The 72,089-nt window shown below is 35.4% G+C and overlaps 5 protein-coding genes across 11 annotated transcripts in view; 3 read left to right on the top strand and 2 right to left on the bottom strand.

Moving 5' to 3' along the window:
• The first annotated feature begins 14,445 nt into the window (after positions 1-14,445).
• On the top strand, positions 14,446-21,519 carry LOC141596425 (uncharacterized). Of its 2 annotated transcripts, XR_012522482.1 has the most exons (5): positions 14,446-17,585; positions 17,669-17,720; positions 18,541-18,989; positions 20,487-20,583; positions 20,820-21,519. XR_012522482.1 is itself a non-coding variant. In XM_074416586.1 (3 exons), exons 1-3 carry the CDS (start codon positions 14,786-14,788, stop codon positions 18,689-18,691), a joined length of 3,003 nt encoding a protein of 1,000 aa, XP_074272687.1. In that variant the 5' UTR covers positions 14,446-14,785; the 3' UTR covers positions 18,692-18,994. The 2 variants fall into 2 exon arrangements, 1 of the variants encoding a protein (XP_074272687.1); XM_074416586.1 differs by lacking the exons at positions 20,487-20,583; positions 20,820-21,519 and having other exon boundaries at positions 18,541-18,994.
• A 186-nt stretch (positions 21,520-21,705) lies between these two features.
• On the bottom strand, positions 21,706-45,312 carry LOC141596436 (putative nucleoredoxin 1-1). Of its 4 annotated transcripts, none has more exons than XM_074416606.1 (3): positions 45,196-45,312; positions 43,524-45,111; positions 21,706-22,011 (listed from the first exon to the last, which is right to left on the bottom strand). In XM_074416606.1, the coding sequence occupies exon 2, from the start codon at positions 45,075-45,077 to the stop codon at positions 43,530-43,532; it is 1,548 nt and encodes a 515-aa protein (XP_074272707.1). In that variant the 5' UTR covers positions 45,078-45,111; positions 45,196-45,312; the 3' UTR covers positions 21,706-22,011; positions 43,524-43,529. The 4 variants fall into 4 exon arrangements, 3 of the variants coding, with proteins under 3 accessions (XP_074272707.1, XP_074272698.1, XP_074272716.1); XM_074416597.1 differs by lacking the exon at positions 21,706-22,011 and adding an exon at positions 43,078-43,400; XM_074416615.1 differs by lacking the exon at positions 21,706-22,011 and adding an exon at positions 43,078-43,400 and having other exon boundaries at positions 43,530-45,111.
• LOC141596454 (uncharacterized) lies at positions 22,992-39,452 on the top strand. The gene is made up of 12 exons (XM_074416631.1): positions 22,992-23,085; positions 23,221-23,275; positions 23,356-23,768; positions 23,874-23,946; positions 24,103-24,420; positions 24,524-24,621; positions 25,362-25,413; positions 33,743-33,831; positions 33,933-33,964; positions 34,117-34,181; positions 36,761-37,636; positions 39,234-39,452. Exons 2-11 carry the CDS (start codon positions 23,267-23,269, stop codon positions 37,034-37,036), a joined length of 1,425 nt encoding a protein of 474 aa, XP_074272732.1. The 5' UTR covers positions 22,992-23,085; positions 23,221-23,266; the 3' UTR covers positions 37,037-37,636; positions 39,234-39,452.
• Positions 45,313-51,566: 6,254 nt separating the features above from the next.
• On the top strand, positions 51,567-69,218 carry LOC141596463 (uncharacterized). Of its 2 annotated transcripts, none has more exons than XM_074416642.1 (12): positions 51,567-51,655; positions 51,826-51,845; positions 51,926-52,338; positions 52,444-52,516; positions 52,673-52,990; positions 53,096-53,193; positions 53,943-53,994; positions 62,223-62,311; positions 62,413-62,444; positions 62,599-62,663; positions 66,008-66,890; positions 68,437-69,218. In XM_074416642.1, exons 2-11 carry the CDS (start codon positions 51,837-51,839, stop codon positions 66,281-66,283), a joined length of 1,425 nt encoding a protein of 474 aa, XP_074272743.1. In that variant the 5' UTR covers positions 51,567-51,655; positions 51,826-51,836; the 3' UTR covers positions 66,284-66,890; positions 68,437-69,218. The 2 variants fall into 2 exon arrangements, with proteins under 2 accessions (XP_074272743.1, XP_074272751.1); XM_074416650.1 differs by having other exon boundaries at positions 51,573-51,655; positions 51,791-51,845.
• Positions 69,219-71,383: 2,165 nt separating this feature from the next.
• Positions 71,384-72,089, bottom strand: part of LOC141596415 (putative nucleoredoxin 1-1) — a 2,629-nt gene continuing 1,923 nt past the window's right edge. For both annotated transcript variants that reach the window (XM_074416565.1, XM_074416573.1), the window contains 2 exons: positions 71,842-72,089; positions 71,384-71,719 (listed from right to left, as the gene is read on the bottom strand). The exon at positions 71,842-72,089 is cut by the window's right edge. In XM_074416565.1, coding sequence (XP_074272666.1) covers positions 71,848-72,089 — 242 coding nt within the window. In that variant the 3' untranslated portion in view covers positions 71,384-71,719; positions 71,842-71,847. The remainder of the gene's footprint in view (positions 71,720-71,841) is intronic.

Here is a 72,089-nt window from a genome sequence, read left to right as displayed (position 1 = left end):
TTCTCTTGCTCAAAGCTACTCCGCTTCAAGACTTAAGGTTCTATCTCAACGGTTTTACGAGTCGAATCTCGGTGGTTCACTTAAGAACATGGAGATTACAATTAAGACCTAAACACGAGGATCATTGAACATATTCGTTTATGCTGTGATTAAGCGAACCGATATTTGGAGATTTTCTGACTTTGAAAAACAATTGAAGACTTTTGAAAAAAAAACGGTTTTGCAAATGATTGAAGAACAAAGCTTTTAATCTTTGAAAAGATTTGCAAAGTGTTTACAATGAATGCTCTTTCAAAGTCTTACAATAAATGAAAAATGAAGTGGCTATTTATAGAGAAAGGTAGTGTGTAAAAGAAGGTTCTTAACACTACTTTAATCTAATATCCACAAGTTAGTAGCATGCATTTTCATTTAAAAAATATAAAAGAACAATCAGGTTTGAGAGGCTCAAGGGGCTGCGTTTTTCCAAAGAGAAGGAGTGTTTCCCATAAAATATGGGAACTCACAATTTTGCCACAAATGGAAAAAGCATAAGACCCATTTTTAGCATGAAAGGCAACTTGCACAAATGGGATTGACATCTTTTAAATTATTGTGCAAGCATATTCTTTTGTTCTTTTTGTTCTTGTTTTTGAAATAATGATCCTCTTGAACATATAAAAGCTTTTAAGGAATTTCAAACACTTGTAAATTTTCCGAAAATTCTCCATTCGTTAGTATCGAAACCATGGTGCAACAGTGATCTCGGGAACTGTTGCACGGTTTTGCCATAACTTATGCGTAAAAGAAATATGTTGAACTACCTCGTTTACAACATTTGTTCTAGACTATGGGCATGCTTGACTTGTCCTTCATCTTGATCATCTTGAACTTCTTTGAACAATCATGGGATGCTTCAACTTGCTAAACATTTAACTAAGAGGCAAACAATTAAATCATAATGAAACTTGGCATCATCAACCAAGTGTGTTCTAACAAATTCCCCCTTTGATGATGGCAAGTTTTAAATATGTGTGAAGTTCCCCCTAAGCCCATGGTGAGTCGGTCTTTGAACCAAATAATAAGAACATCAATTAAACATGATCAAGGTGAATGGGTTTCAACATGCTTGGCCTAAGTAGAACATCTAATCATCATAGCTAAGACAAATTCACGGTGAACGTTAGCCGAAGAGTTGTTAGTTAACACATAAACACATAATTTAACTACTTCCCCCTCTTGACATCATCAAGAGAAGGACATAAACATGTTCAAGTAGTACATAATTAAACCAAAGACAAATGTTCAAAATAAGAGAAAAGAAACAGCCCATAGTTTGCATAAGAATTAAAAACAAAGAGCCAAAAGGATAGGAGGGCAAGGGTAGGTACGGATGCCTTATTCATCATCGGACACATGACCACCAAGAGCTTGCACACGCTCAATAAGATCTTCATTCAAGGTTTTGAGCTCAGCAACATCTTCCTTAAGAGTCTCATTGTCCACAACCAATTTGGACACCATGTTCATAAGCTTGTCCAACTTACCGAGAACACTACCCATTTCAACAGTTGAACCAACTGTTGCACCGAGCTTTTACCCCTACCCGAGAACTTGCGGGTCAACTTCCCATTGTTGATAGCCAATGTCATTTGAGAAAGCAAGCCCATGGTCATGTCATCACCGAGTTTTTCGATCACGGGCTACCTTTCATGACAATCTTTCGTTTCATGAAGACAATGGACAACCACATACCATATGGGATCACGGTTTTCTTGTCAAATTTCCCTTTTTGGAGGTCGGGGGCAATCTCATTGATACGGTGGAAGATGAGTTGGGGAAGGTTGATGGGACGGCGTTTGTGAATGTGGTGAATGAGGAGCATTTCAAGGAGGGAACATCGTCCCCTACTGTTATTGCTTGGTAAGATGGCTCGGTGAACAAGGTTAAAGGTGAAACGGTGGGGGGCTTGAAGTTCATAGGCATATATGTTGGTGGTGCCATTTTCATTGTCGGGTCGAAGGGTTCTCATGACCTCACTAGCCATAGCTTCATCAATATCACCCCAAGTGGTCTTAGGAAAGGTGGTAAGACCCACGGCTTCAACCTCAAGATAAGAGGCAAGTTGGTCAATGGTCAAGGAAAAGGGTTTTTGGTTTATAAATGCCGAGAGATTTCCTGATGCAACATCAACCTTGACTGTTGCATAGAACTGAATCAACTCCGACATGTAAACAGGGGAGTATTTGTCGAGGAGATTAACCAACCCCGACCATACATAGACTTTGAAGAATGCAAAAGCCGGGAGAAGAATCATACCATGTTTTCTTGTAACGTCTCCCACTGTGGAAGCAACATGCAAGTATGTCGTGACATAGCTTGAGAGTGTCATCCGGAAGGTCGAGAGAGTTGAGATGAGCAAGAACCTCGTTTTTGAATGCCTCATCGTGAGTGGTGATCATCAACTCCGTGCATGTATTGAGAGGAATTTTATCCTCAATAACATCATCATCGTCCTTTGGAAGGACCACCTCTTTCTTCCGTTGGTACCTCGGCTTTTTAGCCGTTTGCGGCTTTGATTCCTTCTTTCTTTTGAGACCGGCCTTGGATTTTCCCTTTGATTTGATGGGGGTTTCAGTGATAATATCATCATCATCACCAAATAGTTCAGTGATTTTGATTTGGGATTTTGTTTTGGGTTTTTCGGTTGAAAGGGGGTCAAATTCATCAGCTACCGTGTCTTCATTGGGGGGTGCATTGGTGGTTTCAATGTTTGGAATGATCTCCTCCTCATGAAGGATTTCTTTTCCTGAATTTTGATTTGGGGAATCAATTTTTTCAGCATCTTTCTCACTCACTGTTCCCTTTTCTTTTTCACTCTCTTTTTCTTTTTCCTCATCTTTTTCACTCATTTTTTCTTCCTTATCATCATTCTTTTCAATTTCATTGTTCTTTTCAATATCTTTCTCATTCACCTTTTCTGATTCCTTTTCTTTTTCCTCCTCAACAACATCACCAACAACCTCGGTTTCCTTTTCTTCTTCAACAATAGAAGCAACAATCACATCATCATCAGTTTCTTTGTCTTTTTGAATGTTGCTTGCTATTTGTTTGAGCGTGGGCTCGTCTTCCTCAGAATCAACATCGACATTTGAGTCCAACAGCAAAGAGATTGGTGGGCTTCGTTTCAAACCACCACGGCCTCCTCTACCACGACCTCTTCCTTTGTGACCATGGATTTCTTTCGTGCAACATTCGGTTTTTGTTGGCGGCTTTGAAGGAGACGGGGTGGGTTTGTCAGATTTTTCAATACTTGCAGCGGATTGTGTGGCCATTTTTTGTTGGGCAATATATTTGGGGTTGAATGTATTTCTAAGGTTTTGAAGTTCTCTTCTGGTTGATTTTTTGGGAGCCATTTTGTGGGTGATGGTTTTGACGGTTTTGGAAGATGAAAGAGGTTGAGATAATTTTGAATTTTGAAGTGAGTTGTGGGTAAATGGGAAAGTGGGGTTATTACATGGGGGTTTTGTTTGATGGACGGTTGAAGTATTAAGGAGGGAGTGGTTAAAGGTTGAGGTGGAGTGTTAAATGAGGGTAATGATGGCATAGGGGGCGGCTTGGTGTAGGATTAGCTAGATGGGACATAAAGTAGTGCAAAGCTCAATGCACAATAATTCAAATGCAAAATGTGGAGTTCCAATGCAACTTTTTCGGTACACTTGTGATAAGGCAATTTAGACATTTTTAAACTTGAGAACATATATACATCATCTCATCTCTAGTCAATCATATAGGAAAGATAATTTTAATTTATGTCACATGTCGCCTAACAAACCAATTTCCAACCGAAGTTTTACGAATTGTTCCCTTTCTAACGGTTTTGTAAAAATGTCCGCAATTTGATTTTCCGTTCTACAAAAGGTTAGACATATATTTCCTTTTTCCACTTGATCACGTAGAAAGTGATGCCTTATGTCAATGTGCTTTGTCCTAGAATGTTGTATTGGATTTTTCGAGATGTTAATGGCACTTGTATTATCACAAAATATAGGAGTAGTTTCGAAAATAAGACCGTAATCACGCAATTGTTGTCGTACCCAAAGAATTTGAGCACAACAAAGAGCGGCACTTACATACTCACTTTCGGCCGTGGATAGAGCAACGGTATTTTGCTTTTTGGATGCCCATGAGATAAGGCACGGTCCTAAGAAGGTAGCAATACCCGAGGTGCTTTTTCTATCCAACGAACTCCCGGCATAATCCGCATCCGAAAATCCTACAAGATCAATGTCATAATGAGTTGGGTACCAAAGGTATAAACCTTGCGTTCCAATCAAATACCTAAAAATCCGTTTGACGGCTTTGAAGTGTGATTCTTTAGGATTTGATTGGAAACGAGCACACACACATACACTAAATTGTATGTCGGGTCGACTAGCGGTTAAATAAAGCAATGAACCGATCATACCTCGATAGACCCTTTCACTAACACTCTTACCATTTTCGTCTTTGTCAAGATTAAGCTTGGCAATCATAGGTGTAGGCATAGGATTCGAGCTAGTCAACCCAAACTTACTTATCATTTCCTTTAAGTACTTTTGTTGGTGGATCATGGTGCCTTTTTCATCTTGCTTAATTTGAAGACCAAGGAAAAATCCAAGTTCTCCCATCATGCTCATTTCAAATTCAGAGGTCATAAGATCCGAAAAGTACTTATAAAGAATGTTGTTAGTTGCACCGAAAATAATGTCATCAACATAAACTTGCACAAGCAAACAGTTCCTCTGACTGTGACTTGATAAACAATGTCTTATCAACCGAACCACGTATAAAGCCGTTTTCTAATAGGAATTTGGAAAGCCTATCATACCAGGCTCGAGGAGCCTGTTTTAAACCATAGAGTGCTTTGTCAAGCTTAAATACGTGATTAGGGAACTCATTGTTTATAAAGCCCGGAGGTTGTTCGACAAAAACTTCTTCTTCAAGGTAGCCATTTAAAAAGGCGGTTTTAACATCCATTTGAAAAAGTTTTATGCCAACATGAGATGCAAAAGCTATGAGCATACGTATGGCCTCAAGCCTAGCTACCGGTGCAAAGGTTTCATCGTAATCAATCCCTTCTTGTTGATTAAACCCTTGTACCACTAGTCTAGCTTTATTCCTTACGATTTCTCCAACATCATCAAGTTTATTGCGATAGACCCATCTCGTACCAATTACAGTACGTTGAGATGGTCTAGGGACCAGATGCCATACCTTATTTCTCTCAAATTGCTCCAATTCTTCTTGCATAGCCGTGACCCAATATTCATCGGATAAGGCCATTGTGATATTTGTAGGTTCAATTTGTGATATGAATGCTTCAAAGCACACGGTGATTTTGGAGAGAAGATCTTGTTTTGATTCCGAGGTAAGGTCACCTTGGTTAAATTTGATAGAGGATGGGAACCTTGATGCTTCCATTTCTTTGGAACAAGGGTGTTAGAGGCCTCATTTGTTTCGGTTGGTTACGATGCAACAGATTTGATGGCTTGTTGCATGGGGAATATTGTGTGAGGGTGTTTGTGGATTGTTTTCAATTTGGTTAGTGGTTGGTTCACTGCACTCCTCATTCCCCCTGGATGAGCTGGCTTCATTTTGAGATGAGGGAGGGTTAGTTCCCCCGAATTTTGGCCACCACATCAAGCAACATGTGGCTCCAACTGTTGCTCGGCTTCCTCCACGACTAGATCCATGTCATGACGTATCATTCCAATTTCGAAATCATCGTCATCCTCATCATCTTCATTATTAACCTGAGTGTTTGAAACAAAGAGACTAGATTCGTCAAATATTACATGAACGCTTTCTTCCATTTTCATGGTTCTCTTGTTATAAACTTTGTAAGCTTTACTATGGTCGGAATAACCAACAAAAACACCTTCATCACTACGAGCATCAAATTTGCCTAGGTTGTCTTTTCCATTATTATGTACAAAGCATTTACTACCAAAGCACTTTAGATGGGAGATGTTAGGTTTTCTTCCTCGTAGAATTTCATAAGGAGTTTTGTTAATAATTTTTCTAATCATGACTCGATTGTAGATATAACAAGATGTGTTAACGGCCTCGGCCCAAAAGTTTCTTGGCACTTTAGAGCTAATGAGCATTGTCCTAGCCATATTTTCCAGAGTTCGGTTCATTCGTTCCACAACCCCATTTTGTTGAGGGGTTCTTGCACGGTGAAAAATTATGGCTAATACCGTACTCATTGCAATAGGACTCAAATGATAAATTCTCAAATTCGGTTCCATGGTCGGATCTCAAGGAGACAAGTTTATAACCAAATTTGTTTTGGACCTTTTAAACCCAAATTAAGAATTCATCAAAAGTTTGGTCTTTAGAACTTAAGAAGAGAAGCCAAACAAATCTTGTATAATCATCAACAATGACACATATATAGCGACTTCCACCTTTACTGACAATACGCATAGGTCCACATAAGTCAATATGAATGAGCTCAAGAGGTAAAGAAGTGCTAACAATCTTTTTGGATTTAAAAGAGCATTTTACTTGTTTACCTTTAACACAATCGTCACAAAGTGATTTGAATTCAAATTTGATGTTAGGAATGCCTTCAACTAGATCAAGCTTCTTAAGGGTGTTAAGTGTTTTAGCATTCACATGACCAAGTCGTTTATGCCAAAGCCAAGGGTCATTCTTTTGGACACTCATACATGATAGTGTTTGACTTGACAATGAGTGTAAGTTAGTCATGTAAACATCTTTGACACGTTCACCTTCAAGAATGAGTTCTCTAGTTTTTCCATCAATTATTCTACATTTACTAGCAAGAAATTCAACGATGTTACCTCGACCACACAATTGTGATATGCTTAGAAGATTGTGTTTCAAACCTTTGATAAGCAACACTTTGTCGACACATAGTGACTTTGACTTACCAACTTTTCCAATACCAATGATTTCACCTCGTTTGTTGTCACCAAAAGTCACCATGCCACCATCGTAGGCTTCTAGCGAAAGGAATTGGTTTTCATCTCCCGTCATGTGACGAGAGCATCCACTGTCTAAGTACCAATTTGCCTGCTTGCCTTTCGCTAATGCCTATAAGAAATCAAACAGTTAGTTTAGGAACCCAAACAAGTTTGGGCTCCTTCTTGACAACAACCTTTTTGACTTCTTTCTTCTTAATCCAATCATGTTTAGCCACTTTGGTACTTCTTTCTAGGTCAAGGACTCTCTTTTCACAACCATTAAACTCATGACCAGTTTTACCACAGTAATTGCGCAGATAATGTACTCGGGAAGGCCAAAGATACTTTCTTCTTCGAAAATCGATTACGCTTGGGTCTTGGTTTGAGTGCAACAAAGTGCGTAGAACTGTTGCATTTGAAACCTAGTCCAAGCATTTTTGCACGGTTTTCATATTCGAGATTGTTTTAAAAGAAACTCCAAGACATTCGACTTCCTTCCCATTTCAAATAGAACATCTTAGCCTCATCTAGCTTTTTGGTTAGTTTGTCAATTTTAGCAAGATGATTAAGATTTAGTTGACCTACTTTGTCGAACGCATGTTTAGCATGTCTCACTTCATCACTAAGCAATAAGCCAATTTGCTCAAGTTGTTTGTTATCTCTTTTGCACAAGGTGAGGTCAGCTAACAGAGAGTCACGTTCTTTAGTTAGTGAAGACACATGTTTTGTGAGAGTCTCAATTTCCTTCATAGACTCGGATGCAAACAGTTGCATCATCATTTGCATGGATTTGTTCACCTTTTTCGAGTTTCAATTTGAACAAGAAGATCATCATTTGTATTTTGCACTCGATCTAAAGCACTTTTAGCATGACTTGACTCATCATTAAGCATTTCAGAAATTTTGACAAGATCTTCTTTTTCATTTTGACATTTTGCAAGATCAATCAAAAGTTGGTCACGTTCTTTGGTTAGTGAGGACACGACTTTGTCAGGGGACTCTTCTCCTTTGTTGGACACAGATGCAACATTGCACTGATCTGTTGCATGCATTTCATCAATTCTTTTAGCAAGAAACAGATTCTGTTTTCGGAGCTTTTTAATCTCCTTTTCAAGACTCGATGATGAACTAGGTTGATCTACCTCATTTAGACATTCTTTTAAACCAACATTTTCTTGACTATGTCCTCAATTTCAGTTTGCATAGCCTCTAATTTATTGCTTTGAATACGACACTTATCAATGAATTGGTCTAGAAGATGACAGATCTTGTCTTTAGAGAAAGATCGAACCTTTTTCTTGATCTTATTTACCTTAATGTCAGAATCTGAGTCTGAGTCCACGGAGTGAGCCATAAGACATTTAACATTTTCTTTCTTTGTTGACTTTGGAACATCATTGCTTGACTGGGAAGAGATACTAAGTTTGGCGTCCAATTCTTCCTCAAGGACATTGTCCTCGTCAGAATCAGACATTCCCCAAATGGCAGTCATTACTTTGCTTTTGTATTCTCTTTTAGCAAACTCACGCTTCTCCTTAGACTTAATGTCATTCCACTTTGGGCATTCTTTGATTTGGTGACCTTTGTCACCACATTTGAAGCAACCAACAGTGGATGTAGACTTCCTCTTGGGAAAGCGTCGTTTGCTAGTATTGTTATTAGGCCTTTGTGAGTTTCGACCATTTATCATGCCAACAATGTTTTTAGTGAACATTGCAAACTCGTCATCTTCATCCTCCTCATCACTTGAGAGAGCATAAAGAGCAAGTCCTTTCCCTTTAGAGCTTTCACCGGATCGCTTCATGAGAGTTAACTCATGAGCCATGAGTGAGCCCATAAGTTCATCAAGGGATAGCAAAGAAAGGTCTTTAGCTTCCTCAATAGCCGTAACCTTCGGTTGCCATTTTTCAGATAGGCTACGAAGGATTTTACGGACTACATCCTCGGATTCAAAGTTTCTACCTAGACTCTTAAGGTCATTAACAATACTAGAGAAACGAGAAGACAAACTATTAATTGACTCATCTTTTCCCATGTTGAACATCTCGTATTGTTGCATGAGAAGATCAACACGGTACTTTTTGACTTGTGACGTTCCCTCATAGGCAAGATTTAGGGTGTCCCAAATTTCTTTTGCCGAGTCACAACCGGATATCCGGTTGATCTCTTGTTCACCGATGCCATATTGAAGGATGGACATGGCTTTAGAGTTTTTCTCGACCTTTTTATAATCGGCCTCAACATACTTGTCCTCACTTTTGATAGACTTAGTGCCGTCGGCATTAGTCACCTCAATCTTGAGGGGACCATTTTGAATGATCAACCAACATTCATAGTCCGTACTTTTGACATAGTGCTCCATGCGATGTTTCCACCAGGCATAGTTTTCACCCTTGAAGATGGGATACTTAGTGTGTTTTGAATCGTCCATAACTATAGGATCAACTCTTTGGTTTTAACCAATATCAAGAGCACGAGGCTCTGATACCAATTGAAGAGTTAAGAACGATAAACACCTAAGAGGGGGAGGGGGTGAATTAGGTGTACCTTTTAAAAATTTTCTCTCTTACTTGGTTAATGACTAACACAAGTAAGATCTATTGATACGAGTTTGAGAAACTTAATGGATTGTAAGTTCACAACGGTGCAATGAGTCTATGCAACAAGATGAGAGATCTGTTGCACAAAGACCGAGGGCGAGATTAACGTGTAAAAGAAGAATGATAAGAGAACGTGAAAGTAAATAAACAAACAAGACGATGTTTAAAAATTGGTTCAGCTCCTACTCCGGAGCCTACGTCCAATCGTTATTTTATTGCTTGTTTAGAAATTTACTCAAACTTAACTAAACCATTACAATGAAACAACTCGCCAACCTACTCCGGTTGCAATTGCTTAAAGCTACTCCGCTTCAAGACTTTCTCTTGCTCAAAGCTACTCCGCTTCAAGACTTAAGGTTCTATCTCAACGGTTTCTGAGTCGAATCTCGGTGGTTCACTTAAGAACATGGAGATTACAATTAAGACCTAAACACGAGAATCATTGAACATATTCGTTTATGCTGTGATTTAACCGATACTTGGAGATTTTCTGACTTTGAAAAACAATTGAAGACTTTTGAAAAAAGAAAACGGTTTTGCAAATGATTGAAGAACAAAGCTTTTAATCTTTGAAAAGATTTGCAAAGTGTTTACAATGAATGCTCTTTCAAAGTCTTACAATAAATGAAAAATGAAGTGGCTATTTATAGAGAAAGGTAGTGTGTAAAAGAAGGTTCTTAACACTACTTTAATCTAATATCCACAAGTTAGTAGCATGCATTTTCATTTAAAAAATATAAAAGAACAATCAGGTTTGAGAGGCTCAAGGGGCTGCGTTTTTCCAAAGAGAAGGAGTGTTTCCCATAAAATATGGGAACTCACAATTTTGCCACAAATGGAAAAAGCATAAGACCCATTTTTAGCATGAAAGGCAACTTGCACAAATGGGATTGGCATCTTTTAAATTATTGTGCAAACATATTCTTTTGTTCTTTTTGTTCTTCAGTTTTGAAATAATGTTCCTCTTGAACATATAAAAGCTTTTTAAGGAATTTCAAACACTTGTAAATTTTCCCGAAAATTCTCCATTCGTTAGTACCAGAAACCATGGTGCAACAGTCTCAGGAACTGTTGCACGGTTTTGCCATAACTTATGCGTAAAAGAAATATGTTGAACTACCTCGTTTACAACATTTGTTCTAGACTATGGGCATGCTTGACTTGTCCTTCATCTTGATCATCTTGAACTTCTTTGAACAATCATGGGATGCTTCAACTTGCTAAACATTTAACTAAGAGGCAAACAATTAAATCATAATGAAACTTGGCATCATCAACCAAGTGTGTTCTAACAAGCACTACCGAAAGAAGCATAGAGATCCCTCACGCAATCAAGCACGAACTAAGTGGAGTGACGGAGGGACACACGGCCCCGATCGGGGCCACCCAACCCCGATCGGGGTTGCATGCTCCTTGGGTGCTCTCGTTCATCCTCCTCTCCTATAAATAAGAGAGGTTTTCCTAAGTTCTAGATATCTCATTTTTACGTCTAAGTCTACTACAATAAGCCTCAAGCATTATAAGTTTTCTCTCATTAGTTTTCATTTCAAGTTTAAGTTGTTTAAGCATTCCTTAGTTAATCTTTCAATACTTTGTATTTCAAGAGATTTTCAAGCATTTGTTATTCAATCCTTCGGTTGTTAGTTAATCGTTCTTCAATACAAGTCTTCCTTATTAAGGTATCTCTTATTACAAGTTTATAATTTACACCATTGTTTTAGTTATCATATAGTTATTATAATTGAGTTTTTCATATTTACTTTAGCTTTGTTCTTTACATATGTTATATCACCTAACTAATATAATTCATATAACCATGTTTAATATTCTTTACAATTTAGTTTGCATTTTACATCTTAGTATGAGTAGCTAAATTCTCTAGTCTAAAGGCTAGGGGAGCCATGCAAAATCAAACATATAATATGACTAAATAAAGTTCATAATAACCATGATCAATTGTTTCCACCACATGCTTGTTTTGTTATGTTTAATCTTTGATTATCGGCCATAGTCATTGATTAAGTTTGTTCATTCGTTCTAAAGTCGAGAGGCACGGAATTGAATTAGACTAAGCATGTGTGGTAGGACGACCTAGTCATGGACGAGAGTTTCTCTAGGACCCGGTCTATGGTTGACACTAATGCCGTAAGGTGGGTGTCTTTAAGCCTAAGCAATTGACAAGATTATTACTATCAAGTTTATCATGTTATTATGTTTACCTTTGCATGGGTAACCCGACCCCTTTAGACTACCTTTAATCATATTTTATTTACATTGCATTTTCATTAATCATCAAACAAGCAAATCAAAACCAAATCGTAATCGACCTTGATAAAAATCTACTCGCAGCAATTCATGACGTAATTCCCGTTTCCTTGTGTTCGACCCCTATTACTACATTTAATTGTGTCTAGAGAAATTATCTTTGCATAGGTACGCGATAAAGCCTATCAGGTGTCTTTAAGCCTAAACATTTATCGTAAAATCAACTTTCTAACTTGACATAAGCATTTACATAATTAGCACGTGTGACCCGACCTCCCTAGACATTTTCTTTTTATTGTTGTTTTTACCTAACATCAAACCAATCAACCAAAGCAAACGTTAATCCACCAAGGTAAAATTCAATCCATAACAACTAAATTATAAACTCCCGTCTTCTTTGGGTTCGACCCCTAAGTACTACATTAACTTGTTACCTAGGGTATAAATATTATCTTTGCATAGGTGTGCGATGGCCTATCGGGGTGGCAGACGAAATATTTGTTGCTGGCAGGTCGGAGTACTTTGGTACAATCCACGTTATCTACCATCGCTAACTACAGTATGCAAACAACAAAGATACCACGATCAGTTTGTGATTCGCTTGATCGGAAAACCAGAATATTTTTATGGGGAGGAAATGACGAGCATAGGAAGGTTCACTTATTATCTAGGGACACAGTACAACAGCCAAAGTTATTGGGAGGTCTAGGTATTCGTTCGTCTCGACAGTCAAACGCGACATTCCTTACTAAGTTGGGTTGACGAGTTCTTTCTGAACCACAAACATTATGGGCTCGGGTCATCCGTGCCAAGTATTGTAACGGAAGATGCGATGTTGACATGTTCCAATCCAAACCGAACATGTCTAATGTTTGGGCCGATATTACTTCGCAAGCGAAAATTATTAATAGTGGTAGTACTGTGGTGGTCGGAAATGGGAGGAAAACTTTGTTTTGGGACCACTCTTGGGTTGATTCGGGTTGTCTCTCTGATAGAGTTATCACGTCTATCCCCGACGCAATTCTAGGTGCAACGGTTGCTGATATGTGGAACGAAAATACAAGAAGGAAATGAGAAGTTTTTTCCAACTATTTATCGCGTGATGATCTTCTAAAAATTGCAGCGTATTACCTCTCACCAGAACCGTATTTGGAGGACTCTCTTTAGGAATGCGTCTTCCAATTGAAAATTTACGATTAAATCAGCTTTAACTCTAATTAAATCGGCTGATATTAATCCGGAAGTACAACCAATTGCGTGGCACGTTATTTGGAAGTTACCCGTTCAACAAAGAGTTCGTATGTTTATTTGGCTAGCTGCACATGGTCGGCTTATGACCAATTATAACCGGGTTCGACGAGGGCTCCATGATGACCCATCCTGTCCGAGATGCCTCGAAGAAGATGAATCCATCGACCACCTTTTGCGCAATTGTCCTTACTCGAGAGAACTTTGGGAGCTTCTTGGTGAATGTATTGTTTCTCCGTCCTTTTACACCCTTCCTTTTAAGAGTTGGATATCCAAAAATGCTAGTAATGGCATTCCTCTTGCTACACATGATTGGTCTATGAAATTTGCAATAACTTGCTGGTGGATATGGCGATGGCGCAACAATTTTACCTTTGGAAGGTCAAACGAGAATCTGTCTGAGCCTATTCGATTTCTTAGACAGCAATTCGACATTACAAGGAGAGCTCTCGACCCATTTTCCCTATTTATATCGATTCCAGGCACCATACACGAGGGGAGAATTATTCGATGGAGCGCGCCTCCTCACGGGTGGGTATTGTTGAACACAGACGGAGCTTCGAAAGGGACCCGTCGGATATGGGGGGATTCTCCGTGACGAAACTGGTAACTTCATTAATGCTTTTAATTTTTCGTGTGGTATATGCAACTCTATGAGGGCGGAAATGCGTGCCTTAGCAATCGGATTAGAACAAGCTCGGTCTTTGGGGGTTCGGAAATTATTGGTACATATGGACAACAAAACCTGTGTAAGCTTCGTTCAAGACGAGCAACTCTTGAGCAACAGTTTGCGTCCCCTTGTTCAACATTGTATCAATCTTATCAAGCTGGAAGGTTGGACGGTTAAGATGGATCATGTTTTTCGCGAAGCTAATAGGGCGGCTAACTGGCTTGCTAATGAGTAATGGGGGAGTCACGGCCAGCACTAATGTTACATATTTCGAACACCCTCCAGATGGTCTCCGTACGATTCTTCGAGAAGACGTTTTAGGGGTAGCTATACCTCGTTTAGTTACTAGTTATGTAGCGTTTTTGTATCGGGGCTTTTGCCCCTCTTTCGCAACAAAAAAAAAAAAATCAATTTATTAAACACTAAAACTTGGGAGAGACGGTCTCTCACTAAGTTATTGAGAGACCAATCTTTCGTACCCTTTTATTTGTATTTCGTACCCCTTTTATTGTTGATCCTGACATAGTATTTTCGTACCTATTTACATAATAAATGTACCCAGTTTATCATTAATCATAATTTGTACCTATTTTATTATTTTTGGTACCACTTTTTCTTAAAATTGTACAATGGTCTTTCAATAAAACTTATTAAGAGACCGTGTCTCTCAGAAGACCTACTCAAAATATCTGATACACTTTTATATTTGTTTTTTATTTTATTTTTCAACATACCCAACAATCCAACATAGAGTAGAAAGAAAAAGAAGTTGGGAAAGGTTCACGTCCTCTTCCCCGCCCCCATCTCATGATGCAGCCGGTGCCGAACTGTTAATCTCATATTCACCTTCTTCACTCTCCACATTCCCTACGCATCCCTTCCCTGGTTCTCCAATCACCACGTCTTCCCTAATCCCTTCATCAATTCTTTCATCTTATTCCCCTTTTAATACCATTTGTTTACATTTTGTTTGTTACGGAGTATTAATTAATTAATTAATGGTTGACAATCTCCGGTTATTCTCACCATTTTTACGCCGCATCTAAGCTATGGTAAACCCTTTCAAAACCCCATCTCTATTTCATCTTCCTAACCTCTTTTACGTATTGGGTTCTTTTCGTTTCCGTAATTTCTCATCAAAATCCAATCTTTACCCCTTTTTTAATCGCAATACTAATACTAATACTAATACTAATGTTAATGATGCTGTTACTGTTAGTGTTGTTTCAAAGGTTTGTGATATTATTTGCAACAACTTTCATTGGAAAACAAGCTCTGAATTGATTCGTTTATGCCCCAAATTAACGCCCAATGTTGTGGAAAATATAATTAATGTTCATACGGATACTGGGTTAGTCTTGCAGTTTTTTTATTGGCTTTCTAAGAGGCCGTCGTATCGACATGATTTTAACTGTTATGTTGCCATGTTGAATAGGCTTGTGTCTGATTCTCGTTTTGATGATGCCGATCATGTTAAGATTTTGATTGTTAAAGCTTGTAGGGATAGAGATGAGCTTACTAGGGTTTTGGATTATTTAAGTGAGATTGGTAGGAAGGGTGTTAAGATTAGTTTGTATAGTGGTAATACATTGTTACTTGCGCTGTCAAAGTTCGATATGGTGGGTGATGCCTGCAATGTATATCTTGAGATGGTGTCGGGTGGGGTTGGGTTGAATTTGTTGACGTTGAATACTATGATTAATATGTTTTGTAAGAAAGGGAGATTTCGGAGTGCTGAGGTTGGTTTAGGGAAGATTTATCGCTTAGGTATGAGGCCGGATGATTTTACGTATACTTCTTTGATTCTTGGGCATTGTAGGAACCGTAATATAGAGGGTGCCTTTAGGTTGTTTAGGAGGATGGTGGAAGATAAATGTCAACCGAATTCTGTGACTTATAGTACTTTGATCAATGGGCTTTGCAATGATGGTAGGACTAGTGAAGCATTGGGCATGCTTAGGGAAATGTTAGACAGAGGGATTGAACCTACTGTTTATACATATACCGTTCCAATTGTCAAGTTGTGCGAGGATGGTCGTGTTGAAGACGCTTTTAAACTTGTTGGGGCCATGTGGAAAAGAGGTTGTCATCCTAATGTACATACGTATACTGCCCTTATTAGTGGCTCATGCTGTGCTGGTATCCTCAAGGTTGCCATTGGGTTCTACAACAGACTGGTCAAAGACCGTCTAGTACCAAATGCCGTCACATTTAATGCATTGATTCATGAGCTATTTGAGAGTGGAAGGTTTGAACAGGCTTTAAATATGTTTGACTGGATGGAGGCTCATGACTATCCTCGAAATGCTCGTACTTATAATGAGATGATACAAGGTCTGTGCTCAAAAGGTTTGTTGGAGGATGCCATGTTACTTTTCGATAATATGATTAAAGCTGGTTTTACTCCTACTGTAATTACCTATAACATACTCATTCATGGTTATATGAGGCAGAAAAATCTTGACATGGCTTTGAATTTATTTGACATTATGGGCAAGACTGGTTGCGACCCAGACATCTATACTTTTGCTGAAATGATTTCAGGGCTCTGCAAAGGGGACAAGGTAGAGCTAGCTTATTCTCTTTTTCTCAAGATGTCCGAAAGAGGTTTGCAACCAAATCAGTTTTGCTTTACAGCTCTAATTGACGGTTATTGCAAAGCTGGTGAAATTAATAAAGGGATAGAAATACTTGATAAAATGGAGGAATGTGGTTGCTCTCCTACTGTGGAGGCATATAATGCCATTATAAGTGCTTTATCGAAGGGAGACAAGTACGAAGTTGCTGAGAAACTGTGTAATAAGATGTCTGAGAGAGGAGTGTCGCCGAATGTTATTACATACACTTCTTTGATCAATGGTCTTTGCAAAAACGGTAGGACCAGCCTTGCATTTAAGGTGCTGTGTGAGATGGAAAAGAATAATTGCCAGCCTAGTGTGTATACTTACAGTGTACTTATTCATGGGTTATGTCAAGAAGGGAAGGTTGACTCCGCAGAACATCTATTTGAAGAAATGCAAAATAAAGGTTTATCTCCTGATGTCGTAACGTTTAGCTCTCTCATTGACGGGTTTGTTAGGGTTAGTAGGGTAGATTATGCATTTTTGCTTCTTAAGAAGATGCTGGAATTTGGCTGCCAACCGAACTACCGCACTTTCAGTATCCTACTGAAAGGCTTGAAGAAAGATTGTCAGTTATTGCTCGATAAGGTTGCTGTCCAGAATCAGGTGTCCTATAGTTTCCCATCTGACGATAAGCATATGTGGTTTGATGCCGTTGACCAATTGTTAGTTAGACTCTTACAAATTGGTGTTGAACCCACAGTCACCACCTATAGTACCTTAGTAACTGGTCTATGCAAAGAAGGGAAATACGTTGAGGCAGAGCAATTGGTTAGAAGCATGGAGGAGAAAGAAATGCCTCCTGATATTAATATTTATAATGCATTATTGATTAGTCACTGTAATAATTTAAGAGTTGAACCTGCTCTAGAAATCTTGAAATCACTGGCAAGTAGTCAACTTGAGCTCCCGTTATCTACCTATGGCTTGTTAATTTGTACTTTGTACAAGTCAGGTCGCGGAGATGAGGCGCTTGGATTGTTTATGAATGTTCTTGAAAAAAATATGAATGCTGATGAAGTTGTACGGAGCATTTTGATCGATAGGTTGCTGAAGGATGGGCAAGTTACTCCATGTGTGAAGCTTTTTGGAATCATTCAGTCCAACAAATGCACTATCAGTTGGCTCACCCGCATGTTGTTGACTAGAGAAATGTCAAAAGCCGATAAATCTTTCAAAGAAGATCAGCTCGCTGGCAGACTTAAAGACTCAAGGCATGTTTCACCCGGTTGAGATTTTGGTTGATGGCTGATTTTTAGGATACTAGTCGCCAGATGGTGAATCCAGTACGCTGTAAGTGTTGAAGATCAGGTGGCAAGGTGTGGCCACAGCAGCTCTTTTGCAGCTTCATTATCCAAACAAGGTGAATTTTAATAACTTTGGGGATGTTATTACAAATTGTGGGGCAAAAGGATAGGATCCTTGTATCCGTACTCTTAACAAACACTGAGAGGCTGTTTAGTGTGGCCATAATAGATTAGAAATTGCATCGATAATTGCATTGAATGACCAAATTAGGTGCAACCAGTTTTGTCATTTTGCCTTGTTCCATCGGAATTCAGAATCAAAGAATATTGAGTCTTTGGCTTCATTGGAAATAGAAAATTAAAATTAACATGGATATATGGGGTTGAAGAAATATGATAGGAGGGCTAGTTGAGACTTGAGAGAGCAAATTAATTCAAACAATGGTGTTTCCTTTTTTTTTTTTTGTTTCATTGGATTTCATTCCCTTACTTTCTCCTCTTTGCTCTCTCATTCTTTTTCCGTTTGTCGCTGTTTTTCTTTTCCATTTTATTTTACTTCCCCTCCTTCTCCCTTTCTCAGTCACTCCATTCTTTTATCATTTTTTGAGAAAGTCGTATTTAAGATAGTGATGAAATATTGTAATACCAATTGACTGAAAAAATTTACATGTAGGGATACGACATGACCCTTACCATTCCCTCCCACTAGGAGTATCAATCGGATGAAGTAGGTTGTATGGGAAGTTCTATTTTTTTTTTTAGTATATTATAAAAAAGAATAAACTAATTTGGGATGGAACATAAAGGAAGTTGTGACAATATAACTGGGACGGAGGGTGTATTTGTTTTACCTTCAGATAATGATTCATCTTACCACTAAGCAGATCCAAATTGATTTGAGACTAAGGCGTTGTCCATGACGTTTTGACATGGCAGGGCAATGAATGGAGGGAACACCCATATGCTGGAGATATCATCTTTCCTTAGAAGGTGGTGGTTTGGTGGGTTGCCGTGGTCATACTCCTGCAAATCTCATTTCTTATTCAAGAGCTTCATCCATGTAGCATCTTCTCGACAGTGTACATGAACATAGGGATGTATGAGGCAATAATATACTTGTGGAGGTATCATGGATCCCATGTGAGCCAAGTGCCACGTACACCATGGTCAGCATCTATCTAGTGCAGGTAGCTAATTTTGCTTGAGATAAGATTATTTGTCGGCCAGGGGTTGAATTAGGGGTAAGGCCACAATAAGAATAAAAAGTTGTTTTGGAGGTATCCCCTATGAGTCAATTTTGCAGACACCACCTCGGGAAATTGCGGGGAACAACTAATTAGCTCCGGTGGCTGAATCAGCTCGACAGAGTCAAGTTCTCTGTAAAGGTATGTATGAATTACCTGACTCATAAAATGAATGAATTCTCTTCTTAATTAATCTTGCTCAAGCTTCAGTTAGCTTTCATGGCTATACTTCCGGCATTATTTAAAAAAAAAATGGAGGTGTTTGTGTGTCAACCTTATAAGGAAATTAAGTGAACCTTCAATACTACCCTTGATATATAACAACCACTCCCTCATTACCATAACATTGTTATCATTCTCTTCTGTTTAAGGGATACATTTGTAATTTTATCGTGGAATGGAGGGAGTATTATTTTATCCGTTGAAACGTAAAATCCTCCCTTTTGGAACATCTCAGTCAATTTTGTAAATAAAATATTTCATTGATGTTTCCGTTTAAAGATTGTTAGATCAGTTATGGTCTTATGGAGCTCTACAAGTCTACAGTCTACTGATAATAAGTTTTGATCCTGATTTTTTTTTTCCTTTCTTTTTTTGGGAAATTTGTTTGTTAAAGTTTTAGGATACTATATTAATTTGTGGAACATTACTGGAACTACATACAAAAGGCCGGCCTCTATCATTTCGATTGGGGCATATAGTAAATGCACTTTGAAACTGCATCTTAAATTCTTAACTTTTGAATCTTTCAGTTTGGCAAGTTAAAGACGGTTTCGTTTTAGTTTCAAAAATTGAGTCTCCATTTTTAAAATATTTATTTTAAGATAACTTATTGTCTAACTTGTTTGTTGGTGTACGTGTGCAAAGCATGATCTAGTGGCAAGGGTTGTGCCATGTGACCGTAATGTCACTGTCACAGGTTCAAGCCCTACCACTTGGAGGGAGGAATCCCCTTATCCCTTCCCTCTCCCAAGGGTTTGGAAATCTAATTAATCAGTTGGGCTTGGACCTCACAGGCGCCGAATAGGGGGAGGGGGAATTTACCAACTGTAACATTGCCCTAATACCTTAAATGCTACCACCTATGGTCGGATAAGGGTAGTCGGATGTAATTATTTCCTTTCCCTCCAAAATCCTTTCATCTTAACAAAGGGTTATAGTCGGAGGCTGTTTGTGTAACTAGAAACTGTGTAAGTTGAACTAGTTCATCTTCCGTAATGCTCCATTTTTTTTAACTTGAATTACTTTTCGTCATTTGTTGGACAAATCGGGATATAGTGAGTCTTTTTCTAGACGTTGTAGACCTTGTGAATGTAAACTTGTAAGAGACAAGTTAATAGTGAATGCTCTTAATTCTACTATTGTCTGCAAATGGACATATGGTAGATTATCCGTCAATTAATCCTCGGTAATTATTTTCATTAAGGGCTTGCTTGGATTGAGGGTAACTACTATTAGGGTAATCCTAGCCACCACTTTTACACTTGTTTGACTTTTATTACACTAGTAATAGTTACCCTCAATCCAAGCAAAGCAAATCTCTAGGGAAAGCTGAATTCGATTCCCTTTTGTGTAAATATGCTGCTGACCTAGATATGCAACTACAGTCTCTTGATTTTTGGTGGTTTATTGATGCAGTCATGATAAATGTCATTTGGTGATGGTGGTGGCGCCGTCATAGGCTACTGTACAGACAGAAATATTGTGACGTGACGATGACATATTTTTTCTTCTGGTATACTTTTTCAGATAAGTGTTATAGAAAACATTGATTCATTCTTTATACTTGACCCAGCTTTCATTTATTTCATCCTAATACGTTTTTCCAGAAGGTAATAAAATTTAATCCAAAAGTGACACATCCTTTTGTTTGGCACTGGACAATTTTCTGTTGCTATCAATCCCCTGGCTCGATAGTGAGCAAGAGAATCCCTGTTTTAGAGTGTCGTGTTTTTTTGCCGTGTTGCACAGCTGATTTGGTTGATAATGGAGCATTCTGCATTGTGTAATGTTGTTGTTTTGTTCACTGATGGGGTAGATTGATTTTAGAATCGTAAATGCTCTTCTGGGAAGGGTTTCTGTATAAATCAATAAAATCATAAGGCTGTGTGAGCTGTGAACTTGTTTGTATCCTAGATATTACGAGTTGAAATTAGCGATGATCTGGCCGTTGATCAAATCACTGGAACCCCTGGTAAAAGGCAGATGTACCATCATAAGACAATTTAGAGGTGGCAGTTATGTCTCATCCTGTAGCAAGATCAACTCAGTCGGAAAAAAAATGAACCTGTGAAGTGAGAACCATAATGAATTTTATAACTAAATTCATTATCTAGTCTTTGAATGTTCTAATTGAATCAAATTGACCCGCACATAAGTTTACTAGTTTTACGTGCTTTGTTGGGCGACGAGGAAAATATTTGGGTAAAATCAAGTTTTGAATCACATTTGGGATTGAGTTTGGACTTGAATTATTTGGAAATATTGATTGGTTTGGTTTTGGAATTTGATTTTTATTCGGATTCGAATTTGGATCATGCTGAATTAAGAACCTAGGTTGAGGATCCAAACCTGAAAACTGGTACTTGCAGGACGGAAGCTTTGAAGTTTGAATGGCAAAATGGTCGATAATATGAATGTTTATTGAATGAACATGGCAAAGTTAAGATTGCTTGTAATTAGACCTGTCAAACGGCTCGGGTGGGTCCGGTATTGGGTGTGGTCAAATACGGGGTGGGTTTAAATATGGGTCGGCTCATATGGGCCACGAGTCGAGTTAGGGTCATAATTCCTGGAATTTCACACATAAGCAGCCTAAAGTAGCTGGAGAAACATTCGGTCAAAAAATTTGATGCCCCATAAACATAAACATATTGCATTGATAACTTTAGTTAAATAACATGCTACATTTCCTGACCTGGAACTTGCATCCCTGGCAAACGGGTGACTGCTTGCGTGGTTGAGGTATGCCAGGGGATTATCCAGTACGCACACCTAAGGTAACGACTTTAGATAACAAGGGCGCGATTGCGCATGCATGTGATAATAACGTAAGAGGCTTTAAATACCACAAATACTATAACCTGCAGAAATCCTAACCACTTCAAAATAACAATAACTTTGCAGCCTGCCCGGTTCTCGCAAAATGGTAGATCCACTCTTCCTGCACGAGATTACGGCACAAACCAGGATCAATAATTAAAACATTTCATAGTTATTTACACACAATAAACAATGAAATGACGTCAAGGAAGACAAAAGCATGAGTAAAACCGAAAAAACCAATCTTCACCTATTTGATTTTCCACTTTATTTCAGTTTCAATCTCGGATGCCAACGTGTCATCAAACAGGGAACCAGAGGAAGTTGACACGGGTAGACGATATTGAGCAGATCGAGAGAGAATTTTTCCGTCTGAAAGGGAAAAAAGATAAGCAAAGTTACATACAAAGAAAAATGGTAGGCGGTAGCCAATTGTGTTCGAGGAATTCGGGAAAACTTCAATTTTCTGACTGAGAAACCCTAACTAGTAACTACCCTCAATTTTTCGAAATTATTTTTCCATAAACAAATTATTGAGCTTATGACTCAATGGCTTATGTTAGACTTATATACTCGGTTCATGCTTATGTCGAACTTCTATTTTTGGAACGGTGAGATTTCATAGCTATTGCCTATTAGTGGGGGGAAACTTCTGTATTTGTGTCCAACCTGCCTTATTAGGGAGACAAACTTTAAGGGCTTGCTTGGATTGAGGGTAATAGGAGGGGAATGAATAGGGGAGTAATATGTGAGGTGTATTTCTCATGTTTGGTATGCGGGTAATTATTCACCTCTTGGAATTATTACCCTTGTGATGGGGTAATACATTACCCACCCTCCCCCCTGGGTAATGATTAAGGGAGTAAAAGATATACTCAGGAATCATTACTCTTATGCCAAACATATCATCAAGGAACTCATTACCCCACTAATTAATTTCCCCAGTAATTATTGCCCAATAAAACTTACCCCCTTAATAATTCAATGGATTCCAGGCAAGCCCTAAGGGTAAATTATACCATCACAAAATCTCATTTTAACTCACAAAATATCCGCCACAAATGGTAACCCATCACAAGGGAGACCAATTGTAACAATAAAGAGAAAAAAAAACCTACGGCGGATCTCATCAATTGAACAACCGTTCCGCAACTCTCCACTCCAAATCCTTTGGGTCTCAACCACCTTTCCCAAGGTTATTTCACTTTGTCTATCTGATAAATTGAACTCTTGACTGTAATTAAGTTGGGGATGTTGTTATTTATTGAAAGTTTATGCTTTTTAATTTATAATTTATAATTTATAATGATTGTTGGTTTTATTCGTTCAGTTGTCTGATGAAAGCTTTGATTTTTAATGTTACAGAATAAATCAAGATGGACGTGGTACGTTTGTTTATATAGCTCCGTTTATTTTTTTCAACTTTGGTTGTCTTTGCATTTATATTGTGCATTTGCCTTGTTAGCCTGTTGCCTATTGGAGTTTTCCTCCTCGTTCCAATGCGGAGCCACAGTGCATTGGGGAAGCATTAGAAAATGCGCTTATTTTTGATGACAAAGATGAATTTTTGAGGCTCATCAAGGACCCTAAGTTCAAACAAATTAGTTGTGTATATGATGCTGAACAAATATTTCGATTGGATGCTTTGAATTGCTGTATTGCGGTTTTAAATGGCGAAACTAAAGGAATTATTGATTTCGAAGACATTTTGGAGGAAGGAAGATATACTCCACTGCATCTTGCAGCTCTAAATTCTTCTCCCAGTCTTACTAAGTATCTTCTTGAAAAGGGCGATAGTATTGATGTTCACTCTCATTTGGCCATTCACAATCTGAAACACTGCTCTTTTATTGACTTCATCATCGGAGATTTTTCAACGTAATTTCTCTTTCCCAGCAAGCTTTATAGACTGCCTTCGTTTGACTCTTCTTACTCCTATAATAATCTAACTATGCTGTGGATACTGCGTTTTCATTTCCCTAGAGCTCTTACCGCCAGAACATGGACTCCTCGGAAGTCAGTCTATGAGTTACTTGTCGTGCTTTGCTGCACCATGGTTTGTTTTCTCATCTTACTACTAATACTACCACTACTACTGTATTTTTCTTTTCTATCATTTGTTTAATGGATCCCTCTTATCAAAGTTTGTTTTGGTTCTATTCATATCATTCGTTAACACCGTCTTGTATGAGTCGTTGGACTCCTTCCACAGAGACCAGAATTGGAAATTCTAAGGATGCTTGTGCAGAATACCCAAAACAAGCAGCATGTCAGGCAAACTTTCATGGGCTATGCCCATAAGAGGGAACTGCTTCCTGTAGCTTTACTGTTTTTGGCTGCCCCGGAGCTTTTTTTGTCCTCATACTCAGTAGCTCCTGAACTATCGTCTTCTTCAGTTGCCACTCTCTACAACGTCTTATACTCCTTGGAAAAGAGGACGGATATTGAAGAGGCTATGTTTCTACTGGTTGATGCTTTAGCTATGACTGGTCATAAGTTTGTGGCATATACTAGGCTTCCTTTTCCAAACGTATGTTCTTCAACCCTGTTTCCATTTTTCGAGAAATTATAGACAGATTGAGTTTGTTTGTTTCCTGTCGATTCCCTTCTGGTTACCTTTTGTTCTCTCTCAGGGGCAAGCTTATTTACGCTCACATCTGGACGTTGCTTTCCTTGTTCGTGACGCTAGCAACAAACAAGAACTTTCTTCACGGGATGATTATTTTTTACGGTTTGTGTCCTCACCTTGCCTTGCACTGGTTAAGGTACCTTGCCGTGGCGCACTGGTTAAGGTGTTGCTTTGTGACCGTGAGGTCACGGGTTGAAGTCCTTGGAGCGGCCTCTTGCCAAAATGGCAAGGGAAGGCTTGCCCAATTACACCCTTGTGGTGGGACCCTTCCCCCGGACCCTCGCCTAGCGGGGACGCCATCGTGCACCGGGCTGCCCTTTTTGTGTCCTCATCTTAAGGCTTGCCCCAATTACACCCTTGGAGTGGGTATGGTGGGGCATTGATGGGAGAGTTTTCCCTCCAATTTTTTCCTTTGTTGGTGAGATTTTGATTTACCTTGTAGAAGAGATCCATCTCCGCTTCCTTCCAATTGGGCGTGTTAGTCCCCCACCATCCCAATTTCCTCGCTCGAGGCTCCACCACCACCACTTCCCTCCTATTTTAATTAATTTCAGCTTCCATTACCCCCATAATAGTTTCTCTCCTATCACAACCCACCTCTAAATGCAATGTTGACTTAGAAGCTATGTTGCTCAGACTTGTTTGAAGTATCCGTCATGGGCGGGTGTCCCAAGTATTGGTTTTGGCTAATGAAAAAAAAAAATTATGTATTTGGTCTATAAAATGTTTGCATGTCCTACCCACGACCGGGTAATATTAAAGAGTCCGAGCAACATAGCTTAGAAGTTAGAAGTGATTTTTCTTGCGTTTGATGCTCCTTTTCACAAGCCGTGCCTTTTCAGATTTTTTAAACCCGTGAGACCAGGACCAGAATCAGATGACCAGCTAAGAAATGTAAGTATACAACTCTTCAGTTAGCACTACTATTATTCATGATATCTACCACTAATGAACTTAATTATATGAAAGTAAAGTTATAAATTTTATTAATTATGTGTTCTAAAACTCATGTTTAAAGTGAATTAGTCTAATCATAAGTAAAGAGATGACAACCTCGTCTAACTATTTTTTTTTTAATATCAAACAGACCTTAACCTAGTGTTTAAAATGTATATATATAAATATATATATATTATAAAGTCTACGTCAAATCCAGTTTCTCATTATATTGTATTTCTTGCGCCTCATTTCACACAAAAAAATATGCGAGTATTAAACTGTTTTCGCATTTATAAGTCAAAAGTTAAATAAATTGAAATATTGGTATGAAGAATACGAAGGTTATACTTAAATATTTTACAGTAGTACATTAAAATAGGAACAAATGAAACATAAAAGATTAACATTTATTTTAGTTCTACTTAAGTTCAGTAAAACAAAGGCACTTCCCTCTCATTTTTATATCTCTTCCCATATCCCTTTTTAGGGTAAAAGTTTACAAATTTTGACCATAAGTAACTAAAAAATAAGAATTTGTACTAATAAAATTTATATATTTTCTTTTATCATCAAAACATGTTTCACAAAATATCATTTTCAGCAAAAGGAAAGTTATATCAAAAGTTTGGAATCTCCATTTCCTCTCACAATCTCCTTAATTATTTCCTCTTTCACCCTTATTTTCCTTTATTTTTATGCATAAATTTAGAACCGTTAGATATTAGTATGCGATCCGGGCCATTAATAGATACTTGCCTCTCCCTTTTCTTTTGAAGAAATGGAGAGAAAATGGGCTCCAAAATTTTGATTTAGCTTGTCGGTGAAATTTTGATTTACATTGTTATTTGAAGTCCAAAATCACCTAGTTTAAATCTAAGTTCAATAAAATATCTTAAAAAAAGTGAATTTTGAAACAAAGTAAAATGGGAAAATTAACAAGTACACTTGTAGGATTGAACTTTTTCAAATGGCTTCTCTTTAAAAAAATTCAAATTACTTCCTTTTTATGTACAAATATTCACTTAGTTAACTTAGTGAGTCTTATTATTTTTCTTTTTAAATTTAACAATTAATATGGCACTTTATATAAGCGAATTAAAAATGTTATTTGAAGTACAAAAATCACCTAATTTGAATCTAAGTACCATATAAAAGTGAACTAGTTTTTAAACCCGTGCAAAAGCACGGGATAGTTCAAACTTCACATAATTCCAAGAAATCTTTAGTTTGTAGAAATTAAGATCGTTATACAATTTAGTGAATTTGGTAAAAAAGAAAGTTTAATTGCTTTTACAGAAATAATATTACACTTAAATTTTCCAAAAGTTGTCATTCTCCCGATTTTGAAATCTTTAAACAAACTAATTAGTCTACGTCGGGCAAAAGCAAAAGCACGGGATAGTTCAAACTTCACATAATTCCAAGAAATCTTTAGTTTGTAGAAATTAAGATCGTTATACAATTTAGCTGAATTTGGTAAAAAAGAAAGTTTAATTGCTTTTACAAAAATAATATTACACTTAAATTTTCCAAAAGTTGTCATTCTCCCGATTTTGAAATCTTTAAACAAACTAATTAGTCTACGTCGGGCAAAAACAAGTAGTGAAGATGTTCCAATTTGAAATAATGGCTCAAATATTCAAAAAGAAGTTAAACTATGTGTATTTTATCCTGACATCGTCAAGCACTTCATCCTTTTCTTATTTTCTACACGATTAACCCTTTGATTTCTGCATTAATTCTTCCACTTTATCCCTCCTTGCTTGCTTCCTTTTTCTTCAAGAACTAAGAACTTGCACATGCTTGATTTAATTCGCATTGATTTTGTTCTGGAGTACTTTGAATCTTTGATCGCCATCAAGAGTCTCCGTAAGTATCAAATATACTTGCACATACTAAAGCACTACCACATTATGTTTCGTAACATGAATAATGGGAAATTGGTAATATAATGTTGCAATACGACTATCTTAAAAGTATTAGAATCCACAACTACATTCATGCGGTAATAACTTTTTCTAAGAAAAATAACTTTATCTAAGAAAATTTTTGTATCAGATTCGATTCCAAATTTCCTGTAAGTTTTGTTTTCAACCTAAAGCAATAACAATAACATATAACACAAAATATTACTTTGTAATAAATAACTTTAGCAATTTATGTTTTCGGTTTGGTGTGGAATTTGCAAGGAAATTTAGAGTAAGGGTCATGACATGACCCATGCATGTTGTTACCCACATCTATGAGATGCAATATTAAGTGTAATTATATCACAAAAATCTTTACGATGTACAATCTTTAAGACACTTCAATTATAAAAAATCTCGCATATTGAGATATACTAAAGTAAAAGGTTATGATATAAGTTAGACATGAGTTGTATTGGTAGCCAAGGACATCTATTTGACAAAAACCAAATTAGATTTGAGAGAGAAAAAGCGAGTAATAGTGTGATAAACATACTCAACTTAAGAGTTTTTATCTACTTGATTGTTGATGATCACTTTGAATTTCAAACATTTGTTAGAATTAAAACTTTAATAAGAAGATCTCAGTAGATAAAATAAGTGAAGAAAACATATTCTAAGTCAACTAAGAGAATTATATGACCATAAGAGTAAAATTAAATATTTATGGAAGAACATAATTGAATCTATACATCAGAATAGCTTAAGATACAACAAAACAAATTTAATTATCTAAAAGAATAAATGCCAGGCATAATATCTATCGAACGTTTTGTTCTCCTACTAAGAATGTTATTGATTTCATTTGTTAGTGCAATGCCTTTCAATTTCGTTTTTATTTTTTTTATTAAATATTGTGTATTGAATTGTTTGGTCTTGACTCTTAGTTTTCCTTTTCGAAACGTTGTCTCTTTAGTGTGCCTTGATTATTGTTTGACGGTTACGAAAACACAAAGGATGATTAAAAAGAAACGAAAATTATCTAGTGACTTCATTATTTAACTACTCCCTCCACACATAAGTTTTCACCTCATTTCTCTATTATATGTGAGATATATTTTAATGAAATGGGGTGAAAATAGGTGTGTGGAGGGAGTATTTATTTAATAAATTATTGAAATGACGTGGATAATTGTGATATCAAAGGTAAGATGAATTATCTAGCGCCACGTGGGTTAACTTGCTACTCAAAGTTAGGCTTTTTATATTATCTACCTATTATAAAAGCTAGGTTTTTTAAAGAACTCTCACTGGTTCCTGGATTTTAGGGAATGAAAAACTAAAGTTGCTTGATAAATTATTTTTTGCTTGATGTAGGGTCCCCATGATCTTCAAGAGGATTCATTTCTCTCTTTCTTCCTTCTTTGTTTTCTAATTTCATGATGCTTTGTTTCATCAGTAGTCAATCAGTTTATTAAATTTAATTTGATAAATTATTCTTGCAAACTATCTGATTTCCCTAATTAATTAAAAAAATTGGAAAAATAATTTATTTATTTTTAAAAAATATTGCCTAAATCATTCGGCGAAAATTATGGAATTTCCTTAGCAGTAGGAATAAAAAAATAAAGGAACAAAAAATACTCAAATAATCGCTTCAATAATAATAAGATTTAAAATTATCTATAAAACGAAGAATATATCTCTTAAAGAAATCAAACATAATTAAAAAAGTAATTACAAATGTAAAAATTACCAGATTTGACAACCTTAAAAAAATTATTAAACAAAATAAAATACAAATAAAATACAAAACGACAGGGATAAAAACTAAATAAAAGCTTGCAAATTATAAAAGCTAGGTCTATAAAAATATGGAAGGACAAAAATTAACCTTTAAGGCTAACATTTAACTTTTTCATTTGGTTTCCTCTTTAATTTTTAACCCTTAATCACCCATTAAAACAGGGATTCATGCAACCATCTATCCGATGAATATTAATGAAAGTGTTGAATTTTAATGAGTGTGATGACGGAGTAAGTGTTGATGTTGGTGAGAAGAGAAGGTGGTGGAGGTGTGATGGTGGCGACGGAGTTGTGAAAGTATATGGAGAAAGAGGAGTACAGTAGGAAATTTGGAATGAAATAATGTTTATTGGAGAAGAGGGAGGTAGTGTGTAGAGTGAGGCCAGATGTTAACTATTAGGGTAAGCAATTGAATAAAAATAATAGTAATTAGGGTAACTTATATGACCACAAGCAAATGGGGGCGAGAAGTAATGGGTCCCATTAGATGGTCAAGTTACCCATCGAAAGCCTTCCGAACATAAAAAGGTAAACAATTTATTGAAACAATCAAAATGGAAAAGGTAAACACATGACCGGGACGGAAGTACTAACGTAGGAACTTTAAACTTGATTATTGTTATTGTTATTGTTATTGTTATTGTTATTGTTATTGTTATCGTTATTTGGGTTATGTATTTCGTACGCCTTTATTCGATAGAATTATAATTACATATACGCCAACTAATAGTCACTTTATTGAACTAGACACCGTCCATGAACTTTGAAATCATTTAATATCGAATTCGAATGTATATTATCTATATTAACTGACACTTTAAAATTATGCATTGCTAACTAATAATCACTTTATCGTAATTGGACACCGTCCATAAACTTTGAAATTATCTACTATGCAATTCGAATGTATATTATATGTATTAACTAACACACTATTAAATTATACATTGCTGACAAATCATAAAAATGTCTATAAAATCTATATTAATTCCATGTCATATAAATTAATATTTACATTTTATATTATAGTTGATCAAATGAGTCGATAAACAAGACAAGGATCATCACCTTTTTATGATCATATTGCTCATATTCCAAGTTTCTTACGCCTAAGCAATTATGTAGTTATTTAATCGGGTAATCCTAAAACACAACTAAGTTCCATCACCACATTAGTGTACTATCGTATCAATTAATATATCTGAACCCGTGTACGGGCATAAAACTAGTTGTATGTATAGATTTGTAAAAAGGAATAAAAATGAGCTTGGAGTGCCACATAGGATTTTTATGTTATTTATAATAATATCTACCTCAATTTGAGCCATCATCTTTGTAGCAAATAAAATAACACTCTTCACTGTGAAACAGAAACGGTGATAACGAACTAATGATGGAACAAATGGAAGTTGATATATTAATTTGATGCCGTATTAAATTGAATTAAGATAAAAATAATCTTATATATGCACATCTTTTAGCAAAATAGGTAGAATTGAATGAAAAATGAGTTAATAATTCAATTATTAGTTAATAATAATCAAATAATCAACTCTTCCCATTAAATTGCCTTCAGTACCCCGAAGGAGATTGCCCCAACTGTCGGTAGGGGATACTCCTGGTCAACACCAAAAAATTTAAACCAATGAGAAAATGCCAAATGGAATAAAATTAAATGATTTAGGAAGCCATTTAATATCGAAATCGAACAAAAGAGAAACAAATTATAAATTATAAATTTTACCCTTTTTAGTGGAAGCTTTTTTTAGAACAGTTTTTTATAAAAAAATTCAGATTACTGCATTTTTATGCACAATTCATTTTGAAAATTTGTTTATAGAACACTTTCGTTTACTTTATAAGTGTATAGTACCTCACGCCCATAACTTATCTAGTTATTTGTCGTCCCTTAGCTAGCACCTTTCTCTTTCTAACAAAATGATGTCAAATTATTTAGACAATCTCAACATAATAATTTTTTATTTCTTTCTTACATTACATATTTAATTATCATCTACTCCATATGCACTGCGTTTCATATATAACCGTACAACATTGTAATTAAAACTCACTCCCTCTGTCCAAATCATTTAGGAGGTTACAACACATGTTAACTGAAGTAGGTTTATTAAAAAAGTACATTGTGTAAATAATGCAGGTTACAACACATGTTAACTGAAGTAGGTTTATTAAAAAAGTACATTGTGTAAATAATGCAGAAAGTAGTTGTTGTAGCCCTTGTCTTTATTTTCCTGACCGAGGACTCGAAACTAACTTAATATATGAGCTGAAACTTCGTCTCCTCCATACCTTTTAACAATTTAAGAAATTCTTACGTCTAAGCATAGCCATGACATACTTACAAATTCCTCTTCAACATCTCCTAAAAGGGTAAATGTAGAGTCATCTTGAAAATAATAGGGGAAGCCATCTTTAGCATTTTCATATCAAGTTGCTTACCCGAGATTATACAATCCATGTATTAAGCAAGCTCATGAATCACAGTGACCACATAAAATGCAAATCGTTAAAACTTTCATGACATGTAAACCATCCTTGAACAATGGTACCTTAACGTTAAGATAAATTTCTTATGGAACACACCTTAGGTAGTGAGTTAGGAACTCGTCATTTAGGGTTTGTATGTCATTCGTATCCTGTAGTCACATTCATACATTATTTACTCATGTGACCTTGACATACCTTGTTTAGATGGAATGTAATTACCGTCTTTGCCATAAACATATAAAGTATCAATATCCTTGACATACCCTTCTTAGACGGAATTGATGAATCAAGCTAATATGGTACAATATAGAGTAATGATCCAAAATTAAAGAATCAAGCTAATATGGTACAATATACAGTAATGATTATCTTACAAAAATCTATGCGAAACAATAATTCTCAAATAATTATCTTTGTCATTTCATCAACATTTTACATACACGGTTCCATGATACTAAATACACAAAAAGGCCAAGAATATTTGCCTTAGAAGTATATTCTACAGAATGTTATTTCGACGAAATTTACAAGAATTGAAATAGTAGGGCAACAATTTAGATTTTGAAGAGGCTACAAAGTATGACGACAAGGAAGATAGTAGCATACGAAAGGAGTATAGAGTTTGACATTAGTTAGAGCAAGAAAAGATGTAATGTGAAGTAATGTAATGTGAAGTAAGGCTGAGTATGGGTTGGATATCCGATCCGAAAATTTAAAATTCCAGTATCCGATATCCGACCCGAACTGTTCGGATATCCGAGTATCAACATCCCAAAATGTTGGGTCGGATATCCAAATATCCGTTAAGATCCGAAATTAGTTTCCAGATTCAAAAGTGAAAATTTCCCAAGCTAGGGTTATGTTCGTCCAAATTCTTAAAGTAGTTCATTAAAAAAAGAAGTTGAAATATTAAGGGTACAGATATTGAAATGACAAATTAAGCCTATTCATACTACTTTAATGTTCATTTAGCTTAGGCAAATTCACTTGTACATTATTAAGATCTCAAATATAGCCCTCCATCATCTTCAAATATGGTGACTCAATAGACAAGAGACACTAGTATTGATCTACAACCAACGACACTAGATCTACAACAAACGACAACACCAAACTCCGACCACTCCTCCATGCTGCCGCAACCATGCACTTCCTCTTCTCCTTTCTTCTTCCTTTTGTCCTAAACTCCGACCACTCCTCCCTGCTGCCACAACCATGCACTTCCTCTTCTCCTTTCTTCTTCCTTTTGTCCAGATCTACACGCCAAATCCCCTTCCCTATTCTTCGCGGCCACCGTCACCCCAACCACGCACCCTGCCACCGACGGCCTCCAGTCACGCAAACCACGTCCTAGATCTACATATAAAGATTAGGTACGAATTCAAAATCTAGATCTACAAAAAAGGTACAAATTCAAAAAACTAAGTGCTACGGGAAGGTGGATGGTGGTCGTTGGTGGTGGTGGTTTTGGTGTTGTAGTGGTGGTGACGACAGAATTCGGATTAAAGTTACACTCATAAAGTACTAAAATTACACCTATAAAGGACTAAAGTTACATAGACTAGTCTTAAAATTACATAAATTCAAAGTAATATATTCAAAATCACATTGTAGTATAAAGTTACACTAGTAAGGACTAAAGTTACACTAGACTAAAGTTATGCTCGTAAAAGACTAAAGCTACACTTTTAAATCACTAAAGTTGAATAAACTTTTTAAAGTTACATTCGTAAAAGACTGTAAATCACTAAATTTAAATAAACTTGTGCTAAAATTTCAAATACTAATGTGTAACTTCTATTTAGACAATGTTTGCAACTTTAAGCACATCCCTTGTAACTTCAGGTGTGTGGTTGTAAGGAGGACTTAGTTTATTTGGTGGTGGTGGACTCATTTGATCCTTTCTCTCTATAATATATTTAAATTGATTTATTTCAATATTTGATAGCAGAGTCGATTTGTGTGAGTCGTGTGTCATGTATCCTTGTACTATTGAACTTCTAACCTGTATTCAATAGCTTACTTGAATGAGATCTATACTATTGAGCCTTTATTTGGTGTAGATCTCGGGACACGAGGATGATTTCAGGCGTTTGTGGATCTTATCCTTTGAACTCAAGAGACATGATTTGGATCAAGCCTATATCAACACGTATGATCATCTTATTTGTGTAATATATATGCTTTTAATGTTTCCTAATTGGGTAGGTTCACCTTAATTTTACCTTGTATATGTTGTATATGTTATACCAGGGTGATCCCAAGCCTCGCGACCGAGGATGGAGGTAATGCTTCTTGGTTTGTCTTTGATGATGCAATTCAATGTCTTAGTTTTCGACGAAGATTCATGAATTACACATGGAAAACCACATGTAATAATAGATTATTCACCTTTTGTTCAGTTGATGTAACCTTTTTTATACGTTTTTTTTTGTAGATCGTCTAAATAATGATATAGAGAAGAAATTATTATTAATGCCGATTTTGTATGGCCGTCTGGAGGTTAGTCGCTTGCTCTTGGTAATCTGTTCTAAACAATTAGTTCCTAGAAAATGAAACCACTACGCCATTGGGCTTGGCGTCCATAGATTAGGTACATGTTGTTAGTCGTCATGTTCGGTTTTATATACTTGTTTGTTGTTGGAAAGTAAGAAACAACATAAAGTCCCAAATTGGTGGTAGTGTAGTAGAGAGTTGCTTCCTTAGTAAAGCCTAGGGTTCTCCTTCTATTGCCAATTGGTTTGGTTTTAGGAAAGATGGAATTCCCTTGCGTTTTGAAATGGCTACCCTCTTTCGTTCGGGTAGAGTCTAGGCCCCTTACGAGTTCCAACATTTCTTATAATGGCTATCCGTATGGTTTCATTTATGTGTTTAGGTGTTCATTTATTGAAACACATGGATAGTGGCTCGGTTTGACTCGTTAACACCCCTATGTGTACGTGGATTGAAATCGCATTTTATTAACACCGTAGGATATATGTTAATCACCTAAACCTAAAATAGGTTCTAACAAATGTAAAACACATGCTTACACATAGGACCGCTATGAGCTTATCAAGTACTAATAGGATTAATAACCTTAAATCCAACATAAAGCCTTTAAAAGATTTCATTTCACTTAAGGTCCTATCTTGAAATCTCGCAAATTGATAATATTGTTTTGAAAACTACATACCTAACATTATTTTTCTTGCCCAAAAATGTCTAATTTTATATTTCGCTTGTTAACAAATACAAACTAATGGATTCCGTAAACAAAAAGTAAGATTGACTTGGACAAAAAAAAATATTATTTTTTTATTTAAAATCTTATAATTACCTTGACCTTGCATTACATTTTTGCTCTCCCTTTTGTTTTTCATTTTACCTTTTCTATTCGCATTTTGAGTTGTGCGTTCACCCATTGACGGTTCTAAAGGATGATTCATGTCAGCCGACCCCAATCATTTTGGGATTAAGGCTCTGATGTTGTTGTTGTAAAATCCTATAATTACAGGTAACAAGAATTTTACACCTATTATTTACTAGATTTAACTTTATCCTCTTGATATTTACTTCTATCAATTCCTTAGTCACCACCCTTAACCACTCTTTCAATCACCAACATTTATTACTCTTTTTATCAACCCATGTTATTGCCCCTATTGTTGCCTCGACGAAAGGTGTGTTATTGGGGAGAATAAAGATGTAAGTTGGAAGGGGTGGGGGAGGGAGGATAAAGGAGTTAGGGGGATGAGGTAAAGAGTATATATATAGTGATTAGGATGAAGGTGGAGAAGGTGACAATAGCCACATAGATGATTAGATGATTAACGGGTGAGGAGGTAAGGTGAATAAGGTGGGAGACGGATCATAAAGAGTGGTGAGGTACAAGGTGGCATAGTTGGATAGGGGAAAAGAGTTAAATTATGTGATTAATCTGTTTTTAAGGAAAAAAGTCAATTTTTTTAAAGGAGAAATTAACAAATGACATGTTAAATTTAGATACTTTTGGCCAAAAAATAAATAAATAAAATAATGTAAGGGTACCTGCATGGAACGTGACCTAAATGTTAGATATCTTATGACAACTCTTCAAATTATTCCCTTTTACAATTTTTTTTAAATGATTACCTTAAAATATCATAACTTTAATTTTTTTTTTATTATTATCCTTTTCTGGGAAAAGACTTCAGTGGACTATACTTAATAAAACCCTTTTTACCACACCCTTTAATTCAGCTTAATCCCTCATTTGTTTACATATTCATACTACCTAAACAAATTCTTAACTAAATTTAATAAAATGAAACAAGGGTTACTCACTCACACAACAAAACCCATTTTCTCTCGATAATTTCCAAGAGTTATTAAAAGTTTTGATGATATGACAATAATTAGTTATTAAAAATTATGGAAATTTTCCTTGGCACCCCTTAATTTTATCAGATTACCCACGGTACCCCTACTTTTCATTTTTATTTCATATTTATTAATAATTTTTAATTACTATTTCATTGCCACACCATCAAAATTTAACAGCCATTTAACGGTCGTTACAATAGGGCCTTAGGGGTACCATTGGCACATAAATGGATTTTCAAAGGTATCATAGGCAGATTCTTAAAAACATGGGTAACATGAGAAATTTGACAAAATTAAGGAGTACCATGAGAAATTTCCGAAAAAAAAAATATAAAAGAGACTAAGTTTGAAAAACTTGTATAAGGGAGTAATTGATAATGGGTGTTGATTTTCGCGGTACGCATTTTACTCGTCTCATTTCCAAACTCATTTTCCCTTCAAATTTTCTCTCCCCCTCCCTGAATTTCCACCATATTCGACAACCCGTCTTCGACGTCAAAATTTCCGCTAACTCATCTTCTACGATCCTATTTTCGCTGTTAATGACATCAATACTTCTACAATCCGAGCTAATTGGTTGACGACTCGGTATCCGAACTCAGCCTTTGACATCCGCGTGCCAAACGGTAAGAGTTAGACAAAAGTACTATAATGAGTAAAAAGTGTACCGTGAAAATAAATGTAATTTACTCATTTTTAGACAATGTAATTTGATGATTTTTATTTCGGGTTTGCAGGATCTTATCAGAACACCAAAGCGAGAAAAGATTCCACTCCAAAAATTTCCCTCCCAATTTAGCCCAAGTTATCAAAGTTATCGGTCATACACAGCTAGTGCAAAACATGGGCTTGATGTCAAGAATACCCCAACAAACAGCTTGAAATTAACAAAGCTGCCTAAGCTTAATTCTCTAAACAGTTGGGGGAACATGTTAATAAAGCCGCCTAAGCTTAATTCTCCATCTTCGAGGCTATCCCAATTCGTCAATATTGCCAAGCGTTTGATTAAATGACGGCCCACTTTTAGCTATGTTTGATATTGGTGTAGCAGCCCTTGCCCTTCCTTTTTGGAAGAGATTGAATCTACACGATAATGATTCATCTTACCACTAAGCAGATCCAAATTGATTTGAGACTAAGGCGTTGTCCATGACGTTTTGACATGGCAGGGCAATGAATGGAGGGAACACCCATATGCTGGAGATATGATCTTTCCTTAGAAGGTGGTGGTTTGGTGGGTTGCCGTGGTCATACTCCTGCAAATCTCATTTCTTATTCAAGAGCTTCATCCATGTAGCATCTTCTGGACAGTGTACATGAACATAGGGATGTATGAGGCAATAATATACTTGTGGAGGTATCATGGATCCCATGTGAGCCAAGTGCCACATACACCATGGTCAACATCAATCTAGTGCAGGTTTTGCTTTAGATAAGATTATTTGTCGGCCAGGGGATGTATTAGGTGTAAGGCCACAACAAGAATAAAAAGTTGTTTTGGAGGTATCCCCTATGAGTCAATTTTGCAGACACCACCTCAGGGGAAATTGCGGGGAACAACTAATTAGCTCCGGTGGCTGAATCAGCTCGACAGAGTCAGGTTCTCTGTAAAGGTATGTATGAATTACCTGACTCATACAATGAATGAATTCTCTTCTTAATTAATCTTGCTCAAGCTTCAGTTAGCTTTCATGGCTATACTTGCGGCATTATTTTAAGAAAAATGGAGGTGTCTGTGTGTCAACCTTGTAAGGAAATTAAGTGAACCTTCAATACTACCCTTGATATATAACAATCACTCCCTCATTACCATAACATTGTTCTCATTCTCTTCAGTTTAAGGGATACATTTGTAATTTTATCGCTTTTTTTCTTAAATCCTTCCCAAAATATATATATGGGGACAATTAAAGTGGAATGGAGGGAGTATTATTTTATCCGTTGAAACGTAAAATTCTCCCTTTTGGAACATCTCAGTCAATTTTGTAAATAAAATATTTCATGGTGTGTTAAAGATTTTTAGATCAGTTATGGTCTTATGGAGCTCTATTGATAATAAGTTTAGATCCTGATTTTTTTTTCTTCTTTTTTTGGGAGAGTCTCATTTATTTGATAAAAAAATTTGTTAAAGTTTTAGGATACTATATTATTTTGTGGAACACTACCGGAACTACGTACTAAAGGCCGGCCTCTATCACGCCGTTTGGGGGCATCTAGTAAATGCACTTCGAAACTGCATCTTAACTTATGAAACTTTCAGTTTGGAAAGTTAAAGACGGTTTAGTTTTAGTTTCAAAAATTGAGTCTCCATTTTTAAAATATTTGTTTTAAGATTTGTCGAACTTGTTTGTTGGTGTACCTCTGCAAAGCATGATCTAGTGTGACCGTAATGTCACTGTCACAGGTTCAAGCCCTACTACCACTTGGAGGGAGGAATCCCCTTGTCCCTCCCCTCTCCTAAGGGTTTGGAAATCTAATTAATCAGTTGGGCTTGGACCTCGCAGGCGCCGAATAGGGGGAGTGGGGATTTACCAACTGTAACATTGCCCTAATACCTTATATGCTTGCACCTATGGTCGGATAAGGGTAGTCAGATGTAATTATTTTCCTTTCCCTCCAAAATCCTTTCATCTAAACAAAGGGTTATAGTCGGAGGCTGTTTGTGTAACTAGAGTCTAGAAACTGTGTAGGTTGAACTAGTGAAAAAAAAATGGAGCATTACCCTTAATTTGCCTTGTAAAGTGGTACCGGTCCGGTCCGGTCCAAACCCGGTAAAAACCGGACCTAAAGAATTCCGGTCAGGTCCACGGTCTTGGGTTTGATGGTTAGCCGGTCCACGGGTTCATCCGGTCCGGTCCTACTTTTTCTAGACGTTGTAGACATTATGAATGTAAACTTGTAAGAGACAAGTTAATACTGAATGCTCTTAATTCTACTATTGTCTGCAAATGGACATATGGTAGATTATCCGTCAATTAATCCTCGGTTATTACTTTTATTAAGAGCTTGCTTGGATCGAGGGTAACTATTATTAGGGTAACCCTAGCCACCGCTTCTACACTTGTTTGACTTTTATTACACTAGTAATAGTTACCCTCAATCCAAGCAAATCTCTAGAGGAAGCTGAATTCGATTCCCTTTTGTGTAAATATGCTGCTGACCTAGATATGCAACTACAGTCTCTTGACGTTTGGTGGTTTATTGATGCAGTCATGATAAATGTCATTTGGTGATGGTGGTGGCGCCTTCATAGGCTTCTGTACACACAGAAATATTGTGACGTGAGATGACGTATTCTTTATTCTGTTATACTTTTTCAGATAAGTTTTATAGACAACATTGATTCATTCTTTATATTTGATCCGCTTTCATTTATTTCATCCTAATACGTTTTTCCAGAAGGTAATAAAATTTAATCCCAAAGTGACACATACTTTTGTTTGGCACTAGACAATTTTCTGTTGCTATCTATCCCCTGGCTCGATAGTGAGCAAGAGAATCCCTGTTTTAGTGCGTCGTGTTTCTTTACCGTGTTTGCTCGAGAGCTTGAACGGTCTGTCACTGAAATGTGGTTAAATAATGGAGCATGGCTCATATTTCTGAATCCGTTTAATGCGCAGCTGATTAATAAAATCATAAGGCTGTGTGAGCTGTGAACTTGTTTGTGTCCTAGATATTACGAGTTGAAATTAGCGATGATCTGGCCGTTGATCAAATCACTGTAACCCCGGGTAAAAGGCAGATGTACCATCAGAAGACAATTTAGTGGTGGCAGTTATGTCTCATCCTGTAGCAAAATTAATTATATTGAAGCAATTATAGAAATTAAGTTATTTAATGATTATTTATAAAAGTTGGGGCCTGTTCTTTCGGACTTAAAGTCACTTAATATAAGTTCACTTCAGATCCTAAGTTCAATTCAGTTCAGATCCTATAAGTTCTGTTCAGATCTTATAAGTTCAGTTCAGTTCAGATCTTATAAGTTCTGTTCAGATCCTATAAGTTCAGTTCAGTTCGGATCCTATAAGTTCAGTCCAGATCTTATTCCTCACTTAATTTAGTTCACTTCAGATCTTATAAGTTCAGTTCTATTCAGTTCAGTTCAAATCCTATAAGTTCATCAGTTTAGTTCAGATCCTATAAGTTCAGTTCAGTTTAGATCCAATAGGTTCAGTTCAGATTTTATAAGTTCAGTTCAATTCAGATTCTATAAGTTCAGTCCAGTTCAGATCAGATAAGTTTCAGTCCAAAAGGGTCTACTCCCTCCGTTCCATTTGTTTCTTTGCGTTTACTTTTTTTGACACTATTCATTAGTAAGAAAAATCTTCAATACAACTTCTAATATATAATATAAAAAATAGTCATGTGAGATCTTGTATAAATCATCTTACCGAGTGGTTTATGAATATCAAACTTTTATAATTTTTAATAACATGTAACTAAAGATATGACAAAAGAAAACGTGCATTGGTATATGTGTATAAAGCAAACGTAAAGAATTAACAATTAATCTTATATCCGTCTAAAGTAAAAGACGGTTCAAATATGTACAAAGTGGTGACATTTTTGGGCCCCACCAATCCTTCATGCAACTTGTTGCTTGTGTCCGTCTATAACTATAGATGGATATCTTCCGTCTATAATGAGAATTTGTGAAGAATTAAATGGAACGGGGAAGTATAAGTCATATAAAATTGATATTTTAATTATGTTTGTGAGTTTTTAAATACTAAGGGGTCGTTTGGTTGCATGTAGGAAGTTGCATTGCCTAGAAAGTGATAAATCACATGATTTTAGAATTTATGTAAATTATTAGAATTCATGTGAATTAGAAAATATTGTTTGGTTGCATAAAAGAAATGCAATTCAAGTAGGCATTCTCACTTACCTAGGGTGGCCTAGGTAAGCAATTTCCTCCATTATGGAGGAATTGAAGTTCCAAGGTAATTCTATTTTATGTGAATTGGGGTAACCAAAACTAGTTACCTATTTTATAATTCACATGAATTGGAATTCCTATGTTATTTAATGGGTAACCAAACGACTCCTAAAACTAGTAACTTTTTAATTATTATTTCGTATATAATATATCAATATTAATATTTTAATAAGATGTTTGATTTATATTTGACCTAACTTGTGAAGTTGTGAACCCATTCGGGTTGGGTTTCGACCCTTAATTAAAGGGTTGTTTTGAGTTCGGGGCGAATGAGTCATTGGTTGAGATTTTATGACCCTGGGAAAACGGGTCGGTGGGATTTACAGTTCGGGTAGGCAGAGTTTATGCTGGGACAACTGACAAGTGCTTGTTGCATAGTTTTTTTTTTTTTTAACAGTAACAAATAGCATAGTTTAGCTTCCTGGGCAAGATTATGAGCTATCCTATATTCCTATTCACTCCCCTAGAACAGAAACTAAGAGAGCAACAGTGAAAGCGAGAAGCAATAGATATTCAGCTCATTTGTACCGAGGAACTTTCAATCTTTGATATACCCAAAGTCCCAAACTTTAGAGTAAGGTTTAATAGAAGATTGAGCAAGCAAATCAATTAGTGTCATAGTAGATTTGTATATCCGTCGAAAGATGTAGGCGAGTCAAATATATCACTACTTTCCTAATAAGACAACCCCCACCATCCACTTCTTGTTTATCTTATTATGAAATGGGTGACATATTTGTCCCGTCTGATAAAATTATGTGAAAGGTTTGAATTGTATTAGAATTGCATATTTGACAAACTATACAACCTAATATTTATACAAAATACAAGAATGAATTAGTCTACCCTAGAGCACTAATAAGCCGTTGATCAAGACTTGTACAACAAGGAGAAGATCAATCTAGAATAATTATAAGATAGGTTTTTTTTTGTCAAATACAACCTTTAAAAAAAAAAATTTTCCAAACACCACCTTTAAAAAAAAGTTTGTAAAACACAACCTTTAATAAATTTTTTGTTGTTAAACACGACTTTTAGGCTGAAAGATTTAATATTTTGTAATGGGGTAACTTTCAATCGATGTTTGGGATATCAAACGATGTCGGTTTGAGGTGTTCTTGGACTCGTTGGAAAGGTGGAAATACAAGCTTTCCATGGGCTATAAATACGATGTCAAAAGTGGCCTTATGTGGGGTCTATTGCTGTATAAAGTAAGGCTGATCGGAGAGATTAGCGGGTGGTCGGGGATTTTAGTGGGTCTTTTAATGAGGTTATGATTCTTTGTTTGGTCTGAAATTTGGTATGTAGGTAGCGGGGAGTGCAAGGTAGGTCTTAGTTGTGTTGTTTGTGGTGGTTGTTGGTTGCAAGTGGTGGTACGAGGGGAGTTAAGTTGGAGGTAAAAAACATTCAGAAGAATGTCAAAGTAGGATTTTTTTGTGTGGGTCAATTCACTCACCTCAAACAACCACTTACAACAAACAACCACAAAAAAAAACACAACTAAGACCTACCTTGCACTCCCTTCTATCTATATACCAAAAATCAGACCAAATAAAACACCCTAACCCCATTTAAAGACCCACGAAAAACCCTATGACCACTCGCTTTAGAGCTAGCCTCTCCAACCACCCTTACTTTAGACATCAATAGACCCCACATAAGGCCACTTTTGACTATCGTATTGATAACCCCTGGAAAGCTTGTATTTTCACCTTTCCAACGGGTCCAAGAACACCTCAACCCGACATCATTTGCTATGTCAAACATCGAATGAAAGTTACCCTATTACAAAATGTTAAGTCCTTCGGCCAAAAAGTCGTGTTTGACAACAAAAAATTTATTAAAGGTTGTGTTTTACAAACTTTTTTTTAAAAGGTGGTGTTTGGAATTTTTTTTTTTTAAAGGTTGTGTTTGACAAAAAACCCTATAAGATAATTCTAGAAGATAATGTGCCTAATATTAAAGCTAGAATATTTACATAGCAACTAAAATATCTCAAGGAATATAATAAAGGGATATTCCTAATACCGTCTACAACTTTAGACAGATAGTGTCGTTCTAAAATGAGATTTTGTGATATTTCATATCATTATCATAATTGTATGTTGCGTGAAACTTGGCTGAATCAATTTAGCAGAATTACTGGAACTTATGCATCATTTTCACACATAAGCCTTAAGTAGCTGGAGAAACATTCGGTCAAAAAAATTGATGCCACATAAACATATTGCATTGATAACTTTAGTTAAATAACATGCTACATTTCCTGACCTAGAACTTGCTTCCCTGGCAAATGGGTGACTGCTTGCGCAATACTAAAACCTGCAAAAATTTTGACAGCTTCTAACCAACATTAAAACTTCCAAAGCAACCACACTTCAAAATAACAATGACTTTGCAGCCTGCCCGCTTCTCGCAAAAAGGTAGATCCACTCTTCCTGCACGAGATTACGGCACAAACCAGGATCAATAATTAAAACATTTCATAGTTATTTACACACAATAAAAAATGAAATGACGACAAGGAAGACAAAAGCATGAGTAAAACCGAAAAAACCAACCTTCACCTATTTGATTTTCCACTTTATTTCAGTTTCAATCTCGGATGCCAACGTGTCATCAAACAGGGAAGCAGAGGAAGTTGACACGGGTAGACGATATTGAGCAGATCGAGAGAGAATTTTTCCGTCTCTCCCAAATGCAACTAGGGTCGGATGAACGAAATAATCAGGAAATATATGTTTGATGACAGATTCAAACATCTCTGGAGGTAAAATGGGCCACTTCATCTCGGACATTCGGCTATTTTCAGAATCGGGTTCCAAAGAAACAAAAACCACTTCACTGTCTGCATATTTGTCCTTAATTTCTTGGTATTCCTGCTTCAGAGTATTGTAGAGGTATCCACCTTTATGATCAAATGTAGGATAGTCAAAGTAAAGGAGAACATTCTTGTTTTGAAGATCGGACATGAGAGTATTTCCGAGCAATTGTTGGAGGGTGAATGATCTAAGCTCGTTGACATTCTGACTGATGATAACATCCCTTGTGAAGGGATACGCTTTCATTCCGTAAAAATTCGCAATATCTTTTCCCCAAAGGTCCCCAAGACATTGACCATGTGGCAAAACGATTAATTGATCTTCCATCTCACAAGAAAAGAGGCGCCAGAGGGTACGATATACCTTGTCGTCAAAGGGAAATGTCCACCATGTTGAACTTCTGGTATGTTTCATGGCTAATTGTTTCATACGGTCATGAAACGATGGGGTTTCATAATGACGATAAAAGGGTAAAGGGACAAGGACGATCTCAAACTTAAACCCTTCATCGAAACATTTTTGATGGATATCTTGAAGCTTACCCATGAAGCTCTCATCATAGCATAGGTATAATGCAACAACTGTATCTTTGAGGTCCGATGTAGGTATATAATCGTACTCACTGGCTATTCGTGAGAGATAACCACATTGAAGAAGTTCCTCGAGGAATATAGGAGAGTCAATGGAACGCAGCCTATTTTTGATAATACCGTCTTGTCTTCTTATATTATCAACGTGCTCCTTGGTAAACGGAAAAGATTTAGCTCCATAATCGTAAAGGAAAAAGGGGTCAAACTGCAATGCCTTTCCATTGGGATGAACAACAAGACATGGCACCACCCCTGAACTACTCTCGGCTGTACGCAATCCAAAAGACGTGCAAATCTTGTCACGAGACTTGGAGTCGGAAAAAGGGATGGCAAGGCAATTAACTGATAACCGAGAAAAAAAGCTGTCAAAGTCAGCATTGCTAAAACCAGGAGCAATCTTAGCAACAATGACCAATTTAACATTATCTGCAATTCCATTGAGAGATAGTTCAGAGTATAACGCTTCAATGGCGTGGCAAATACTGATTTCGATGGTGTCCATATCAATAGGAAGGAGGAAGCAACAGACAATGACAAACTTCCCGTCAAGCCCAGAGATAGGAACTATTTTACCACCTTTACTCGTAACCAGGAAATCTCGAGCTTTGGAGGACAGTAAGGCTTTAACATCAACATGGTCGCCTTGTTTTTTTCTATTAATTGCAGCAACTTCTAGCTCCTCCTCGTCCTCGTGCTCATCCATTGAACCTCAGTTGGTGGAATCCCGAGCCTTAAATCTAATTCAATACATACAAGGTTAGAAGATACCTGCAAATTAAAACAGAATCTGAAAGGGAAAAAAGATAAGCAAAGTAACATACAAAGAGAAATGGTAGGCGGTAGCCAATTGTGTGCGAGGAATTCGGGAAAACTCCAATATTCTGACTGAGAAACCCTAACTACAAACTACCCTCAATATTTCGAAATTATTTTTCCATAAACAAATTATTGAGCTTCTATGTTAGACTTATATACTCGGTTCATGCTTATGTCGAATAGGTATCCCTTCTATTTTTGGAACAGTGAGATTTCATAGCTATTGCCTATTAGTGGGGGGCAACTTCTGTATTTGTGTCGCAACTTGCTAACTTTTATACCAACCTGCCTTATTAGGGGGAGAAACTTTAAGGGTAAATTATACCATGCAATCACGACTATAGTGCGATTAGTGCATGATACTATCTCCTCATATATTTTTCTTATAATAAATAAATATTAAATTTAATAAATTATAAAATAAAATTATAAAAAATATATTATTATTTATAATTTTTATTTCTCTACAAATAGAGATTATATTTGATATATTTTGTTATTTGTTTTAGTTTTCTCCATATATTCACATCACGTAATTGACATATTCATATCATATCACATAATTATTTTGATTCCTGTAAATTATTTTGTATTATGCGGTTTTGATATCGAATAAAACGTTCAATATCGTCATTGTTCAATGTATTTGAACAAATAGAGTCATATTCACTAAATTGATAGTGAATATAATAGAGGCATGGGATGAATATGACACTACATGATACATATTTATCAAACTACACTATTATATTCACTAAACTAAAAGTGAATATAATAGTGTTATATTGTCAATATCGCATTATAAAGCACAAATTCATTATACAACTTTGTCATATTCACTAAAATTAAAGTCAATATGATAATGTCATATCGTGAATGCAACATTACAAAACACTTAAACTGAATATGATAGTGGTAACTGATTCTTAAAAACTATTATAGAGCCCGTGCGAATGCACGGTATTTTAGAATGTCATGTGGAGAGAACTTAACATTTAGAGCTAATAATAATAATATATAAATGAACTTTGAATTTTATTTGTAATTATCTACAATTGTTAATGTGTAAAAATACTAAGAATTAAAATAGAACGAATTTTACATTTTTACTCGAAATAAGTTTATGATTAAAAAAAGAAGATTGTTAGTTTAATTACAAAAACTTATGCTTATTTTTACGCATTTGAAGCATATAACTAATTTTGTAATTTTTGTTACAATATACGGAGTAACAATTTAATGAAATTTGAGTCGTGGAGCAACAAGAAGGTAATCAGATTACTAAAGAGTTAGGTAGGAGAAGGAAGGAGATGAATTATTAATCGGTATTATTGGATGGAAGTAAGTTGGGAGAACGTTGACCAAAGTTATGGGATATGAAAGTAAGGAATCATGGAAATGCACGATAGCATTATGAGAGGATGTGAGTTAATAGTTATATAGGAGTTCAGGACGACATGTTAGCCGTCGGTTTCGAGGTATTAAGGGAGTATAAAGTTGGCAGAGTGTTTATACGATATGAGATTTTGGTGGAGGGTTAGGTTACGACGTAATAAATGATAGAATTGGAAATAATGATGAGGTAGATTTTGTTGATGGATTTGATGTTCGTTATTTGGGATGATAACCTAAGAGAGGAAACGGATTGTTATATTAAGAAGTGATAGTAAGAGAGTAGTCGCATGAAGGATGTTGGTGTTATAGTATTGTCAGTAGTGGTTGAGGATGATGTTACATTAGGGAAGTTAGTTCTAATGGGGTTGATTTTGTGGAGACTGATTAGTATGTATGGTTGTAAGGGAGTATAAAAGGTGGATATATGAGGTGTTCGCTGGAAGTTGGGTAGTGATGATATGGCTACGTTCGCCCGGTGGTGATAATTGTGTGTATGAGAGGATATGTTATGAAGGGCACCTGAGTTAAGTCCGGATGAGAGGTATTCATTATCAAGTGGTAACTTACGTAATCAGGATTGGCTAGTTACATTCGATTATGGGTCCACGATATGTGTAAATGTTTGTGTGAGGTTTTGACCACACGAGTCATGGTATGGATAATATTCATAAGGTTGGTATCCGTGATTTCGTGTAATATGTTGTGTCGTGATCTAGTAGAGCAGTTTTAAGAAACTCATGTGGTCAAGGAAGTTGTGTTGAGTCAGTGTTATGAGATTGTAAAAGTTGCGATGACTATCGATGTGGTTGATGTGCACTGTGCACGGTAATTCGTGTTGTGATACGAGTATTTTTTTTCGTGTTGTCATAGATTGTTGTTTGTTTACTGTTGTTCCCTGTCAGTGTCGGTCGGGGCATATAGACCGTTGTTTTGTTTCCCGATGTTTATTACCAGTGTCGGCTTGAGAGTGAGAATGAAGTATGATATGAAAGAGAGTTTGTTGGGTTCCTTATATTGATGATAACATGCCCATTTGATTTGTGCTATCTTAGTTTACCTTTTCAGGATTAATGATTAAATCAAGCATGGATTAAGAAGTGTTGAAGTTGTTAATCATCCCTTTGTATTGAGTCTTAGTGTCATCTAATGTACAAGTGAGAAAGTAGAGTATCTTAGAGTAATAGAAACAGTCAAGACGACTGTTACTTTCATTAGTAAACAGCTGCTTGGATTGTTGCCACAACTCGTAACACTTGAAGCCTTTTTTATCTTTCAAAAAATCCTTTCACGTGACTCTTATTTTTCAAAGATAAACTTCAGATTTTTATTAGGAGTTGGCCTTCAATAAAGAGTGGTTTGATTAATTATTAATTTCAAAATGTTTCCTCTTTGTGCAAATTCAACCCTTTGGTCTTTTAGAAAACAAGAAATGCTTTTTGCCATATTTGTGTAAACTTGTCATCATGTGACTTGTTTTTCTTCTTTGTTTTCTGAATTTGCATGAGCTTTTATGGATATCTTTCAAACACTCTTTCTCTATTTTTGCCTTTGCAAAAGAGCCCTCTTTGGTGCAAGTTTTGGGTGGTTGTCAAAGCTCTTCACATGTGTGGTCTTTGACCCTTCAAAACCCTAGCAACCTCCTCACCCATTCTCTCTATAAAAGGCGAGCCATCTCCCTCATAAAATCTTAAGACTTTTCTGAAATATTTTCTGAGTTTGCAATTTGTTTTTAAAAGCTTAAAACCGTGTCTTTGCAAAATCTTATAAAAGTCTTCAAGTTGTTACAGTCGTGGCTACTGTTACTTTAACATACTAAACTCTCTTGCTTAAGAATTGTTGATCTTGTAAAAGTTGTCCATCTCTATTCTTGGCTAAGAATATGTTAGTGGAAACTTGATCCTATAACATTCTAAGTGTGTTAGTAGAGTTTAGGACGGAGTAGTCTTCAACTCTTGGCAACCGGAGTAGGTTGCGAGTTGGCTTTTCATAAGAACGGAGTAGTTCTTGGACTTGCTTTACAACCGGAGTAGGTTGGTGTCTTTTATTGTACAGGTCTTTTAGTTGTCGGAGATCACTAAAAGAAAGTAATAAAAAGTAGATTGGACGTAGGCACTTGAGTTTCTTGTCGAACCAATTCAAAAATCTCGTGTTCCATTATCTTACTTTATTTCCGCTGCAATTTATTTCGTTCGTTTGTTTTGCTTTGCTTAACCTTCGAAGTAACAATTCATCATACTGTCACATTTGATCTGCAGTCCGTATTTCATAAATTGAGACAAATAGCTACAGTCAAAACAGTTGTTACTTTCATACTTCAGCAAACATTCATTCCAATACTCGTTTAATCTTGCAATATTACTCGAAGTATTATTTTATCTCTTTTGTTCTTGGAACTCACTTTAACCAATAAAGTTGTAGTTACAAAATTTTTAAAATAGTACCTAATTCACCCCCTCACCCTCTTAGGTACTTGAATCCATAAACTCAACAGAGTTGAGTATGGTTCTATTGTTGTCATGGTATAGTAATATTCTGTTAATGGGACACAGTTGTGAGAGACTGTTATACTACTTTTAATCTTGTTTTAGATAAGGCATTGGTGGACATAGTTGTGGCAAGAGAATTGTGGAACATGTGTGGTATGAACTGAAAACTACAGGTGGTTTAGCACCTTTTATTGGGACAGTGAGTACGAAGTTTTGGGACTTAGTATCATGTCAAGTTAAGGGTGAGTTTTGTGGTAATAAAAGAGATGAACTTGATAAGCTAATGTGAGTATGTGTATCAATTTTTAAGCTGGATTTTTAAATAACGAACATAAATCAGTAGTATTCTTATTATATAAGAGACTTTAAAAGTAACATTACGTAATGTTAAATTTTCAAGTTTTAACATTTTTTATTTTCATATAGAGAGTCTAACCCTTAAAAACTACATAATATTTATAAGAAAATAATGTTAATTTTATACGTAAGAAAAACTTTGAACTTTAGATAAGATTAGTTTATTAGCAATAAGATAAAATTGCACAAATGTTACCTATATACGTGCAAAAAACTTTAGACTCTAGAAAAGATTAATTTGTTAGTATTTGCTCATATTATTAAATATTAAATATAACTACTATTAGATATAATGAATAGAAATTGTCCGTATTTCGGGATTCGGGTAGGATGTCGAGCTAGGTGTGAAAAAGATGGTGTATTTATTAGTATGTTATTTGTCACACATTGAAAAATAATTGAGGTGTTGTGAAAATACTACGTATAAATAGTAGATTTCTCCCACATTGAAATATTAGCATGCATAAGGTAGGGTGATCTTATAATTATAAATATAAGTCATCCTTAAAACTTGAGAATCAACTCAAAATCTTTTGAGTCACTTAACTATTGTGAAAGAAAGCTCTTAAGAGTTTCTATTATTAACGGTTAAAATTAAAATTTAAGAAATTATAATTTTGTTGTCACAAAATTGTATGTTTGCTTATAGTGGCAAAAAACATAGACAGATTTATCTTTTACTCCTTTACGGTGGGATGATAGCAATAAGATGATCATATGAGTATACATTACATGTGCTTTGTGAAAGAAAGAACATAAAAATGAACTTTATGTATGTATCAGTAATTACAAGATTAATTTTAATTTTAGTTTTAATTTAAATTTAAATTTTAACTATTATTATTATTGTTGTTGTTGTTGTTGTTGTTGTTGTTGTTGTTGTTGTTGTTGTTGTTATGATTATGATTATGTAAGACGGTCTTATTAATTGAACAAACAAATTTGAAATGATTAACTTATAAGAATGACATGTGTAAGTAAATTGTCCATATTTGAATGGTAGGTATATGGTTCAAACAAAATATATACTTCCTTCGTCCAGTCAATAGTTTACATTTACTTTATTCTCTCTATCAAAATATAGCAAATGTAAACTATTCACTAATTTTACACCTGTCTTTATATTAATCATAAGGGTTATCAAAGCGCCCCCATTGGCTTACACTTATGATGATTAATACTTAATAAATTTTGTTAAAATTCGAGATAACCGAGCTTTAGAGGCTTCTTAATGCTTAGAATCAAGTACATATCAAGAGACCGTAATGGATTAGGATATTTCAATTTTTTTAGAATTATGTGACACCCGGATTTGAACTTCGAAACAACTATCTTTATATTAATCATAAGGGCTATTAAAGCGCCCCGATTGACTTACACTTATGATGATTTGTATTTAATAAATTTTGCTAGAATTCGAGATAACAAAGCTTTAGAGGCTATTTAATACTTAGAATCAAGTACGTATCAAGAGACCATAAAGGATTAGTATATTTCACTTTTTTTTAGAATTATGTGACACCCGAATTTGAATTTCGAAACACCTATTCGATAATGTTCTATAAGACTTTCAAACTCGTTCATTAGAAATAGTAACTTGTCTTATTCTCTTCTATATAAGGGGAGGGATTATAAGATATACGGAGTATATAAGGGGATAAGGATAACAATAAAGAGAAAAAAAACTAGACCTGACAAACAGATCGGGTCGTGTCGGGTTCGTGTTCATGTCACATGTAAATGGGTCACAATCCCACCAACTCAAACCCGACCCAATTAAATCTCGTATCGTGTTCGTGTCGACTCACTTACATAAATGGGTCATAAGGCCTCAACTCTAACCCGTTAATTTCGTGTCGGATTCGTGTCGTGTTTTCGTGTCACGTCCATATTTTGAAAGTTTAAGTATATTTATGTAATGGAGGATTAAGAAAAATTAGGATTAATTTACTAAACAGGTCATTCGTGTCGGGTTCGTGTTTAGAGAGGTCAACCCTAACCCAACCCAATTAAATATCGTGTCGTGTTCGTGTCGACCCACTTACATAAATGGGTCATTAATTCTTAACCTAAACCCGTTAATTTCGTGTCGGGTTTGTGTCGTGTTTTCGTGTCGTGTCATTGTTTGCCATCTCTAAAAAAAACCCTACGGGGGATCTCATCAATTGAACAACCGTTCCGCAACTCTCGACTCCAAATCCTTTGGGTCTCAACCACCTTTCCCAAGGTTATTTCACTTTGTCTATCTGATAAATTGAACTCTTGACTGTAATTAAGTTGGGGATGTTGTTATTTATTGAAAGTTTATGCTTTTTAATTTATAATTTATAATTTATAATGATTGTTGGTTTTATTCGTTCAGTTGTCTGATGAAAGCTTTGATTTTTAATGTTACAGAATAAATCAAGATGGACGTGGTACGTTTGTTTATATAGCTCCGTTTATTTTTTTCAACTTTGGTTGTCTTTGCATTTATATTGTGCATTTGCCTTGTTAGCCTGTTGCCTATTGGAGTTTTCCTCCTCGTTCCAATGCGGAGCCACAGTGCATTGGGGAAGCATTAGAAAATGCGCTTATTTTTGATGACAAAGATGAATTTTTGAGGCTCATCAAGGACCCTAAGTTCAAACAAATTAGTTGTGTATATGATGCTGAACAAATATTTCGATTGGATGCTTTGAATTGCTGTATTGCGGTTTTAAATGGCGAAACTAAAGGAATTATTGATTTCGAAGACATTTTGGAGGAAGGAAGATATACTCCACTGCATCTTGCAGCTCTAAATTCTTCTCCCAGTCTTACTAAGTATCTTCTTGAAAAGGGCGATAGTATTGATGTTCACTCTCATTTGGCCATTCACAATCTGAAACACTGCTCTTTTATTGACTTCATCATCGGAGATTTTTCAACGTAATTTCTCTTTCCCAGCAAGCTTTATAGACTGCCTTCGTTTGACTCTTCTTATTCCTATAATCATCTAACTATGTTGTGGATACTGCGTTTTCATTTCCCTAGAGCTCTTACCGCCAGAACATGGACTCCTCGGAAGTCAGTCTATGAGTTACTTGTCGTGCTTTGCTGCACCATGGTTTGTTTTCTCATCTTACTACTAATACTACCACTACTACTGTATTTTTCTTTTCTATCATTTGTTTAATGGATCCCTCTTATCAAAGTTTGTTTTGGTTCTATTCATATCATTCGTTAACACCGTCTTGTATGAGTCGTTGGACTCCTTCCACAGAGACCAGAATTGGAAATTCTAAGGATGCTTGTGCGGAATACCCAAAACAAGCAGCATGTCAGGCAAACTTTCATGGGCTATGCCCATAAGAGGGAACTGCTTCCTGTAGCTTTACTGTTTTTGGCTGCCCCGGAGCTTTTTTTGTCCTCATACTCAGTAGCTCCTGAACTATCGTCTTCTTCAGTTGCCACTCTCTACAACGTCTTATACTCCTTGGAAAAGAGGACGGATATTGAAGAGGCTATGTTTCTACTGGTTGATGCTTTAGCTATGACTGGTCATAAGTTTGTGGCATATACTAGGCTTCCTTTTCCAAACGTATGTTCTTCAACCCTGTTTCCATTTTTTCGAGAAATTATAGACAGATTGAGTTTGTTTGTTTCCTGTCGATTCCCTTCTGGTTACCTTTTTGTTCTCTCTCAGGAGCAAGCTTATTTACGCTCACATCTGGACGTTGCTTTCCTTGTTCGTGACGCTAGCAACAAACAAGAACTTTCTTCACGAGATGATTATTTTTTACGGTTTGTGTCCTCACCTTGCCTTGGTGCACTGGTTAAGGTACCTTGCCGTGGCGCACTGGTTAAGGTGTTGCTTTGTGACCGTGAGGTCACGGGTTGGAGTCCTTGGATCGGCCTCTTGCCAAAATGGCAAGGGAAGGCTTGCCCAATTACACCCTTGTGGTGGGACCCTTCCCCGGACCCTCGCCTAGCGGGGACGCCATCGTGCACCGGGCTGCCCTTTTTGTGTCCTCATCTTAAGGCTTGCCCCAATTACACCCTTGGGGTGGGTATGGTGGGGCATGGATGGGAGAGTTTTCCCTCCAATTTTTTCCTTTGTTGGTGAGATTTTGATTTACCTTGTAGAAGAGATCCATCTCCGCTTCCTTCCAATTGGGCGTGTTAGTCCCCCACCATCCCAATTTCCTCGCTCGAGGCTCCACCACCACCACTTCCCTCCTATTTTAATTAATTTCAGCTTCCATTACCCCCATAATAGTTTCTCTCCTATCACAACCCACCTCTAAATGCAATGTTGACTTAGAAGCTATGTTGCTCAGACTTGTTTGAAGTATCCGTCATGGGCGGGTGTCCCAACTCCCAAGTATTGGTTTTGGCTAATGAAAAAAAAATTATGTATTTGGTCTATAAAATGTTTGCATGTCCTACCCACGACCGGGTAAAATATTAAAGAGTCCGAGCAACATAGCTTAGAAGTTAGAAGTGATTTTTCTTGCGTTCGATGCTCCTTTTCACAAGCCGTGCCTTTTCAGATTTTTTAAGCCCGTGAGACCAGGACCAGAAGCAGATGACCAGCTAAGAAATGTAAGTATACAACTCTTCAGTTAGCACTACTATTATTCATGATATCTACCACTAATGAACTTAATTATATGAAAGTAAAGTTATAAATTTTATTAATTATGTGTTCTAAAACTCATGTTTAAAGTGAATTAGTCTAATCATAAGTAAAGAGATGACAACCTTGTCTAACTATTTTTTTTTTAATATCAAACAGACCTTAACCTAGTGTTTAAAATGTATATATATAAATATATATATATATTATAAAGTCTACGTCAAATCCAGTTTCTCATCATATTGTATTTCTCGCGCCTCATTTCACACAAAAAAATATGCGAGTATTAAACTGTTTTCGCATTTATAAGTCAAAAGTTAAATAAATTGAAATATTGGTATGAAGAATACAAAGGTTATACTTAAATATTTTACAGTAGTACATTAAATTAGGAACAAATGAAACATAAAAGATTAACATTTATTTTAGTTCTACTTAAGTTCAGTAAAACAAGGGCACTTCCCTCTCATTTTTATATCTCTTCCCATATCCCTTTTTAGGGTAAAAGTTTACAAATTTTGACCATAAGTAACTAAAAAATAAGAATTTGTACTTATAAAATTTATATATTTTCTTTTATCATCAAAAGATGTTTCACAAAATATCATTTTCAGCAAAAGGAAAGTTATATCAAAAGTTTGGAATCTCCATTTCCTCTCACAATCTCCTTAATTATTTCCTCTTTCACCCTTATTTTCCTTTATTTTTATGCATAAATTTAGAACCGTTAGATGTTAGTATGCGATCCGGGCCATTAATAGATACTTGCCTCTCCATTTCTTTTGAGGAAATGGAGAGAAAATGGGCTCCAAAATTTTGATTTAGCTTGTCGGTGAAATTTTGATTTACATTGTTATCTGAAGTCCAAAATCACCTAGTTTAAATCTAAGTTCAATAAAATATCTTAAAAAAAGTGAATTTTGAAACAAAGTAAAATGGGAAAATTAACAAGTACACTTGTAGGATTAAACTTTTTCAAATGGCAACTCTTTAAAAACATTCAAATTACTTCCTTTTTATGCACAAATATTTACTTAGTTAACTTAGTGAGTCTTATTATTTTTCTTTTTAAATTTAACAATTAATATGGCACTTTATATAAGCGAATTAAAAATGTTATTTGGAGTACAAAAATCACCTAATTTGAATCTAAGTACCATATAAAAGTGAACTAGTTTTTAAACCCGTGCAAAAGCACGGGATAGTTCAAACTTCACATAATTCCAAGAAATCTTTAGTTTGTAGAAATTAAGATCGTTATACAATTTAGCTGAATTTGGTAAAAAAGAAAGTTTAATTGCTTTTACAGAAATAATATTACACTTAAATTTTCCAAAAGTTGTCATTCTCCCGATTTTGAAATCTTTAAACAAACTAATTAGTCTACGTCGGGCAAAAGTAAAAGCACGGGATAGTTCAAACTTCACATAATTCCAAGAAATCTTTAGTTTGTAGAAATTAAGATCGTTATACAATTTAGCTGAATTTGGTAAAAAAGAAAGTTTAATTGCTTTTACAAAAATAATATTACACTTAAATTTTCCAAAAGTTGTCATTCTCCCGATTTTGAAATCTTTAAACAAACTAATTAGTCTACGTCGGGCAAAAACAAGTAGTGAAGGTGTTCCAATTAGAAATAATGGCTCAAATATTCAAAAAGAAGTTAAACTATGTGTATTTTATCCTGACATGGTCAAGCACTTCATCCTTTTCTTATTTTCTACACGATTAACCCTTTGATTTCTGCATTAATTCTTCCACTTTATCCCTCCTTGCTTGCTTCCTTTTTCTTCAAGAACTAAGAACTTACACATGCTTGATTTAATTCGCGTTGATTTTGTTCTAGAGTACTTTGAATCTTTGATCGCCATCAAGAGTCTCCGTAAGTATCAAATATACTTGCACATACTAAAGCACTACCACATTATGTTTCGTAACATGAATAATGGGAAATTGGTAATATAATGTTGCAATACGACTATCTTAAAAGTATTAGAATCCACAACTATATTCATACGGTAATAACTTTTTCTAAGAAAAATAACTTTATCTAAGAAAATTTTTGTATCAGATTCGATTCCAAATTTCCTGTAAGTTTTGTTTTCAACCTAAAGCAATAACAATAACATATAACACAAAATATTACTTTGTAATAAATAACTTTAGCAATTTATGTTTTCGGTTTGGTGTGGAATTTGCAAGGAAATTTAGAGTAAGGGTCATGACATGACCCATGCATGTTGTTACCCACATCTATGAGATGCAATATTAAGTGTAATTATATCACAAAAACCTTTACGATGTACAATCTTTAAGACACTTCAATTATAAAAAATCTCTCATATTGAGATATACTCCGTAAAAGGTTATGATATAAGTTAGACATGAGTTGTATTGGTAGCCAAGGACATCTATTTGACAAAAACCAAATTAGATTTGAGAGAGAAAAAGCGAGTAATAGTGTGATAAACATACTCAACTTAAGAGTTTTTATCTACTTGATTGTTGATGATCGCCTGAATTTCAAACATTTGTTAGAATTAAAACTTTAATAAGAAGATCTCAGTAGATAAAATAAGTGAAGAAAACATATTCTAAGTCAACTAAGAGAATTATATGACCATAAGAGTAAAATTAGATATTTATGAAGAACATAATTGAATCTATACATCAGAATAGCTTAAGATACAACAAAACAAATTTAATTATCTAAAAGAATAAATGCCAGGCATAATATCTATCGAACGTTTTGTTCTCCTACTAAGAATGTTATTGATTTCATTTGTTAGTGCAATGCCTTTTAATTTCTTTTTTATTTTTTATATTAAATATTGTGTATTGAGTTGTTTGGTCTTGACTCTTAGTTTTCCTTTTCGAAACGTTGTCTCTTTAGTGTGCCTTGATTATTGTTTGACGGTTACAAAAACACAAAGGATGATTAAAAAGAAACGAAAATTATCCAGTGACTTCATTATTTAACTACTCCCTCCACACATAAGTTTTCACCTCATTTCTCTATTATATGTGAGATATATTTTAATGAAATGGGATGAAAATAGGTGTGTGGAGGGAGTATTTATTTAATAAATTATTGAAATGACGTGGATAATTGTGATATCAAAGGTAAGATGAATTATCTAGCGCCACGTGGGTTAACTTGCTACTCAAAGTTAGGCTTTTTATATTATCTACCTATTATAAAAGCTAGGTTTTTTAAAGAACTCTGGATTTTAGGGAATGAAAAACTAAAGTTTATTTTTTGCTTGATGTAGGGTCCCCATGATCTTCAAGAGGATTAATTTCTCTCTTTCTTCCTTCTTTGTTTTCTAATTTCATGATGCTTTGTTTCATCAGTAGTCAATTAGTTTATTAAATTTAATTTGATAAATTATTCTTGCAAACTATCTGATTTCCCTAATTAATTAAAAAATTTGGAAAAATAATTTATTTATTTTTAAAAAATATTGCCTAAATCATTTGGCGAAAATTATGGAATTTCCTTAGCAGTAGGAATAAAAAAATAAAGGAACAAAAAATACTCAAATAATCGCTTCAATAATAATAAGATTTAAAATTATCTATAAAACGAAGAATATATCTCTTAAAGAAATCAAACATAATTAAAAAAGTAATTACAAATGTAAAAATTACCAGATTTGACAACCTTAAAAAAATTATTAAACAAAATAAAATACAAATAAAACAGGTATAAAAACTAAATAAAAGCTTGCAAATTATAAAAGCTAGGTCTATAAAAATATGGAAGGACAAAAATCAACCTTTTAAGGCTAACATTTAACTTTTTCATTTGGTTTCCTCTTTAATTTTTAACCCTTAATCACCCATTAAAACAGGGATTCATGCAAGCATCTATCCGATGAATATTAATGAAAATGTTGAATTTTAATGAGTGTGATGACGGAGTAGGTGTTGATGTTGGTGAGAAGAGAAGGTGGTGGAGGTGTGATGGTGGCGACGGAGTTGTGAAAGTATATGGAGAAAGAGGAGTACAGTAAGAAATTTGGAATGAAATAATGTTTATTGGAGAAGAGGGAGGTAGTGTGTAGAGTGAGGCGAGATGTTAACTATTAGGGTAAGCAATTGAAAAAAAATAATAGTAATTAGGGTAACTTATATGACCACAAGCAAATGGGGGGCGAGAAGTAATGGGTCCCATTAGATGGTCAAGTTACCCATCGAAAGCCTTCCGAACATAAAAAGGTAAACAATTTATTGAAACAATCAAAATGGAAAAGGTAAACACATGACCGGGACGGAAGTGCTAACGTAGGAACTTTAAACTTGATTATTATTATTGTTATTGTTATTGTTATTGTTATTGTTATCGTTATCGTTATCGTTATTTGGGTTATGTATTTCGTACGCCTTTATTCGATAGAATTATAATTACATATACACCAACTAATAGTCACTTTATTGTAACTAGACACCGTCCATGAACTTTGAAATCATTTAATATCGAATTCGAATGTATATTATCTATATTAACCGACACTTTAAAATTATGCATTGCTAACTAATAATCACTTTATCGTAATTGGACACCGTCCATAAACTTTGAAATAATCTATTATGGAATTCGAATGTATATTATATGTATTAACTAACACACTATTAAATTATACATTGCTGACAAATCATAAAAATGTCTATAAAATCTATATTAATTCCATGTCATATAAATTAATATTTACATTTTATATTATAGTTGATCTAATGAGTCGATAAACAAGACAAGGATCATCACCTTTTTATGATCATATTGCTCATATTCCAAGTTTCTTACGCCTAAGCAATTATGTAGTTATTTAATCGGGTAATCCTAAAACACAACTAAGTTCCATCACCACATTAGTGTACTATCGTATCAATTAATATATCTGAACCCGTGTACGGGCATAAAATTAGTTGTATGTATAGATTTGTAAAAAGGAATAAAAATGAGCTTGGAGTGCCACATAGGATTTTTATGTTATTTATAATAATATCTACCTCAATTTGAGCCATCATCTTTGTAGCAAATAAAATAACACTCTTCACTGTGAAACAGAAACGGTGATATCGAACTAATGATGGAACAAATGGAAGTTGATATATTAATTTGATGCCGTATTAAATTGAATTAAGATAAAAATAATCTTATATATGCACATCTTTTAGCAAAATAGGTAGAATTGAATGAAAAATGAGTTAATAATTCAATTATTAGTTAATAATAATCAAATAATCAACACTTCAACTTAAACCAATGAGAAAATGCCAAGTGGAATAAAATTAAATGATTTAGGAAGCCATTTAATATCGAAATCGAACAAAAGAGAAACAAATTTTAAATTATAAATTTTACCCTTTTTAGTGGAAGCTTTTTTTAGAACAGTTTTTTATAAAAAAATTCAGATTACTGCATTTTTATGCACAATTCATTTTGAAAATTTGTTTATAGAACACTTTCGTTTACTTTATAAGTGTATAGTACCTCACGCCCATAACTTATCTAGTTATTTGTCGTTCCTTAGCTAGCACCTTTCTCCTTCTAACAAAATGATGTCAAATTATTTAGACAATCTCAGCATAATAATTTTTTATTTCTTTCTTACATTACATATTTAATTATCATCTACTCCATATGCATTGCGTTTCATATATAACCGTACAACATTGTAATTAAAACTCACTCCCTCTGTCCAAATCATTTAGGAGGTTACAACACATGTTAACTGAAGTAGGTTTATTAAAAAAGTACATTGTGTAAACAATGCAGGTTACAACACATGTTAATTGAAGTAGGTTTATTAAAAAAGTACATTGTGTAAATAATGCAGAAAGTAGTTGTTGTAGCCCTTGTCTTTATTTTCCTGACCGAGGACTCGAAACTAACTTAATATATGAGCTGAAACTTCGTCTCCTCCATACCTTTTAACAATTTAAGAAATTCTTACGTCTAAGCATAGCCATAACATACTTACAAATTCCTCTTCAACATCTCCTAAAAGGGTAAATGTAGAGTCATCTTGAAAATAATAGGGGAAGCCATCTTTAGCATTTTCATATCAAGTTGCTTACCCGAGATTATACAATGCATGTATTAAGCAAGCTCATGAATCACAGTGACCACATAAATGCAAATCGTTAAACTTTCATGACATGTAAACCATCCTTGAACAATGGTACCTTAACGTTAAGGTAAATTTCTTATGGAACACACCTTAGGTAGTGAGTTAGGAACTCGTCATTTAGGGTTTGTATGTCATTCGTATCCTGTAGTCACATTCATACATTATTTACTCATGTGACCTTGACATACCTTGTTTAGATGGAATGTAATTACCGTCTTTGCCATAAACATGTAAAGTATCAATATCCTTGACATACCCTTCTTAGACGGAATTGATGAATCAAGCTAATATGGTACAATATAGAGTAATGATCCAAAATTAAAGAATCAAGCTAATATGGTACAATATACAGTAATGATTATCTTACAAAAATCTATGCGAAACAATAATTCTCAAATAATTATCTTTGTCATTTCATCAACATTTCACATACACGGTTCCATGATACTAAATACACAAAAAGTCCAAGAATATTTGCCTTAGAAGTATATTCTACAGAATGTTATTTCGACGAAATTTACAAGAATTGAAATAGTAGGGCAACAATTTAGATTTTGAAGAGGCTACAAAGTATGACGACAAGGAAGATAGTAGCATACGAAAGGAGTATAGAGTTTGACATTAGTTAGAGCAGGAAAAGATGTAATGTGAAGTAATGTAATGTGAAGTAAGGCTGAGTATGGGTTGGATATCCGATCCGAAAAATTAAAATTCCAGTATCCGATATCCGACCCGAACTGTTCGGATATCCGAGTATCAACATCCCAAAATGTTGGGTCGGATATCCAAATATCCGTTAAGATCCGAAATTAGTTTCCAGATTCAAAAGTGAAAATTTCCCAAGCTAGGGTTATGTTCGTCCAAATTCTTAAAGTAGTTCATTAAAAAAAGAAGTTGAAATATTAAGGGTATGAGATATTGAAATGACAAATTAAGCCTATTCATACTACTTTAATGTTCATTTAGCTTAGGCAAATTCACTTGTACATTATTAAGATCTCAAATATAGCCCTCCATCATCTTCAAATATGGTGACTCAATAGACAAGAGACACTAGTATTGATCTACAACCAACGACACTAGATCTACAACAAACGACAACACCAAACTCCGACCACTCCTCCATGCTGCCGCAACCATGCACTTCCTCTTCTCCTTTCTTCTTCCTTTTGTCCTAAACTCCGACCACTCCTCCCCGTCGCCACAACCATGCACTTCCTCTTCTCCTTTCTTCTTCCTTTTGTCCGGATCTACACGCCAAATCCCTTCCCTATTCTTCGTCGGCCATCGTCACCCCAACCACGCACCCGTCACCGACGGCCTCCGATCCACGCAAACCACGTCCTAGATCTACATATAAAGATTAGGTACGAATTCAAAACCTAGATCTACAAAAAAGGTACAAATTCAAAAAACTAAGTGCTACGGGAAGGTGGATGGTGGTCGTTGGTGGTGGTGGTTTTGGTGTTGTAGTGGTGGTGACGACAGAATTCGGATTAAAGTTAGACTCATAAAGGACTAAAATTACACCTATAAAGGACTAAAGTTACATAGACTAGTCTTAAAATTACATAAATTCAAAGTAATATATTCAAAATCACATTGTAGTATAAAGTTACACTAGCAAGGACTAAAGTTACACTAGACTAAAGTTATGCTCGTAAAAGACTAAAGCTACACTTTTAAATCACTAAAGTTGAATAAACTTTTTAAAGTTACATTCGTAAAAGACTGTAAATCACTAAATTTAAATAAACTTGTGCTAAAATTTCAAATACTAATGTGTAACTTCTATTTAGACAATGTTTGCAACTTTAAGCACATCCCTTGTAACTTCAGGTGTGTGGTTGTAAGGAGGACTTAGTTTATTTGGTGGTGGTGGACTCATTTGATCCTTTCTCTCTATAATATATTTAAATTGATTTATTTCAATATTTGATAGCAGAGTCGATTTGTGTGAGTCGTGTGTCATGTATCCTTGTACTATTGAACTTCTAACCTGTATTCAATAGCTTACTTGAATGAGATCTATACTATTGAGCCTTTATTTGGTGTAGATCTCGGGACACGAGGATGATTTCAGGCGTTTGTGGATCTTATCCTTTGAACTCAAGAGACATGATTTGGATCAAGCCTATATCAACACGTATGATCATCTTATTTGTGTAATATATATGCTTTTAATGTTTCCTAATTGGGTAGGTTCACCTTAATTTTACCCTGTATATGTTGTATATGTTATACCAGGGTGATCCCAAGCCTCGCGACCGAGGATGGAGGTAATGCTTCTTGGTTTGTCTTTGATGATGCAATTCAATGTCTTTTAGTTTTCGACGAAGATTCATGAATTACACATGGAAAACCACATGTAATAATAGATTATTCACCTTTTGTTCAGTTGATGTAACCTTTTTTATACGTTTTTTTTTGCAGATCGTCTAAATAATGATATAGAGAAGAAATTATTATTAATGCCGACTTTGTATGGCCGTCTGGAGGTTAGTCGATTGCTCTTGGTAATCTGTTCTAAAGAATTAGTTCCTAGAAAATGAAACCACTACGCCATTGGGCTTGGCGTCCATAGATTAGGTACATGTTAGTCGTCGCGGTTCAGTTTTATATACTTGTTTGTTGTTGGAAAGTAAGAAACAACATAAAGTCCCAAATTGGTGGTAGTGTAGTAGAGAGTTGCTTCCTTAGTAAAGCCTAGGGTTCTCCTTCTATTGCCAATTGGTTTGGTTTTAGGAAAGATGGAATTCCCTTGCGTTTTGAAATGGCTACCCTCTTTCGTTCGGGTAGAGTCTAGGCCCCTTACGAGTTCCAACATTTCTTATAATGGCTATCCGTATGGTTTCATTTATGTGTTTAGGTGTTCATTTATTGAAACACATGGATAGTGGCTCGGCTTGACTCGTTAACACCCCTATGTGTACGTGGATTGAAATCGCATTTTATTAACACCGTAGGATATATGTTAATCACCTAAACCTAAAATAGGTTCTAACAAATGTAAAACACATGCTTACACATAGGACCGCTATGAGCTTATCAAGTACTAATAGGATTAATAACCTTAAATCCAACATAAAGCCTTTAAAAGATTTCATTTCACTTAAGGTCTTATCTTGAAATCTCGCAAATTGATAATATTGTTTTGAAAACTACATACCTAACATTATTTTTCTTGCCCAAAAATGTCTAATTTTATATTTCGCTTGTTAACAAATACAAACTAATGGATTCCGTAAACAAAAAGTAAGATTGACTTAGACAAAAAAAAATATTATTTTTTTATTTAAAATCCTATTATTACCTTGACCTTGCATTACATTTTTGCTCTCCCTTTTGTTTTTCATTTTACCTTTTCTATTCGCATTTTGAGTTGTGCGTTCACCCATTGACGGTTCTAAAGGATGATTCATGTCAGCCGACCCCAATCATTTTGGGATTAAGGCTCTGATGTTGTTGTTGTAAAATCCTATAATTATAGGTAACAAGAATTTTACACCTATTATTTACTAGATTTAACTTTATCCTCTTGATATTTACTTCTATCAATTCCTTAGTCACCACCCTTAACCACTCTTTCAATCACCAACATTTATTACTCTTTTTATCAACCCATGTTATTGCCCCTATTGTTGCCTCGACGAAAGGTGTGTTATTGGAGAGAATAAAGATGTAAGTTGGAAGGGGTGGGGGAGGGAGGATAAAGGAGTTAGGGGGATGAGGTTAAGAGTATATATATAGTGATTAGGATGAAGGTGGAGAAGGTGACAATAGCCACATAGATGATTAGATGATTAACGGGTGAGGAGGTAAGGTGAATAAGGTGGGAGACGGATCATAAAGAGTGGTGAGGTACAAGGTGGCATAGTTGGATAGGGGAAAAGAGTTAAATTATGTGATTAATCTGTTTTTAAGGAAAAAAGTCAATTTTTTTAAAGGAGAAATTAACAAATGACATGTTAAATTTAGATACTTTTGGCCAAAAAATAAATAAATAAAATAATGTAAGGGTACCTGCATGGAACGTGACCTAAATGTTAGATATCTTATGACAACTCTTCAAAATTATTCCCTTTTACAATTTTTTTAAAATGACTACCTTAAAATATCATAACTTTAATTTTTTTTTATTATTATCCTTTTCTGGGAAAAGACTTCAGTGGACTATACTTAATAAAACCCTTTTTACCACACCCTTTAATTCAGCTTAATCCCTCATTTGTTTACATATTCATACTACCTAAACAAATTCTTAACTAAATTTAATAAAATGAAACAAGGGATACTCACTCACACAACAAAACCCATTTTCTCTCGATAATTTCCAACAGTTTCCCACAAACATAACACAATTAGACAATCAAATAAATTAGGGAAAAAACCCCTAAAACTTATTAGTCATTTTGGTTGGTGAGTCTTCCTTTTCTTCACTTCTTTACTGAATTGAGATAAACCCAATTCATTTAAAATAGTTTTAATACCCATTTCTCAATTTTGGTGATTTCTTTCTATTTTACTCCATTGAACTTAAAAAGGATTGTAGTTCATATAGTTTTCCTTTAATTTGTTAAGTGTCGTTGTTCAGTTACGTTTTTTACATACTACTCCCTCTATTCAACTCCAAACACAACATTTCCCTTTTACACGTTTGCCAATGCATGATTTGTAACGTAAATATCTTTAGTTTTACATTATTAAAAAATATAAAAATTTCGTGTTCTTATTGTACTCTTAAATGTGAATCAAACAAGATCTCATATGACCATATTTTTTCTTACAAGATCTCACATGGCCATGTTTTTTCTTATAAAAAATATAAAAATTTCGTGTAGAAGGCTATTTGGATAGAAAAAACAAATTTGGGAGGGAAAAATGTGAAATAATCGGAATATTCCTCTTTTATTCGCTTGATGAATTTTTGTATCAAAATTTAACACTGATATTTAAAGGTAGTAATAAAAAAAACCGGAAATTTCCCATGATATCCCTTAATTTTGTTAGATTTCCTATGGTACCCCTGATTTTAAGAATCTGCCTATGGTATCCTCGATGTTCCATTTTTGTGCCCATGGTACCCCTAATGTAACGGTCGTTAAATGGAGGTTAAGTTTTGATGATATGACAATAATTAGTTATTAAAAATTATGGAAATTTTCCTTGGCACCCCTTAATTTTGTCTGATTACCCACGGTACCCCTACTTTTCATTTTTATTTCATATTTATTAATAATTTTTAATTACTATTTCATTGCCACACCATCAAAATTTAACGGCCATTTAACGGTCGTTACAATAGGGCCTTAGGGGTACCATTGGCACATAAATGGATTTTCAAAGGTATCATAGGCAAATTCTTAAAAACATGGGTAACATGAGAAATCTGACAAAATTAAGGAGTACCATGAGAAATTTCCGAAAAAAAAAATATATAAGAGACTAAGTTTGAAAAACTTGTATAAGGGAGTAATTGATAATGGGTGTTGATTTTCGCGGTACGCATTTTACTCGTCTCATTTCCAAACTCATTTTCCCTTCAAATTTTCTCTCCCCCTCCCTGAATTTCCACCATATTCGACAAGCCGTCTTCGACGTCAAAATTTCCGCTAACTCATCTTCTACGATCCTATTTTCGCTGTTAATGACATCAATACTTCTACAATCCGAGCTAATTGGTTGACGACTCGGTATCCGAACTCAGCCTTTGACATCCGCGTGCCAAATGGAAAGAGTTAGACAAAAGTACTATAATGAGTAAAAAGTGTACCGTGAAAATAAATGTAATTTACTCATTTTTAGACAATGTAATTTGATGATTTTTATTTCGGGTTTGCAGGATCTTATCAGAACACCAAAGCGAGAAAAGATTCCACTCCAAAAATTTCCCTCCCAATTTAGCCCAAGTTATCAAAGTTATCGGTCATACACAGCTAGTGCAAAACATGGGCTTGATGTCAAGAATACCCCAACAAACAGCTTGAAATTAACAAAGCTGCCTAAGCTTAATTCTCTAAACAGTTGGGGGAACATGTTAATAAAGCCGCCTAAGCTTAATTCTCCATCTTCGAGGCTATCCCAATTCGTCAATATTGCCAAGCGTTTGATTAAATGACGGCCCACTTTTAGCTATGTTTGATATTGGTGTAGCAGCCCTTGCCCTTCCTTTTTGGAAGAGATTGAATCTACACGATAATGATTCATCTTACCACTAAGCAGATCCAAATTGATTTGAGACTAAGGCGTTGTCCATGACGTTTTGACATGGCAGGGCAATGAATGGAGGGAACACCCATATGCTGGAGATATGATCTTTCCTTAGAAGGTGGTGGTTTGGTGGGTTGCCGTGGTCATACTCCTGCAAATTTCATTTCTTATTCAAGAGCTTCATCCATGTAACATCTTCTCGACAGTGTACATGAGCATAGGGATGTATGAGGCAATAATATATTTGTGGAGGTATCATGGATCCCATTTGAGCCAAGTGCCACGTACACCATGGTCAACATCTATCTAGTGCAGGTAGCTAATTTTGCTTGAGAGAAGATTATTTGTCGGCCAGGAGATGTATTAGGTGTAAGGCCACAACAAGAATAAAAAGTTGTTTTGGAGGTATCCCCTATGAGTCAATTTTGCAGACACCACCTCGGGGGAAATTGCGAGGAACAACTAATTAGCTCCGGTGGCTGAATCAGCTTGACAGAGTCAGGTTCTCTGTAAAGGTATGTATGAATTACCTGACTCATACAATGAATGAATTCTCTTCTTAATTAATCTTGCTCAAGCTTCAGTTAGCTTTCATGGCTATACTTTGCGGCATTATTTTAAAAAAATGGAGGCGTCTGTGTGTCAACCTTCATTCTCTTGTGATTCCTTCTTTTGTTTTATTGTTCCTTTCCCCCTCATAATTTGTCTCAACTTAAATGTCCCCTTTCTAATGTAAGGAAATTAAGTGAACCTTCAATACTACCCTTGATATTTAACACCACTCCTTCATTACCATAACATTGTTCTCATTCTCTTCAGTTTAAGGGATACATTTGTAATTTTATCGCTTTTTCCTTAAATCCTTCCCAAAATATATATATGGGGACAATTAAAGTGGAATGGAGGGAGTATTATTTTATCCGTTGAAACGTAAAATCCTCCCTTTTGGAACATCTCAGTTAATTTTGTAAATAGAATATTTCATTGAAGTGTTAAAGATTGTTAGATCAGTTATGGTCTTATGGAGCTCTATTGATAATAAGTTTAGATCCTGATTTTTCTTTTCCTTCTTTTTTTTGGGATAGTCTCATTTATTTGATAAAAACAAATTTGTTTGTTAAAGTTTTAGGATACTATATTAATTTGTGGAACATTACTGGAACTACATACAAAAGGCCGGCCTCTATCATTTCGTTTGGGGCATATAGTAAATGCACTTCGAAACTGCATCTTAACTTATGAAACTTTCAGTTTGGAAAGTTAAAGACGGTTTAGTTTTAGTTTCAAAAATTGAGTCTCCATTTTTAAAATATTTGTTTTAAGATTTGTCTAACTTGTTTGTTGGTGTACCTCTGCAAAGCATGATCTAGTGTGACCGTAATGTCACTGTCACAGGTTCAAGCCCTACTACCACTTGGAGGGAGGAATCCCCTTATCCCTCCCCTCTCCTAAGGGTTTGGAAATCTAATTAATCAGTTGGGCTTGGACCTCGCAGGCGCCGAATAGGGGGAGGGGGGATTTACCAACTGTAACATTGCCCTAATACCTTAAATGCTACCACCTATAGTCGGATAAGGGTAGTCAGATGTAATTATTTTCCTTTCCCTCCAAAATCCTTTCATCTAAACAAAGGGTTATAGTCGGAGGCTGTTTGTGTAACTAGAAACTGTGTAGGTTGAACTAGTTCATCTTCCGTAATGCCCCATTTTTTTTTTCACTTGAATTACTTTTCGTCATTTGTTGGACAAATCGAGATATAGTGAGTCTTTTTCTAGACGTTGTAGACATTATGAATGTAAACTTGTAAGAGACAAGTTAATCTGTCAATTAATCCTCGGTAATTATTTTCATAAGGGCTTGCTTGGATTGAGGGTAACTATTATTAGGGTAATCCTAGCCACGACTTTTACACTTGTTTGACTTTTATTACACTAGTAATAGTTACCCTCAATCCAAGCAAATCTCTAGAGGAAACTGAATTCAATTCCCTTTTGTGTAAATATGCTGCTGACCTAGAAATGCAACTACAGTCTCTTGATATTTGGTGGTTTATTGATGCAGTCATGATAAATGTCATTTGGTGACGGTGGTGGCGCTGTCGTAGGCTTCTGTACAGACAGAAATATTGTGACGTGAGATGACGTATTCTTTCTTCTGTTATACTTTTTCAGATAGTGAGCAAGAGAATCCCTGTTTTAGTGCGTTGTGTTTCTTTACCGTGTTTGCTCGAGAGCTTGAATGGTGTGTCACTGAAATGTGGTTAATAATGGAGCATGTCTCATATTTCTGAATCCGTTTAATGCGCAGCTGATTTGTTTGATAATGGAGCATTTTGCATTGTGTAATGTTGTTTTGTTCACTGGTGGGGTAGATTGATTTTAAAATCGTAAATGCTCTTCCGGGAAGGGTTTCTGTATAAATCAATAAAATCATAAGGCTGTGTGAGCTGTGAACTTGTTTGTATCCTAGATATTACGAGTTGAAATTAGCGATGATCTGGCCGTTGATCAAATCACTGAAACCCCTGGTAAAAGGCGGATGTACTCTATCAGAAGACAATTTAGAGGTGGCAGTTATGTCTCATTCTGTAGCAAGATCAACTCAGTCGGGAAAAAAATTCTGATCAAAATCCCATGTAAAATTTATCATATGAAACTCTAAATTCCGCAGCCGAACCTGAGAACCATAATAATTTTATAACTAAATTCGATTATCGACTCTTTGAATGTTCTAATTGATCCAAATTGACCTGCACATAAGTTTACTAGTTTTACATGCTTTGTTGGGCGACAAACTATATTCCACGAGGAAAATATTTGGGTAAAATCAAGTTTCAAATCACATTTCGCATGGAGTTTGGACTTCATGCTGACATAAGAACCTAGGTTGAGGATCCAAGCCTGAAAACTGGTACTTGCAGGACGGAAGCTTTGAAGTTTGAATGGCAAAATGGTCGATAATATGAATGTTTATTGAATGAACATGGCAAGGTTAAGATTGCTTGTAATTAAAACGGCTTGGGTGGGTCGGGTATTGGGTGTGGTCAAATACGGGGTGGGTTTCAATATGGGTCGGCTCATATGGGCCACGAGTCGAGTTAGGGTCATAATACGGGTCAACAAATAATTTGTAACACCTCTTTCTTACCATTTTTCGGTGCTGTTTGGCCAAGCTTAAAAAGTGCTTTTGTAATTGAAAAAGTAGTAGCTTGGTCAAACATGGTAAATTAGAGAGTTTTGAAAGTGCTTTTGAGAAGTTAAAAACTGATTATTCACCCCCAATAGGAAAAGTAGATATTTACTACTTCTACTTCTACTTTTTACATAAAGAACCAAAAAGCAAACAAAAGTTGTATTAAAGTAGTTAGGCCAAACATATAAATTTTGTGAAAAACCACTTTTACAAAAGTATGGCTAAACAACTAAAATTTTTCCGAAAAGTAACTTGTGAATAAACTCCTTTTAAAAAGGAAAACTCATTTTCCATAAGTAAGGCCAAACACCACCTTCAAATTGAACAAATATTATAATAAATTTAAAATATTTTAAAAAAAAAATCTAAAACGCTTACATTAATTATATTGAAGCAATTATAGAAATTAAGTTATTTAATGATTATTTATAAAAGTTAGGCCCCGTTCTTTTGGACTTAAAGTCACTTAATATAAATTCATTTTAGATCCTATAAGTTCAATTTAGTTCAGTTCAGACCATATAAGTTCAGTTCAAATCATATAAGTTCAGTTCAGATCCTATAAGTGCAATTCGGTTCAGATCTTATAAAGTTCAGTTCAGATCCAATAAATTCAATTCAGATTCTATAATTTCAGTTCAGTTTAGTTCAGATGCTATAAGTTCAGACCTTGTTCTTTTGGACTGAAACTTATCTGATCTGAAATGAACTGAACTTTAGGATTTGAACTGATGACCCTGTTCAGATCCGTTTCAGTTCAGATCTGTTTCAGTCCCTCCGTTCCATTTCAGTTTTTCACTTTGTACATATTTGACCCGTCTTTCACTTTAAACTTCAGTTCAGATCCGTTTCAGTCCCTCCGTTCCATTTGTTTCTTTACGTTTGCTTTTTCGACACTATTCATTAGTAAGCAAAATTTTCAATACTTCTAATATAGAATATAAAAAATAGTCATGTGAGATTTTGTTTAAATCATCTTACCGAGTGGATTATGAATATCAAACTTTTATAATTTTTAATAACATGTAACTAAAGATATGACAAAAGAAAACGTGCATTGATATATGTGTATAAAGCAAACGTAAATAATTAACAATTAATCTTATATCCGTCTAAAGTGAAAGACGGGTCAAATATGTACAAAGTGGTGACATTTTTGGGCCCCACCAATCCACCTTGCAACTTCTTGCTTGTGCCCGTCTATAACTATGGACGGATATCTCCCGTCTATAATGAGAATTTGTGAAGAATTAAATGGAACAGAGGAAGTATAAGTCATATAAAATTGATATTTTAATTATGTTTATGAGTTTTTAAATACTAAAGGGTCGGTTGGTTGCACGTAGGAAGTTGCATTGCCTAAGAAGTTATAAATCACGTGATTTTAGAATTCATGTGAATTAGAAAATATTGTTTGGTTGCGTAAAAGAAATGCAATTCATGGGGACCTAGGTAAGCAACTTCCTCAATTATGGAGGAATTAAAGTTCCAAGGTAATTCTATTTAATGTGAATTGGGTAACCAAACAAGTTACCTAATAAGACAACTCCCAGCATCCACTTGTTGTTTGTCTTATTATGAAATGGGTGACATATTTGACCCGTCTCCAACTTTAGACGGATAATGTCCGTTCTAAGGTGAGATTTTGTGATATTTCATATCATTATCATAGGCAAACAACACAGATCGTATGCTGCGTGAAACTTGGCTGAATCTTTTTTGCAGAATTCCTGGAACTTATGCATCATGTTCACACATAAGCCTTAAGTAGCTGGAGAAACATTCAGTCAAAAAATTTGATGCCACATAAACATAAACATAAACATAAACATATTGCATTGATAACTTTAGTTAAATAACATGCTACATTTCCTGACCTGGAACTTGCATCCCTGGCAAACGGGTGACTGCTTGCGTTGTTGAAGCATTCACGTATGCCGAGGGATTATCCAGTACGCACACCTAAGGTAACGACTTTAGATAACAAGGGCGCGGGGCGCATGCATGTGATGATAACGTAAGTCTTTAAATTACCACAAATACTAAAACCTGCAGAAATCCTAACCAACATTTGTTTTCCGAAGCAACCACTTCAAAATAACAATAACTTTGCAGCCTGCCCAGTTCTCGCAAAATGGTTGATCCACTCTTCCTGCACGAGATTACGGCACAAACCAGGATCAATAATTAAACATTTCATAGTTATTTACACACAATAAAGAATGAAATGACGACAAGGAAGACAAGCGCATGAGTAAAACCGAAAAAACCAACCTTCACCTATTTGATTTTCCACTTTATTTCAGTTTCAATCTCGGATGCCAACGTGTCATCAAACAGGGAAGCAGAGGAAGTTGACACGGGTAGACGATATTGAGCAGATCGAGAGAGAATTTTTCCGTCTCTCCCAAATGCAACTAGCGTCGGATGAACGAAATAATCAGGAAATATATGTTTGATGACAGATTCAAACATCTCTGGAGGTAAAATGGGCCACTTCATCTCGGACATTCGGCTATTTT

This window comes from Silene latifolia, chromosome 1, assembly GCF_048544455.1.
Source record: "Silene latifolia isolate original U9 population chromosome 1, ASM4854445v1, whole genome shotgun sequence".
NCBI classification, from domain to species: domain Eukaryota; kingdom Viridiplantae; phylum Streptophyta; class Magnoliopsida; order Caryophyllales; family Caryophyllaceae; genus Silene; species Silene latifolia.
Note: the sequence above shows the minus strand (reverse complement) of the source record. Positions and strands in the feature narration are given on the sequence as shown.

Coding starts and splice junctions, on each gene's coding strand:
- LOC141596454 (XM_074416631.1), top strand. Junction 23,769..23,873: donor ATCATCGGAGATTTTTCAAC/GTAATTTCTCTT, acceptor TCATTTCCCTAG/AGCTCTTACCGCCAGAACAT. Junction 23,947..24,102: donor TCGTGCTTTGCTGCACCATG/GTTTGTTTTCTC, acceptor CTCCTTCCACAG/AGACCAGAATTGGAAATTCT.
- LOC141596436 (XM_074416606.1), bottom strand. CDS start 45,077: ATGGATGAGCACGAGGACGAGGAGGAGCTAGAAGTTGCTGCAATTAAT.
- LOC141596425 (XM_074416586.1), top strand. CDS start 14,786: ATGGTAAACCCTTTCAAAACCCCATCTCTATTTCATCTTCCTAACCTC. Junction 17,586..17,668: donor CTCAAGGCATGTTTCACCCG/GTTGAGATTTTG, acceptor GTTGAAGATCAG/GTGGCAAGGTGTGGCCACAG. Junction 17,721..18,540: donor AGCTTCATTATCCAAACAAG/GTGAATTTTAAT, acceptor TTGACATGGCAG/GGCAATGAATGGAGGGAACA.
- LOC141596463 (XM_074416642.1), top strand. Junction 53,194..53,942: donor CGAGATGATTATTTTTTACG/GTTTGTGTCCTC, acceptor GTGCCTTTTCAG/ATTTTTTAAGCCCGTGAGAC. Junction 62,445..62,598: donor CCTCGCGACCGAGGATGGAG/GTAATGCTTCTT, acceptor TTTTTTTTGCAG/ATCGTCTAAATAATGATATA.